Source organism: Hibiscus syriacus, unplaced genomic scaffold (assembly GCF_006381635.1).
Source record: "Hibiscus syriacus cultivar Baekdansim isolate YM2019G1 unplaced genomic scaffold, ASM638163v2 tig00110607_pilon, whole genome shotgun sequence".
NCBI classification, from domain to species: Eukaryota; Viridiplantae; Streptophyta; class Magnoliopsida; order Malvales; family Malvaceae; genus Hibiscus; species Hibiscus syriacus.
The window spans coordinates 867511-939599 of NW_024062799.1; the positions used below are offsets into that span (position 1 = coordinate 867511).

At 35.0% G+C, this 72089-nt stretch overlaps 4 protein-coding genes, 2 long non-coding RNA genes and 1 pseudogene across 6 annotated transcripts in view; 4 read left to right on the forward strand and 3 right to left on the reverse strand.

The window, feature by feature from the left end:
• The first annotated feature begins 11476 nt into the window (after window positions 1-11476).
• Window positions 11477-14560, forward strand: LOC120135307. Its single transcript, XM_039151588.1, has 7 exons — window positions 11477-11638; window positions 11721-11792; window positions 12291-12364; window positions 12530-12671; window positions 13982-14062; window positions 14162-14257; window positions 14361-14560. Exons 1-7 carry the CDS (start codon window positions 11504-11506, stop codon window positions 14430-14432), a joined length of 672 nt encoding a protein of 223 aa, XP_039007519.1. The 5' UTR covers window positions 11477-11503; the 3' UTR covers window positions 14433-14560.
• On the reverse strand, window positions 12606-31365 carry LOC120135309. The gene is made up of 3 exons (XR_005517239.1): window positions 31355-31365; window positions 28971-28974; window positions 12606-12689 (listed from the first exon to the last, which is right to left on the reverse strand). It is a non-coding gene; the product is annotated as an uncharacterized LOC120135309 (long non-coding RNA).
• LOC120135308 lies at window positions 15768-16442 on the reverse strand. Its single transcript, XR_005517238.1, has 2 exons — window positions 16343-16442; window positions 15768-16069 (listed from the first exon to the last, which is right to left on the reverse strand). It is a non-coding gene; the product is annotated as an uncharacterized LOC120135308 (long non-coding RNA).
• An 8405-nt stretch (window positions 31366-39770) lies between the features above and the next one.
• LOC120135254 (peptidyl-prolyl cis-trans isomerase CYP21-4-like) lies at window positions 39771-44326 on the forward strand. The gene is made up of 8 exons (XM_039151551.1): window positions 39771-40011; window positions 40756-40939; window positions 41208-41247; window positions 41524-41574; window positions 42104-42189; window positions 42872-43009; window positions 43152-43302; window positions 43846-44326. The coding sequence occupies exons 2-8, from the start codon at window positions 40788-40790 to the stop codon at window positions 43930-43932; spliced, it is 705 nt and encodes a 234-aa protein (XP_039007482.1). The 5' UTR covers window positions 39771-40011; window positions 40756-40787; the 3' UTR covers window positions 43933-44326.
• Window positions 44327-44968: 642 nt separating this feature from the next.
• On the forward strand, window positions 44969-46562 carry LOC120135253 (beta-carotene isomerase D27, chloroplastic-like). Its single transcript, XM_039151550.1, has 8 exons — window positions 44969-45110; window positions 45201-45287; window positions 45382-45486; window positions 45584-45683; window positions 45764-45855; window positions 45941-46021; window positions 46098-46166; window positions 46400-46562. The coding sequence occupies exons 1-8, from the start codon at window positions 44979-44981 to the stop codon at window positions 46535-46537; spliced, it is 804 nt and encodes a 267-aa protein (XP_039007481.1). The 5' UTR covers window positions 44969-44978; the 3' UTR covers window positions 46538-46562.
• Window positions 46563-67218: 20656 nt separating this feature from the next.
• LOC120135251 lies at window positions 67219-68288 on the reverse strand (annotated as a pseudogene).
• Window positions 68289-70365: 2077 nt separating this feature from the next.
• LOC120135384 overlaps window positions 70366-72089 on the forward strand; it is a 6374-nt gene continuing 4650 nt past the window's right edge. The window contains exons 1-2 of the mRNA XM_039151654.1: window positions 70366-71624; window positions 71706-72089. The exon at window positions 71706-72089 is cut by the window's right edge and continues 502 nt beyond it. Coding sequence (XP_039007585.1) covers window positions 70366-71624; window positions 71706-72089 — 1643 coding nt within the window. The remainder of the gene's footprint in view (window positions 71625-71705) is intronic.

The window sequence follows — 72089 nt, forward strand, 5'->3', positions numbered from 1 at the left end:
TAGGATAATTTAATGAACCGAAAATTCACTTTTCCTTTAGGAGTGTACCGATGCACTATGGGTGCATCGGTACCCAAAATAGCTTCGAAATTTCCATGTATCGATGCACCCCTTAATGCATCGATGCACCTTCAAATTTTATCTTAGTGCATCGGTACACACTCATAGTGTATCGATGCACCTGCCCAGAATAGGCTATTTCATCCGAAAATCATCAACACTTCTCCCAAATTTTCATGTATAAAATCCTTATTATGCTACTAAATTCATTTATAACAACTTTAACCAATTCCTATCATTCCAACACCTTATAATATTCCATATTTCATCCAAATTCTTAAGGATAAGAATCATATCAAATTTTCCATGTTATCCAAACTTAATTCTAACACTTCTAACTTCTTATTCTCATAGATGACAAGTCAAATGCAACCTCCAAATTCATTTAAACCTTCTTATTCAAAATTTCACTTAAAACCCAATTTTCTTTAATCTTTCATAACTTCTTTATCTTTTAATTTTAAGATAACTTAAGATTTCCTTATGCTTGGTTATTATCTAATGATCAAAATCCAACCATTAATTCAACAAATAATCAACTAATTAAGAAACTCACATTTGCAAGCTTGGCTCTCTCTTTCTCTCGTACATGAAGAAGAAGAATATGAAGTGGAGAAATATCTCCTCATCCTTATCCCCTCATACATATATATATCATCATTTTTTATGTCAAAGTCAAATGACCATTTTTCCCTCTCATTCTTTTAATAATTACTAATAACCCTTCAAAAATTATTTTTAAATAAGTCATTGCATTATTCAACTTTTCCACTTTAATCACCAAATTCTAAAATTTTACAATTTAGTCACTAACTCGTAGTTTGGGATGTTACCGTTTACCCACAAAGCTCGAGAGGATAGTTACGATAAATTTTGACAATCACAATAGATTGACCAACATGAGACTGGACGATAACAGGATAAGTAGTGGACTCAACCTGAATGTTAAGATTATGGGCTATGAAAGTCGCAATATACGACTGGGTAGACATGTCATCAAGTAAAGCAAAGTAATGAACATAATGCATGGTAAATATTCATGCTATGACGTCTGGATCATCTCGATCCTCATGACATCTCGTAGCATAGACAATAGTAGGCTATCTAGAACCAGTCTTCACAGAGCCTCTCACAGGGCAGATCGTCCCCTACCAGAAGAATCAAGTGCATGATGAGATGAGACAAGTCGACTCTGACTACGACCCCTCGGAATATAAGATGATCTCTGAGAATGTACAAAAGTCTGATAAGTCGAAGCATGATACAGACAATCTCTTAGAAAATGATCAATGGAACAACACCTGAAAAATACTCATAACTTCTTGCGACACTCTTCATCATGTTGCCTACTACAGAAAGTATAAGTAGGAACAACCCGCTGTGTAGAAAAAATATCCCTACTCTTAGACCTACCAAAAGAATCAACGTGTCTAGACCCATAATTAATCTTCATTGTATCATCTTTCAAACGTTTTCCAGGGAAAATAGAAGATTTAGAAGGACCATCAGAACCTGATTGCTTCCTTCTCCGATTGTGATGCTCTCTACTAAGATCCTCAATCTCCTCAGCAGTCTTAGCTCGGTCCACAAGCTTAACAAAATCCCTCTTATGATGTGTAACAATCCTGCTATGGGTCCCCATGCGTAGACCTTTTTTAAAAATTAAAAGCTTATTTTCCTCTAATGTAATAAGTCTGGTAATATACCTACTGAGTTACAAAAACTCCAACTCATAATCATGAACTGTCATATCACCCTATTTCAAATCTATAAACTCTTGTTTCTGATATTTCAAATAGCGATTACCTACCAACATGCTCCAAAAAGAACTCTAAAAATTCATAAGTCAAATGATCCCTCGGAGTAGTCATATTCACTGAATTTCATCAATTCAACACATAGTTTTTCAACAGTGAAACAGTCTGAAGTATTCATTCAACTGGATAATCCATCTCATCCATAAGATGTTCAATACCCTTAATCCAATATTCCATAACAGATGGGGATGCTTGAGAAATCCCTCTAAAATACTCTACCCCAGTACGCAATATCGTCAGCGAGACAATAGTGGCAATCTTCTTTGGCTGATCCCCAACAGATATCTAAAGTAAACACAATACTGCTCGAGCCATAACAGCATCCTCTAAGTCATCCATATATCTACCTCCAGTGATATGTATATACTCAGTATACTCTGTATGCTCGGTTGGATTAGAAGAATCAGATGCTCGAGTACGTTCAATCAGCTCCAAAGAATCAAATGCTCGAGTGCATTCATCATACGACTAGACCTCATAAACTAGATAATCTCCATCAGAAACAGTCACTCAACGCCCACGGCCTCGTACCATATCTACTAGATGCTACAGGACGACGTGTACTCCTACGGGGTGGCATGCTAGATACAAAGTCTGAAATAAAATAACATACATAAGCTAAAGTCAGATTCGGCACTTGAGTCTCAAAATAGAATATTCAAATTTGAAAGTAGACAAATGTTAAATCATTTAGTAAAAAATTACAGTCAAAATTGGTTTTAGAAAATATTTCTCATACCCAAAATTTTTTATGCATATAAAAATTATTTTATATAATAATATAAAATTTGATGGTAACACAATCTAGAATTAAACCTAGGCTCTGATACCACTAAATATAACCCCTAGTCCCGACCTGGACATTACGACCAAATATCAGGGATCAAAACAAAGTTTCAATTGAAAAGAAATCATGAAAATTCTATATTATAGCATGCATCGCCAGTAAATTGTGAAAATTCATAAATAATATGAGTTCATAATACAAACAATATATTATGAGTTTAAAATCCAAAATAGTTAAAATAATTTAATATCCACAATTCCTTTTAAATAAACATAATATCAACTAAAAATGAATAAAAAAGTTTAAAAACTTCCATACAGTGAATGATAGTAAAATAGGCTCCAAGTACTGTTCGTAGTCCTAAAGGTTTGAATAATCTGAAAAGACAGAAACTAAAAAGTGAACTATAAAGCCAGTGTGTCCTCTAAAGTAAAACAAATAACATATTATATACAATTCAACATAATTAAAATGTAACAGTAAATCAGAATGAGGATATAACCCTCCAAAAATGATCCCAAACAGAAACTTAACGGGAAATAAAGTCCCATGCAGAATCAAAACGGGGAACCTATTCCCATGCAGAATCAGGATGGGGAACGAAGTCCCATGCAGAATCAGATATGCATCAATATATGGATCATGAGTGATGCATCATTATTCAGAAATCGAATATTTCTAAGATAATTATAATCGTGATGAACATGCTTTCAAACAGAACATATAACATAATAACATAATACAAAAAATTCAAATAGGTCTAGAGAAAACACTTATAGAAGATAATCAATATCTGTTAAGCCTTACGCTTCACACGATCAATAGTACTAGATCTTGCTCTACAGAATAGGAACCTAAAATAATACCCTTTTATGAATACGTATGCCAAGCAACTAAAAAGAATTATACTATAAGATCACAAATATAATACTTCCATATCTGGAGATGAGCGACCAAAATCAAACTGAGCAGGATGAGAGTGATCAGAGTCCACTAGAGAGCGATACGGAGACACGAGAGTACCTTCAGAAAATAATACCAAAAAATGAGTACAAAATCCCACAATTCACTTGACACAATTATGACATTAAGTAATAAATAACATAAAACAAAGCGTTTGGGTCAGAATTTGGAAAAATGGATAGCGAAAACAGACCCGGGATATGGAAAAACATAAATATATGTGTCTTCAAAAAAGTCAGTAGGTCAAAGTCAACGGTCAGTGGTCACAGTCAACAGTGAACGATCAACAAACGGGTAAATGATAAATGGGTCGGGTAATTGATCTAATCGTTTCGGTCCAAGGTGACTAGTTCAAACTACCAGAGCACTCCAAAATGTGCACGGCTGGCGTGAGCACACGTTGATGGGTTTCCGGTGGTTAATAAATTACCAAAAATTGCAAAAAAATATTTTAAATGGCGGGGTCGGTTTGCTACGAAGAGCAACGAAATTGAATTTCCTTGAAAACTTGAAACTACACTCTCTCACCTGACGCTAACAGCAATGACAAATGAAAAACGAGACTATCGGGAAAATGACAATAGTGATACAAACACAATGACACTGACAATGATATTTACGGTGGCCAGAGCAAAGACCAGTCTAAGAAAAAACAAAAGAATAGTTTGGAGAAAAAAAAAAGTGAATAATGGCTAGGTGAGTTTGCACAAATGGGAAAAAGGAAAAAATTAAGAAATAATAGGGTTTTAAAATAATTTATGGAGAAATTATGCGTTAAGCCCTCGATCTTCTAGAAATTAATAATTAAGTACTATTATTTGAATACGTTTCAATTTAGTCCCTAACATTAAGGTGTGACATCGACTTTGGTGTACAACAAGTTAAATAATATTTCCTCAAGATTATTGTAGGTCTACTCATTTAATAAGAAAGGTATCCATTGGGTAAGTTGGAACGATGTTTGTAAACTAATGAAAATTAGAGATTTGGGGATTTTAGATCTAAGGCTTAAAAATTTTGGTCTCTTTGAAAAATGGTGTTGGAGATTCTTCTTCAAGTCCATGAGCCCTTGGAAACAAACTATTGCTACCAAATATAATATCACCCCCGTAGCTATTCTCTTTCTGTATTCGTAGTTGCGTGGGGCTTCATGGATTTGGCGTGGAATTCTTTCCACTTATATCGTGATGGCAATGAGTTTTGTTTGAATAATCTTTTCTAATTACAAGTTGATGATGATATCCTTATTAAGTTTTGTTAATATAGATGGCTCGATAACCGTCCACTAAAAGAGATATTTTAAAGGATATGCATTTTGGCTTTAAACAAATATGGATTAATTGTGGATTTCAGTGTGAAGAACGACTTGGGTTTGAGTTGAAACATGGTGCTTAGAAGTGTTTTTTTTTTATTGGGAGAATTTGCAACAGGAGGTGTTGTTTTGCACACTTAATAGTTTTATGATCTTTTCATCATCTTCAGATTTGGTCAAATGGATTGGATCGACAAGGCCAATTGAGTTTAATTGGAAGAAATTTGTTTGGGTGAAAATTGCTCCCTTCAAAGATGAAGCGTTTGTTTTGAAAGTGCTCCAGCGGAGAGTGTCGATTAGGGTTGAACTTACAAGAAAATAGGTCAAGTTACCATATTTGAGTTGCCCATTATGCTTGGAATTTCCAAAATATGTCGAACACTTATTCTTCTCCTATGAATTGTTGTGGAAAGTTTGGGGAGATTTTCTAGCTCTGCGAGGTGTCTCGGTTGCATTCTCGCTCGATCCAATTAACTTCATGGTGGCCTGGAGAACAAGGTATTTGGTCCAAACCTAACTAAGGTGTTATGCCTCAAAAGGTTCTGCACTGATGTACTAAATTGGACAATTATTGAATAAAGCTTGTTCCAATTTTATGAGTTTGAAACCCAATAAGTGCCGAGTCATGAACTTTAATGATTTGATCTGTATAAGATTAAAGTAAATGTTCTAATACTTGGGAAAAGTGCAAGTCTCGAGGTGATGCTATACATACAAAAGAAACCATTTATGTATGCATGTTTTACTTAAAGTAAGCAAGTGATTCTGATTTAGGATTGATAATTAAGGTAAGTTTGGTTCTACAAGGAGAATTATGCTTAGATTATGGAATTTTGACAAATAAGAGATATGTGCATAAGCAGTAGGTTAAAGTGTAGTAGAGGAATTGTAATCTTGTAAAAGTTACATAGAAATATTGCAGAATTGAGGAAAGCTTCGTTTTTTATGTTTGTGTGACTTGCGTGAATTTTGAGGATGAAATTCTTTTAAGGGGAGGAGAATTGTCATACCCTAATTTAGGGGCTGGTTTTTATTAATTTAAGTAAATTTAAAGGACTAAATTGCAAGTTTTAAAAACTTGTAGTCGATTTTGAAACTTTGGGAAGTTCAAGGACTTAATCCTTAATTTTTCCCATTTTTCCTTAGCAGTGAAAAATAGAGCGAGCCAACCCTAAAATTTCCCCAAAATTATTTACCTAAGTCGTCTGGTAACCGTTGGAGCACTTTGTCTGGTAACCGTTGGAGCGCGCTGTCAACCCCAACTGACTTACCGTCGACCGACGACCATAACCCAAGCATTCTCGTCGCATGATTCGACGTCAATCGATGTGAATCAAAGCTTTAATCACCACCGAAGTCCCTCACCCAACGCTTGGTTTTTCGGCGATTCCGGTCACCTCGACCATCGTCGAGCCTCACCGCCATTACCATTGTTTTCACCTGCCATTCCCAATCAAAACCTAAGGTCATCTTTGTCGTCCACCATCATCGTTCACGTCCTCTGTCATGGGTAAGCATTCGATCATTTGATTCGGTTATTTTTCCTGATGTTTTGGCTTGAAATTGGGTTGTTTTGAGTTGTTTTGGTGTTTGATTACTCGAAGGAAGAATCGGTCAGTCAAAACGAACCCCGTCATCACCGCACGCTCTGGCATTGCGCATGGGATTCGTCCACCGATCCAAGAAGCTTCTGGAATCGATCTAGTCAAACCGGTCTGAGCTAGATCTGTTTGATCGATCGAGTCAACCCGAACTGAGTCAACTCGTTGACTTTGATCGTTGACTTTGATCAAAAAGTCAAAATTTCCAACAAATCATATTTTATGTTTTTCAACATCTTGGGTCTGAATCTAAAGTCCGTTTTGCCAAATTCGCATCCGGTAAGTCGTGTTTCAGTGTTTTATCTTCGGATTCAATTTGGTTTTTCAATTAAGTTTAGTTTCTAAAGTAAATTCGGTTTCTATATATCAGAGGAATTATTGGGCGTTGAATTCAAGTTCGAGAGTGATCGAATGGAGTTTAAATGTTCGATTGGTGGATCACGAAAAACTTAGGTAATACCTTACTACCTTTTGTATGCTTTTAGGAACTTGTTGATAATTGATAACTGCATCGATGAAATGATTAGTCATATGGGTAAAATTAATTATATTTGGACTCGAACAGAATTTTGGTAAAAAGACAGTAAATTGTAGAAGACTCGGATGGATCGCATAAGAAACTGGACGATCGATCGTTAATAATTATAAGTTCAGTGATTCATTATTAAATGAATTGACTTCAAGATCTGTGAATTTTGATTAATTTCTTTAAAGGTTAAATACCGGGAATATTTGGATAATAAATTACCAAAAATATCCCTATAGGGTAAAATTACGAAAATCCCCTTGTATTGTAAAAAGACCAAGATTGCCCTTGAAGTTGAAAAATAATCCAGAAATGACATACCTGACCAGTTATCAGTAAAAGTGCATAAGTTTGATTGAAGAGAATTACCGAAATGTCATCGAGCTACGAAATAACTAAAATAACCTTTAATGATCAAATGAACAAAATATCTTGAACTCTAAATGAATTAGAATACTTTGAAGTCTAATTTATCGAAAGTAATGCAACTGACAGAATTGATTGGAATAACGATAATACGCTTAAAAGGTAAAAATGACTGGATGGCTATGACTTTGGAGATGACTTGAGAACTCAAATTTTGATTCTCTTGAACCTTGGAATCACCGATTAAATTCCTGATCGATTTGAAAAACCCCCAAAATAAACTTCTACATTTGGAAATTACTAATATGGTCCTCCATTTGTTTTTGAATAATCATTTGAAGATTAGATTACCGGAAGTCCGAAAAGTCACTAAAGTATTAAAATAATGGATTATTCTCAAGTTTTGAAATAACTAATGTGCTTGGACCCAAAATGACTAAAATAGCCCTGAAAACCGAGATAAACTAATTACCTTTAAGACTGGGATTAAGTAAATTTTGTTGGATAGACTATGGGAACATTGATGAACCTAAATGATGTACTGCCCCTAAAGGTTATGGAGCACGATCCAAGTCGTCAGACATTAAGGGATACTATTACAACGTGGAAATGAAATAAATACCAACAGAAAACCTATTCGTCTCATCAAGAACTGGTCAATGATAATTCTGATATTGATCAAATTAGCTAGTGCAGTCAGTAATAAGAAGTGAATAATAATGAAGTATCACAGTCGTAATGATTGACAAATATCATAGTGTTGGGATCATTGGTTCAATTGGACTCAAAATCTTGATAATTTAATATATATAATCTTAAACCCCACAAATCATCACTCTACTCTTATTAAATTAAATTACTAAGAATTCTCCAAGATTCAAATGTCTAAAATGCCCTTGATTTGCTTGAATAATGGGAACACTCATGTTATGTCTAAATCTTCAATAATTATGATGTAAAAGATTCTGAATGCCTTCCTGATACTCAATTACCTATGAAAAATACATGAATATTCTTGATAAATCATTTCTCGAATGAATGATGAATCAATTAGCTATCAAACTCCCTTTAATGGGGATCTTGATTCTGAAATTCTATTAAATTACAAAAGTTTTATGGTTCCCTACCTGATAAATACCAAGTATCTATGAATAATATATGGATCCTTTAGTGTGTTCCTTATGTGACATGTATATGTTTTACCTGTTTTAAACATGATTTTCCGAAATCACTGATTTATTGGTTTATGAACTATGGTTACTTGAAATATGTTCTCTAGTTACCTATTTTCACTGTAAAATATGATCGTTCTTGATTTATGGATCATGAAATCTACTGGTTTATGAACTATGGTTACCTAAAATGTGTTATATGGTTTCCTATTTTCACTGGAAAATATGATCGTTTCTGCTTTATGGATCACGAAATCTACCGGTTATTACTTGAACTGTTTTATTGGGATGTTATATGGGTAGGCTGGAGTAGGGAGGTTCAGCTCTGATCAAGCTGGTAAATCCTTACAGACCTAAGGTGGCCTTTGGGTAGGCTCTGAGGCCCCAAGAAACTTTCTTGGGTAGGCTCTCAGGCCCCAAGACACTCCCTTGGGTTAATAATGGGACTATATATGGTGTACGTGTGGAGGGCAGTTATATAGTTTATTTCATTGTCACGCTTACGAGATTTTACTGGATCACGATCCATATATTAATGTTATTGTTAAATCTTATTTCTACTGGATACTTTATAGGTAGGATTTTGGAGTATGGAGGTTCAGCTCTGATCAACCTGGTAAATCCTTACGGACCTAAGGTGACCTTTGGGTAGGCCCATAGGCCCCAAGGCATTCCCTTAAGGTGTCTCCTCTGTTGTGTGCTTAGGGTAAGTCCTTATGGATGCAGTTCTTGGGAACTGCATAACAGTGTTCGATTGGAGGGTATTACTATGATTTTTAAAAATATGTTTTAAATTGTTACTGTTTTAAAAAGATATGTACATTTACACTGGTTTTGGTCGGAACACATTAAACATCTTATTCCTATCTCCTAAAAACTTGGTACTCTGAATGTTTCCTATGAACTGAAATCTTCATGGCTTTTACTCGATGAAATATCAGTGGAACCTCAACTCATTACGAAAATTTGTAGACGACTGAGTCAATAATGAAAACTTATGATGTTCATTTTATTTGCATGTCCTTTAGCATCACTTGATAGACCTTTATTACTGAGCTTCCCAAAGCTGACTCTTTTACTCAACATTTCAAGTTAAAAGAATCAAACCAGTGCAGCTATCGACATCAGTATAGGAGTTCCACCGGCGTTGCTTGCGGAGTACGATGCATGTGATTAAGGGCATGTATGTTGTATTTTATTTTTATATCTGAGTCTGTAATCTGTTTTATTTCTGAATATTGTTAAATTCTACTTTTGTATTTATAAATTATTTTATGATTTAGGCGTTTTAACAAAAAATTTAAATTTTCTGAATTTTTATTGTGGGTCGTTCCGGTATCACTAATGTGACACATCGGATCGGTATGAAGGTTTTAAATCATTAACGGATTTCTTAACTGCTCTAAGCGTATTATTTTATTAATACAATGAACCAAGTATTAGTTAAATTATTATCTTATTTAATATGATTTTTTAAATATTAGCAGAATCTAAAATGATATGTCGTGACATAATTATCAGAAGAATCCAAATCCAATTAGAGAGGAAAAATAATCCGGAAATAAACAAAAAAGGATAAGAACGACAAAAGGATAAGCACAAAAGTCAGCATCCTAAAATTTGGATGAAATATCAGAATATTTAGTTCTAATTTCTTTTATTTGAAAAGAATATTATCCTCGTCAAATAGGGGGGCCCATGGAAGCACAGCTAATTCTTTGTTCATGCTTTTTTTCGGTGACCGCGTTTGTTATTAGTTTACATACACCTGTATTTTAAAATGCGGGGTTTCTGGTGGCCTGAGCGTTTGATCAGACGTCCGAAATTCGAGCCGAAAAAGAAAATGGAAACATGGTGACCCTGCTTAACAATGATTAACTCTAATCATTCTCTCAGTCCATCCAAATCTGCCCATTTAAAATTAGATAGGCAAGCATGATAATGGGAAATTTCACGGAAAATGCACCCCACTAGCAACACTGTCATTTGAGAAAACGAGAGGTCAAAACACCCACTTAATACTCTGTTCAATCTACCTATTAGAACGTGTTAATTAATATTTTTTATGTTTAATGGTTTTACCTGACATTAAATGGTAATTAGGGATTGCATGTAAGGCATAAACACAATTGCTTCATGGTTCACAAGCAAGGGATCATAAAACCAAACCATTTGAATGAATAACTTAAAACTATGACCTTTCTCAGTGGAAACATATTCTCCATTTCATACTCTGAAAATATCTATAATAGCAGCTTCCTCGCCCATGTAGGGCGTTGGAAAAAAAATTTCTCATATAAGACTCTACCCAAATTATTTCTTGAACTGGGATGTTTGCTACAGTGACCTCATTGGCTTCAAGTGCTCCTTGCGACAAAGCCTCCTCTATTGTAGCAACACTTCTCTCTTCCCTCGCTGTTGCAGCTACATAGGTCATCAAGTGCTCATATGTCGTTGTGTGCTCTTGGAGACCTATAGTGGTCACTGTAGCAATTATCCTACTTAAATAAATAATTATTCGACTGCGTGAAGAATTTTTTTTCATTACACTATTCAAACACTTTTGCCCTATAATAGCTTCTCCAATAATATATAATGTATATTTTTATTAAAAATAACATTGCCAATATAGACGAAAGCAAGTCAAAGACTTACAGTTTACGGGTTTCTTAACTGGCTGAGGCCTTAAAACCGCGTCATTCGTTGAATAGCAAGTACTCTTCTTATTACCCTAACAAAGGGGGAAATGATAAAGTGAATGCTATTATGCAAGGTTAAGGCAAAAAATAAAATACTTATATAATATTCGATTAAGATAACGTAGGGGGTAGTAGTACGACACCAGTTTCATATATTTAAAGTCGGGTTTCTAGAGGAAAGAAAACAGAGGAGAGAACAAATGGGAGATGTTATTTTGTTTATTGATGATTCGTCATCGAATCCTTCTATTTCAATATGTAGAATTTGCCATGAAGAAGAGTTTGAAAGTCTTAAGAGCATGGAAGTTCCTTGTGCTTGTTCTGGCTCTGTTAAGGTAATTCGTTTCGATAATTATTTTCAGATTCTGATCATCAATTTTCCCTGTTCTGATGATTTGATTAATTAAATTTTATCAGTTTGCGCATAGAGATTGCGTACAGAGATGGTGCAACGAGAAGGGAAACACAACCTGTGAAATTTGTCTTCAGGTTTCAATTTTAATGATCGTAGCGAAATTTCATGCTTCTGTTCTTGGAATTGTTTCTTTGTTTCCTTCTTTAATTATTAATTCGATACCAAACTCTGTTTTTCCTTTTAGTTTTGTTCTGTTTCTTTTTTGTTTGGGGCATCCAAAACTTGCCCCGGTCGATCAAACTTTCTTTAAGTCCAAGTTTCCCCCTCGTCTTACATGTGATTCAAGCGGTTTGCACAACATTTCATTGAAATCTTCATTATTAAACAAATTATAGTATAATTTTAATTATTTCGGATCATGTCTGCATAACTTAATTTAAATACCATTTTCTAAGATTCCTGGAATTGTATGCTAAGGTTTATTTTTATAAATAAAAAATAATAATTGCTGTGATTTTTTTAATCCGAAACGTTCCCAGAGGTTTATTTCATCTTTATTCTAACATTGAACTAAGCAAATCAACAGTTATCAACAAAAGAATTAACTATATAATATTTTTTTTATCATGCAGGAATATGAACCAGGATATACAGTAACAATTCCTTCAAAGAAGTCTCAGCTGATTGAAGCAGCTGTAACCATCAGGTATGGCTTCAAGATTGTTTTCTGTTCATAATTTGTTGGTAATGGCGCATGACTTGCCAGCTGCTGTTGAAAATTATTCACTTTAACAATGAATGTCTTCACCTTTAATGTAAAAAGCTACACATGCTTTTCCTCTAATTATTGTTTTATTTTTATGGGGCTCAGAGATAGCCTACAAATTCCAAGAACAGAGAACGAAGATGAAAGATTAGTGGTTTTGGCTGAGGAAATGAATGTGGACGAATTATCTGAATGTGCTTCGGCCGCTGACAGAGGCGCCTCTTGCTGCCGATCTCTGGCCCTCGCCGTAAGTGCTTTCATTGCTCTGCTACATGAAAAAATAACAAGAGAAACATGCATTTGCTTTGGTATGTGGCAACCACGACTGTGGTTGAAGAAAAAGAGAGCGCATATATAATTTTTTAAACTTAGTATACAATTCAATTCAAAACAAAGAACATTAATATATAATTTAGTAGTCTCGACGGTTGGATCAGTGGGCCAGTGTTTTGAAAACCGGGCCGGTTCAACCGGGAACCGTTGTTTAGTCCGGTTCAACAGGGAACCACTGTCTAGTCTGGTTCAATCTACACCGGTTAAACCGCTACTAGTGAACCGGCCGGAACCGCTGAACCGTTCGAACCTAACCGGCTGAAAACCGAGAAAAACCGGGAAAAACCGTCAATTTTGTTTTTTTTTTAGAAAAAAAATTAAACCAAACAACGTCATTTGTTAAACGATCCAAGTCAAACTCGAGTATTGCTGAGCTCGACTCTAAATTGAAAACTTTAAAAGTAAGCTCAACTCGACTCAAACTCACGAGCTAAAAATTATCAAGTTCAACTCGAACTCGAAATATAATATTAAAACTTGAACTCGAAAAGGTTTGAACTAAAAAAAAATTAGAAGCTCGATTGAAGCCTAAAATTCGAGCTTAATTGAAGTGAAAGAATAGTTCACTCAATGCTCACCAAAAGGTTCCATGATTTTGAATGCCAAATTACCTCTATTATTTATAGAAGTTAGTTGGGATGCTCTTCTATATTTCTTAGCCATGTGTGATTGTTTTGTTATCATATTTTTACTCTTTAGACTTTTGGGATGCTCTTCTATGTTTCTTAGCCACGTGGGATTGTTTTTTTAAATTAAACCAAACAATATTATTTTGTTATGATTTTTTAGCCCCAAATTTATTTTTTAATTATAGTTATATAATTATATTTATTATTTAATATATTTTACCTTAAATATTATGTTGTAGCTAATTTGAATCATTTTTTTCACTTGATTTTATGGTTTTTAACTTATATATGTTATGATTTGCTTTGAATATGACTTGTGATATAAAAAATTAGTTTTTATTAAATAATTTTATTTAATTTTTTAAATAATTATGACATCGTCCGGTTCTTCCGACCGGTCGGACCGATTCGATCGGTTGAACCGGTAGCATGATCGGTTCGCTACCGGTCCGGTTCTGAAAACCATGAAGTGGGCCAATGAGGTTTAGAAGCTGAATTCGTAAGGGAAAACTATGAAAACCACAGATATCTACCCATTGAAACAGTTGACACTGGATTATTACCATTAATTGCTATTATGTTTTTCTTTTTGCAGTTCACTGTTGTGTTGCTCGTGAAACACATCTTTGCCGTACTTAATGGCGATACTGATCATTACCCGTTTGCACTTCTTACGGTATGTATCCGATTTCATTTTCTCCATTGTTGTACAAAGCATATTTTTTTTCTTTCTAGCCAATCCTAAGAAGACATTTGTTTTGGCATATTTTTACAGATATTGTTTTTCAGAGCTACTGGCATTATACTCCCCATGTACATATTGATTCGGACAATTACAATTATTCGGAACAGCATCAGGCGACAAAATCACGTAAGTTTCCCATATGATTGCCGTTTTCCAAATGTCAACAACCTCATTATTTACAGACTTCACTTAAATACGATACATTATCTTATGATATCGTCACGTACAGGTACGTGATGAAGATATTTCTAACTTTGACGAAGAAGATGATGTCGAGCAACGACCGTTTCGTAATGACTAAACTTGATCATATATGTTCTCCAATTACTAGTTACCACTTGTAGTCCGAGTCCAACTTACTCCAATTCTTTTACAATGAAAAACGAATATAAAAAGGGGAAAATAAACATATTACGTTGACTTTGTGTACAGATTGGTGGGCCGTAGTTTTTTTGTTTTTCATGAAAAAAAGAGGGCAGTGTACTATATAATAAGATATTCAAGAAATGCAGCCATAGACGTACAGCAGTTATTACTTTGAAGAGACCAAACTACCAATAAAATCTATAACTGAAAGGCAGGCTGAGTTCATCTTAGCCGTTCCAGCACATAGGGGGTAGGGTTTGGTCAGACGAACCCAACTACTCCTATTCGTATATACAGCCAAACATTTGAAGAGAAAGGCAGTAGTCAGCATCACATTAACATCACTGTATATAAAATGGGCAAAACGAAGGACTAACAATGGGAAAGCTATGAAATACACATCCAGCGGATTCTATATATGAAAAAAGGCATCCGATAATTGTCTGTTCTATAGGCTTATAGCTCGATATGTTCATTCCAAATATTGCATTCAAAGAAAGAGTGATTCAACACGAAACAAGTTTTAAAGCATTAATTCTAACCAACCTCAGTTTAATTGTTGTTAAAATTTAAATTAATCTATAAGTTTTAACATTTTGTTAAATTCTTTTTGAATATCTTCTATAAACTATAGATTCATTATTAAAAATCTTCAGAGTCTTATGTCTTTCGATCAATTATAACATCTTAACATGATTGTTAATAAATCTATTATAACTAAATCTATTATTATATAGTCATGTCTATACATAATGGTAATGTACAAATAATAACTCAACTTTGACATTAAAAGTGGTATATAATTTATTAGAGAAGAAAAAAAGGCCGACTACTAGACTTCCTCTTTACATTTCTCTGAACGATTATTCATTGTTTTCAACAAGACTAGTCTTTTCTTTTTCTCTATAAAACAATTGGTTGCGATATTCCACCCAAACTAAAAAGAGGAACCGTCGGCAATCATCGTTTTTTTCATCAACAATTCCAATTAAAATTTTAAAATATTATCAATTATGGTAAGTGCAAGTTAGATATAACAGTACTGAAATGCTATAAAGTCAGGCAAATCAAAGTTGCAGATATCTCAAAGCAAGAATCACATCCAGCTAAAAACAACCATGCCCAATGTTTCCAAATCTATTCCACACTAGATTCCATACTTGCACTTACCATAATTGATAATATTTCCAAAGCTAAAATCTATTCACGTATCTTAAATAACACAGCCACAGGAGAGGGGAGGCTGAAAGCTCGAAAAATTCCATACTTGTTATTTCCAAAGTACTAATTTATCTTAGGTTTTTTGGGCTTGGCCTTGGACTTCCCGGACACTTCATCTTCCTCTTTCTCTACTTCTTCCTCGTTGTCAGAAGAGCCTTCCAGCAATTCATCAGGAACATCAGTTGGAACGTTGTGTTCCGTAATAAATTCCTTCAATATGCCCATACTTTCTTCTTTCACATAAGACAGCTGCTCAGAGACGCCACCAACCGCTTTGGAATTCACTGTGTATAATTCAGAACCCAGCCTAAGCGTGACTTTTACCTTGGATTGACCATCCATCGTCACATTCTCTACATTTTTTTTAGGAAATCCAAAAAGAAAAATTAGAATCCAACCAAAACAGGCATTCATTTTTTTTCTAAAATCCTTATTTTTCTGTTTGATCCATAAATCGGTGCTTTGGTTCCTCCAGATGCGCCGTAATTACTATAACAGATACAAATATGAAGGATTCTTCTACACATAAATTTAAGGAGTGGAGTTCTACTTATAACATTATCCCCTATCAATTTGGGTAACCATGAATGCGTAAAGAAGAAACGGGAGAAGGAGAATTATTACCTGAGAGAATCAAAGGAACTTTGAAGCTCTTTGTTTCTTTTGCTTTGCCTTTCTTTCTCCGCTGTTCCAGGACGACATGTGTTTTAAGAGGTGGGCTCTTGATTTAGGGTTTTTTTTTAAAAAAAAAAATCGAAACGACGCCACCTTGACTTCTTTAGCGTGAAATTATGATAAATCGCCGGACAATCTTAGATATGTTTTGTATGCAGACTGGATTAAATCGCGTAAATTACAAATTTGAAAACTAAATTTTATACAATTTATATTTTTCTCATTATACTTTTAAAATATTTAATTTTTTCACTTAACTTTTAATCGCTCCTGTTTTAGTCACTCAATTATTAAATAGCTAAGGGTGTTATGACATGGCAATCTCTAGAAAAACGACGTCGTTATATGTCCTACAAAAAAACAAATATAGATCAAAACAACGCCGTTTTGGATCTTTACACAAAAATATTTTCCCCCTCTTTTTCTTCGTCACCAATTTCTCCCTCTCTCTCTCCTTAGCGTGAACAAATCTGGGTTTCGACCATCACTTTTTTGAGTTTGCATGTTGGTGGTGGCTCTGGCGGTGTCGAAGGTGGAGGAGGAAATAAGACATTGATGTTCTTTCGTCATGCTTTAATCTTCAGTTTTGGTTTGTACGTAGAAGTAACTGTTTGAATGAGATAACCCAAAACATATTTTGATTTTTTTATCAAGCCAAATGTTTGATTTTATGCTGCTTTGGTCTTTCACAACTTGAAAAATGTTGTTGAAAGTTTATATCTTTTTCAACTTTGTCAAAAAGCTCTATTTTTTTTTTGAAAATAGTGTGGGCTGAGTAATTTTCTTGTTTGTTTGTCGAGATAACTTAAGAAAATGTTGTTCTGATTGATCGTTGTTTCAACGAAAGGTAATTTTGGTCTTGTTCCTTTAGATTTCTTCCTTTTTCTTTTGGAAGCAAGTGATGTTAAGACCATGCAAAGGAAATGGGCAGTGAAGGATAATGGAGTTGTAGTGTGGTATGATTTTGGGCATTTTTTGACATCAAAGTAAGGGGATTTTCTTCATAAATTTGTCAAAAAGATCCACGGAAGAGTTTGAACTCCCCAAAAGCCAGCTACATGGAGGAAGAAGAAGAAGAAGAGATTTGGGGGAAATGGGTTGAAGAAGCTGAAGGGTTGGAGCCGTGAAAATGGAACTTCATTGAAATTTATTAAAAGTCAATAACATCGACGTTCGAGACGAAAAGAAATCGACGCCAGAGAAAGTTCCGATGGTCGGAGAAACTATCGGAGGGGATTGGTGTTGTGGTTGAGTTTTTAGGTATTTTAATTATTATTATTATTTTAAATTATATTTAGAATTAAATATTATTAATATTTTTTCTTACCTGTCATAGCCTTTCGTGTCTTAACGATTAAAAAAAATTCTCTAAACCAAGAAGTTTAACGATAGAGTGAAAAAAAACTCAATTTATAAAGTTGAGTAGCAAATTGAAAATTTTAAAAACATGTTAAGTAAATTAAGAATTATATTAAATTCAGTTATTAAATTTATAATTTAGATATATTTGTGTTGTTCAAATGAAAAAAATAATACTTTTTCAACTATTAATTACACAGTATTCAATTACAAAATTAATTTTTTAATTTTATATTAATTTATAATCGTTAAATGAACGTACATTAATGATTAAGATTAAGATTAAAATTTTAAAATAATAAAATGTTTACAAAAGAAAGTTAGATACTCTTAATTATCAATTTACTCTCATAAAGTTATTCTAAGTTAATATTATTATTTTTATCATTGTGTAAAATTAACCCTACCCCTTACTCTATAAAAATTGAAAAATGGTCAATATTATGACACTTTTGATGGTATGGCTACTGAGTTAGTGAGTTTTTTCACTAATCTGATTGGTGTTGAGGACCCTTTAGTCTGGAGCAGTTCTGTTGAGGATTTAAAAGGCCTGCTAAACTATTCCCTACCAGAAGGAGCTGCTGATTTTTTAACTAGAGAGGTGAGTGATATGGAGATTAAGGAGGCCATGTTTAAGCAAGAAAAGGACAAGAGCTCAGGCCCTGATGGTTATACCTCTGGGTTTTTCAAGGCTGCCTAGAGCATTATAGGTACTAACTTTATTTATGCTGTAAGGTATTTTTTTCCAGTCCTCTTGTTTACTGTCTGCATTCAATGTCACTGCCATTGCTTTGGTGCCTAAATCCCTCAATACATGCTTAGCAAAAGAATTCAGACCTATATCTTGTTGTTCAGTTGTTTATAAAACTATCACAAGAATTCTTGTCAATAGACTAAGCCCTTTCTTTCCTAGCATGATATCCCTTAGTCGGTCAGCTTTTGTCAAGGGTAGAAACATTGTTGATAACACCTTGCTAGCTCAGGAAATTGTTAAAGGCTACTCTAGGAAGAGCCTTTCACCTAGATGTGCAATCAAAATTGATTTAAAGAAGGCTTTTTGACTCTATTAGTTGGAAATTATTGTTGAATGTACTTACTGCTATGGGGCTCTCTGGAATTTTCTGTAATTGGATCAAGGCCTGCATTACTACTCCTATATTCTCTCTTTCTTTAAATGGTAGCTTGGTGGGGTACTTCAAAGGAGCTAGGGGGATTAGGCAAGGAGATCCTTTATCTCCTTACCTATTTGTCATTGCCATGAATGTGTTGTCATCTCTCTTAGATTCTGCTGCAAAAACATGGTATTTTTAAGTTCCACCCTAAGTGTAGAATAATATATCTCACACACATTTGCTTTGCAGATGATCTGCTTGTTTTTTGTCATGGCTCCTTAGATGTTGTGTTGGGAATGCAATGAACTTTAGACAAGTTTTATGAGTTGTCTGGCCTTAAACTGAATGCTCATAAGACAAAAATGTATGCTTGTGGTTTGAATATGCTTGACCTGGAGCAAATCCGATTGGCTAATATGTTTAGGTTGGGACAACTCCCTGTGAGGTATCTTGGGGTGCCTCTGGTGACCTGCAAACTCACAGGTAAAGACTGTGAAGCACTTTTGACAAAGATTAAGGACAAGCTCAGGCATTGGTCTAACAAGAACCTGAGTTATGGTGGTAGGCTCCAATTGGTTAAAACTATCATGTTCAACATTTTTAACTACTGGACTAGGCAGTTGGTTCTACCAAAGGGAATCATTAGGGACATTGAACGCCTTTGTATGTGTTTTTTCTGGAAGGGCAACGATTCCTCAGCAAAAGGAGCTCGTGTGGGATGGGATCAGATCTGCTCCTTGAAGTTTGAGGGTGGGTTGGGTCTTAGAAGCCTAGTGGTATGGAATAAAGCTTGTTGTTTGCTACTTGTAAAGAACATTTTGGCTAATGAAGGCTCTCTTTGGATTGCCTGGATTAAAGAGTATTGTCTCAAAATAGCTAGTTTTTGGGATATAGAGTGCAAAGCCCACTTCAGTTGGATTTTGAGCAAACTTCTGAGTATGCGTGAGGAGGCTAGACGCTTATTTTTTACTGATTTGGTTCCCTGCTCACATTCTCAAATTCTCTTTAATCTCGTGGATGGTCATTCTCGATAGCTTGCCTACTAAAGATAGGCTTGTCCATTTTGGTTTGGCTATTGATAATGTTTGTGGTTTGTGTGGCTTTGGCATTGAATCTCGTGACCATCTCTTTGTTGAATGTTCTTTTGCTAAGGAATTGTGGGATATTATTCTATCTTCTTGTGATGTTCGTTATGAGCTGAACAATTGGGATGATCTTTTTAATTGGTTGATTGCTAATTTGAAGGGCAAATCCCTCAGAGTTCGTATCCTGAAACTTGCTTGGACTGGTTGTTGTATTCTTGTCGACACTCGATATTTTCGTCCCGTTATAATTAAGTTATTATTATTATTATTATTATTATTTAAGATTAATAACATAATGTTTTTATTTACAGATCCGACCCAAATACCCCAAACCCAAATTACATTCCAACAAACCTAAGGATGAAAACTCAATACCAACTAGGGTTTCATCATGTAGCTTCAGCCGCCACTTCATCTCAGCCGTACGATCAAGTTAGAGATAGACGGTCTAGATCAACCCTCAATTAAGATTTCCCCCCTTGAATATTGTCATCACCTTGCAAGAGTCGTCCGATTTGGACCCATCCAACGGTCCAGATCGAGCCCAGGCCACTGAATCTGGCACCATCACAGTCTTCTCCACCAACTGACAACTGGATTCACAAGTCAAACATCAAGATCAAAACAAACCCGTGTTTTCAATCTATTTTTTACTTCACTCATGATGTTTCAGAAAAAACAAGAAAAATGAAAGTAAAAACCTATTGTAGAATCGGTTATATAACCTGAACGAAAAAATGTAAATGAGGGGGGACTCCCGGATTCGAAAAGCAATAACAATAGCAGTTATTTTCAAGGTATATTTTTAATTTTGAAAATATAGAAATATACTCTTTGCATGCAAAAATAATATATATATATGAGTCTAAAAGAGGGTCAGGGAGTAGCTTACTTGAGTCGGAGGGAGCCTTTACGGCGGTCGGAGTTCGAGGAAACCGAACAGTCGGGGTTAGATTTGTGGTTGTTTGGGTTTATTTAGGGAATTTTTAGGTTTAGTTTGGTGTCTAGGATAGTAGATCTAGGCTTTAGGGGTTTTTAGGTGAATTTGGAGCTCCGGCCACCGTGTGTGGTCGGAATGGCGGCCGGACGGCAAGTTAGGTTGGCCGATAAGGGATCAACCGAAGATTGAGAGAATTCTCATTTTTTTTAAACCAAATGAAAATGAAACAAAAAATGATAAAGGGTGGTATATATAGGCTAATTTAATGGTATAATTACAACTTAAATGCCTCTAATTTGAGCGTGTTTTACAAAATAGTCATTGATAGGGACCAGTTTCATTATTTTGCTAATATTCTCTATGTTTTATAATTTTTTATTTAATTATAGTTTAATCCGCCTACATTCATTGCGTATTTACACTTTAGTCATCGATTTTGCAGTCTTTATATTTTAGTTTCGAAATTGTTATTCTTACTTCATTAATATTGGTTGAGATAAATAATTGGTAAAATTGTATCTTTAATCCCTATATTTAGCATCAGATCCCTTTAACTTTAGTGATAGGATTATTTTTTAGCTAATGTTGATCATTGTGCCCTATGTTTAAAATCATATTTTATTAATTATGTGATAGTTTTTTTAATGGCCCACGTTGGTTGTGGTGTCTTATATATATTTTATGTATGTTTACTTTACCTTTATATTATATATTAAAAGTGTGTTGGTTGTGGTGTCTTATATATATTTTATGTATGATTACTTTACCTTTATATTATATATTAAAAGTATGGTAATTCCCATAATATATTGTTTGCCACTTATTTTGTAATTTGTAAACATATACGGTATATAATATATTTTGTAAGCATATATATTATTTAAGTGTATTATATATATATAGGTTGGACATAGTACGTAGAATATATATCTATTTTATTATCCATATTATATAATATATATATTATAGCATATATGCATATTACGCAAGTAATACTTTTATGTATATATTATAATTATGTTTATTAATTTACGCATATATATATAATTTATGGAAACATCAATCTATGAATATATATATATATATATTTAGTTGGTTGATAATTTAGTATTGGTACAAAATCACCACTTTTGTTTATTTAAGATATAGTAGTTTGTTTTTTATTGATTATAATATATATAGAATTATTATATTATTTGTTTCCCACTTATTTTCTTAATTTAAACTATAGTGCTTTAGTTTTTTATTATAATATATATAAAATTATTATAATATTTTCCCCCACTTATTTTCTTAATTTAAACTATAGTGGTTTAGTTTTTTATTGATGATAATAATATATGGAATCAATCTAATATTTGTTTCTTCACTCTCCTAATGTAAGCTACGAATGATGTTTAATTTCTTAATAATATATATGTAATCATTATACTATTTGTTTCCCAATTGTTTCCCTAATTTAAGCTTTAATTTGTTTGATTTAATATACTTTCTTATCATGATATTTTCTTTATTATAATTTATTGTCCATAATTTGTTTTAATTTAAGGGTCTTATTATAATTTATTGTCCATAATTTGTTTTAATTTAAGGGTCACGTTTCTTTCATTTGTTTTTTTTATGTTCACATGATGATTCCTTATTATGTTTTGATGCATGTGTCTTATTTTTATTTATATTTAATTAAATATTTTGATGTATTTTCATTTTCATTTAAATGCATTTATGTGTACATATGTTTTGCATGACATCTTAATTAATTTTACATGATAGCCTTATAAGCATCCCTTGACTCTAATCGAAATAAATTGACTAAGGGTGATATTCGACCATTTTAAAATTATCGAAAGAAATTTTCTAATATGTGAATATTTCATCCATTTTAACGTATAGCATTAAACTTTAATACTATAACTTACATTTTAGATTTGAGCCCCTAAGTTTCTTAATTTTTATAATTTGACACTTTAAGTTAGAATAAGCCTTAATTTACTTTTAGTTTAATTAGGACAAATAAAATTTTGTTTGATTGCATTGCTTTTTTACAAATCTAAGGCACTGTTCACTTATTAAGGAATTAATAGTATATCTCCCGCGATCGTGCTCAGGGGGTGACTACTGGTAATTCCTTGAATAAGTTGACATCCTTTTCAAAATCACATCATGTTTTCTAAAAATGAGGTAATATGCGGTTATTAGGCACAATAGTTGATCTCCCGTATTTATGCTCGGGGCGAATGCTATCGGTCTCGATAAACGAATACCCTTTTCAACTTTGCATCCTTAATGATTTTTAAATTAAATAGAGATCGCACTCCGAATTTCTGATTTTAAATATAGGGTAATCAACTAGGTACCAATTTTTGGACGCTTGTGGGAGTGCTAATCCTTCCCCACGCGTAACTGACTCCCGAACCTGATTTCTGGATTTTCGCAGACCTCAAAACTCAGTATTTTAATAAAAACAAAATGTTTTATTAAAATCATCCGGTTTTTATGGTGTTCCAATCGCACCTCAAATGATTGGTGGCGACTCCTCACCTTTCGAAATGATTTTCAAAGAGAAAACCTCGAGTCGATATCGGTATTTCCCCTCCGGGTGAAAAGCGGTTACGACAGCTTGGCGACTCTGCTAGGGATTTTTGTTTTTTTAAAACAAATTGATAGTCAAGCCACGAATTGGTTACCTTGTATTTACAATTTTTGAAATTACAAGTTCGATCTTATTTAATTTACTGCTCATTATGTTATTTCAAAAAAAAGATTTTTCTCTGGTTAATGCTTACACTTTAGTGAAATATTTATTATTGTTGCATATCATAGCTCTACACCCGAGCTCAACCCCGATTTACCTAAGTAGAGAGAAACGTCGCACCTCACGAGGAGCATTGAGCTTCCTTGTGTGGGTCTGATAAAGTATCTCTGGAAATCAACCTAAGTTGCATATCCGGATACTATATCCGAGGTACGCTTTTAGTGGTGTGATCCCCTAAGCTGAACCCGATTCGCAAGTCTGTAATGGGCCAGAATCGGGGGGCAACCTTAGCAGGTTGTAAAGATAGCTTGGGAACCATTTTCTAGAACCCAACCTCATATAAAGAATTTAGTAAGCCTACCCCGTTAAAGCCATGCGGATAACTTAGAAGAACTAGATCACATGATGTTAGGATTTTTAAATTTCTTTGATTATTTCGCATTCGATACTTTAAATTTTTATTAATCATTCTTTGATTTTTTGAATTATTCTAATATCACTAACTTATTGTTTTATTTCTTGATTGCATGTATCATTATCATATCACATCATTTCATAAACGGTATTGATTCCCATATCACCTAGTTATTATAAAAAAGCTTAAGGCAGTAATGTCTTTCGATGGGACTGAGAATGCAATCAGTGTTCAGACCTGGTCTGAATATGGGCAGACACGGTTCGGGGATAACCTTGTCACTACCGAAGATTCAGTTTTGCCAGAAAAGGTAACTATCTGAGTTAGACAGGCACACTGGGCTGAGTTATCAAGAATTTGGTCTACCTGGGATGATAATGAGAAGACACTATTCATAGGGAAATACGACGACATTATAGAGCTACTGAGAGTGCCAATAGATTTGGTGGTGGTTCGAGCCCTTGCCGAGTGTTGGAATCCAGCTTACAGGTGTTTCATTTTTGGTAAAGTATACATGACCCCGACCTTGGAGGAGTATACAGCTTTGCTGAATATCCCGAATGTTAGAAGGAGCAAGGTTGATCCACTCATCCGCACAAGAGGTAACCATGCAAGAAAACGAGGCCTTAAAAGTGAAGATTGCTGAATTATAAGTCATAGTGCATAGATGCCATCAGCGAATCCAATAGCTAGAAGAGAGCTAACCATTAACTAATCCAGAGCTTGGAATTGCTCTACGACAGGCTCAGGATACCATTCAAAGGCAACATGAAGTAATGGAGAGAGCAATGGATCAGGCTCGTGATGTAGCTCGCCAAGTCTACGAGTTATATGAAGAAGCGACAGCTTTAAGAATTTTTGTGATTCCAGAAACAGAGGAAGAACGGCGCATCATAGGATTGATGATAGAGCTCGAAAGATTAGGAAATAGGGCAAGATTCTACGTTTAGTATTTATGTCGATATAATCTCTTTGCCTAACTGCTTAGATGTTGTGTGTTGTTGAGTACTTTTTATATAAACTAAGTTATTTTGGAATCAATGTTGGGTTACATTTGCATTTGCATTTTCATATGTTTTTTTTCTAAATTTTCAAAATCTTAATGATTACATTATAACAATTCATTCATTAAAATTCAAAAAATAATAAAATACAATTTTCAATCATTTGTAGTTATCCTGACATACACCTCACACCCATACGGTACTCGTCAGTCAACAAAGAAAATGGAAGACAAGATCGTCCAAATCGAAAAAACTCAACTTGACATGCAGGAGAGCTTTAAGAAAGTTCAGGAGGAGATACGTGAACAAATGATAAAATCTTAGAATGATTTGATGGAGAAACTTGCGAGCATGTTACGAGGAAGAAATATTGAAAGAGAAGATACCCCAGCTTTCGGTGCTACTATCGAAGAACCTTTGTATCCCCAGGTTTTGTACCACAAGTGGATCGTGCAAAAGCTTCAAATATTGGTGTTACAACTCCAACTATTGGTATTACCTCTGAAGAACCCCTATACCCCCCAGGCTTTACACCACCTCATGTTAAAGCACAACAAAGAGCAACTACACAATCAGAAAGAATACAAGTAAACCTATCTGGCTCTTCTTTAAACCCACAACCATTTGAAGACGTCCCTGATTTGGATGAGGAAGACAAAAAAGAACATGATAAGGAGCTCAAGAAAGAATGTGAACAAATGAAGCATGAATTTTGAGCTATGAAAGAAGATGTTAGCTTATATGGAATCGACGCTAGAGAGCTAAGCTTGGTCCCTGATTTAGTAATATCACCAAAGTTCAAAGTTCTAGATTTCGAGAAATTTGATGGCACCAGTTGTCCTTCTGCACATATTACCATGTTTTGCAGAAAAATGACAAGCTATGTGAGAGATGATCAGCTTTTAATTCATTGTTTTCAAGAAAGCCTGGCAGGCTCAGCAATCTGTTGGTACAATCAGCTAAGTCGGACTCAGATTAAATTATGGAAGGATTTGGCTAAGGATTTTCTAGAGCAATATAAACACGTAAAAGATGAAAGGCCAAACTGAATTTTGTTACAGAGTACGGAAAAAAGATCTAACGAGAACTTCAAGCAGTATGCCCAAAGGTGGAGAGATATAACTATGCAAGTTCATCCACCATTAGAGGAGGAAGAAACTAATATGTTTTTTGTAAATACTCTGAGGGCCCCATTCTTTGGACATCTTATTGGAAATTCATCCAAGAATTTTGCTGATATAGTCAACGCAGGAGAAATGATTGAGATGGCGATCAAAAGCGGGAAGCTAGACGGGGGAGAATCTAGCCGAAAACCTCCAGCAAGAAGGAAGGATAATGAGGTTAGTAATATGATTTAATAACATTACAGTATCCTGACCTCAAGCCACCACATCGTCTGCACTAAATCTTGTTAAGCAAGGGGTGAAAGAACCAAGACAAGAAAGGGAAAGGGTTCAATTTGACCCCATCCCTATGACCTATAAAGAACTATTCCAGATCCTATACTACAAACATGTGGTGTCACCTTACCACACTTCTCCAATACAACCTCCTTACCCAAAATGGTTTGACATCAATGCTCAATGTGTGTATCATGCGGGGGTATCAGGGCATTCAATTAAAAACTGTCTAGCTTTTAAAAAGTTGGTACAAAGATTAAGACGAAGAAATATCATCAACTTCGGTGATAGCGAGCAGCCTAATGTGGCTCAGAATCCACTACCGAACCATGCAGGGGTATGGGTTAATGTTGTTATTGAAGAAAGAGGGAATGAAGTTATAACCATAGTCAATGAAGTGAAGTCACCCATGCATTGGGTATGGGGGGAAATGGTCAAAATAGGCTGGTTGACCTTTAATACTGAGGGGAATAAGCATGCTTGCCCCTACCACCGTTGCGAGGATCATGTTATTCAATATTGTGATGAGTTCAAGGCCTTGGTTCAAAGGTTGATGGATAGTAAAGACATGGAATTTTACAATGAAGCTAAGAAAGAGAAAGTGGTAGAGATTTACGCTTCCGAAGGCACATCCAAAGGACTTTACAATACTAACTGCCCTTTAGTTATCACACCGAAAGCCCGAACTATGGAAAGGTTAATCCCTAAAGTGATGATCATGCTTCCGTCGTCATTTCCTTATAAGGACAACAAGCAGGTCCATTGGAGGTATGAATGCCAATTAGAGAATATTGAAAGTTCAGAGGCTACTAAGGAAGAGGTGGATGAGGTAGACCACTTTACCAGAAGTGGGAGATGTTATTCTCCCAACCAGACTAGTGAGCTTAAGAAAAGAGCGGCTGTTTATGAAGGGAAAAGGGTTGAGATATTGCTGAAAGATGATGAGCCAACAATTAAGGAGCCAGTAACCGAGAACGAGGCTGTGAAGTTTTTAAAATTTTTGAAGCATAGCGAGTACAACATCGTCGAACAACTACACAAGTTGCCATCTCGTATCTCAATCATGGCTCTACTATTAAGTTTTGAGGCATATCGAAATGCCTTGCTGAAAGTCTTGAATCAGACTTTCGTACCGAAAGATGTGCCAGTAGAAAAGATAGATCGACTAGTTATAAATATTCAGGCGGATAACTTCATCTCTTTCTCTGATGACGAGATCCCATCTGGAATGATGAGCAACCCCAAAGCCCTGCACATTACCATCAGGTACAAGGGACATGTGTTATCACGAGTACTGATCGATAACAGCTCTGCCCTAAATGTGATGCCATTAATAACCTTGAAGAAACTCCCGGTCGACAGTACACACATGAGAAATTCCCAAAGCATTGTTCGAGCTTTCGACGGAACAAAGAATGAGGTACTGGGGAATATCGACATTCCTCTAACCATAGGACCATCAACCTACGAGGTCGAATTCCTTATAATGGATATAATGCCCTCCTATAACTGCTTGTTAGGAAGGCCTTGGATCCACCAGGTAGAAGCCCTGCCATCCACTCTACATCAGAAACTCAAATTTGTAATTGAGGGGAGACTGGTATGCCTTAATGCCGAGGAAGATATCATTGCTTCCTTATCTACTACTGCCCCATATGTCAAAGTAGATGAAGATGCGGTCGAGTGCTCTTTCAGAGCCTTGGAATTCATTAATGCCACCTTTGTTGCTGAAAGAAAGAAAATTCCAAAGCCAAGGTTGTCCAACTGTTCCAAAATAGAACTGAAAATGACTCTAGGAAGAGGAGCCAAGGTTGGGAGAGGGCTTGGAAGTCGCTTACAGGGAAATATTAGTCCAGTTTTTCCCAATATTAAGCGAGATCATTTTGGTCTAGGATATCGTCCGACCTTAAAAGAAAAGTTGAAAAATGTTCAAAAGAGCCATGAAATGAGAAAAGCCAGGTTATCCGGGGAGGATATTAAGTGGGAGCCCATGATTTTCTCACCGCTGTGTAACATCTTCATATCTGGAGGCCACATGTTTCAGGGGGCTTGATCATCTAAAGAGTCTGTTATTGAAAATGCCCTGAGGGATTTGGGTATAAATGTGATATCGGAGGAAGGAATCGAAGATGGAATGTCTATGGGCATCTACCCTACACCACCAGGCTTTGTGCTAAACAATTAGACTGCAGAAGAATTATCTGTAGTTTACAAAACTGTTTTTATTTTGATAAATGATGCATTCCTGTTAATTCACGAAATGGCAAACATCATCCCTTGTATTTTTTTCTCGTTATTTATTTATTATATATTATTATTTCATTCTATTTTGATATAGATAGATCATCTTGTATTTGTATATGTATATATATCCTTTCGTTCATTATTCTTTCAGGACCTCCGGTATCAATAGTATGAATGCTGATGACTCTGACCCGAAGATAAATTTTGAGCTACCCATATATAAAGGGGAAATTAAAGGTTATGATAGTGATGAGGGAAGCGACTTGCCTTCTAAACTACTGAAAATGGTAGAGAGAGAAGCAAAACAAATTCTACCTCATGAAGAGCCCATTGAGATCTTGAATCTAGGATCAGAGGAAGATAAAAAAGAGATAAAAATTGGTAACATCATATCTGCTGAGGGACGACAAAGTCTGATTGAGCTAGTTCGAGAGTACAGAGATGTGTTTGCTTGGTCATATGAGGACATGCCAGGTTTAGATACTGAGTTAGTGGTATATAAGTTGCTAATAAATCCCTTATGTAAACCGGTACAACAAAAGCTCAGAAGAATGTGACCTGAAATGCTACTTAAAATTAAAGAAGAAGTAAAGAAGTAATTTGATGCTGGGTTCCTGAAAGTATCCAAGTACCCGGAATGGGTAGAAAACGTCGTTCCAGTACCAAAGAAAGATGAGAAAGTTCGCATGTGCATCGACAACAGAGATCTTAATCAGGCCAGTCCGAAAGATAATTTTTCTCTGTCACACATAGATACCCTGGTGGATAATACGGCTGGAAACTTTTTATTTTCGTTTATGGATGGGTTTTCAGGTTATAATCAAATAAAGATGCATCCATATGATATGGAAAAAAACTACATTTGTCATCATGTGGGGCACATTCTGTTACAAGGTGATGCCGTTTGTGCTTAAAAATGCAGGAGCAACTTATCAAAGGGCCATGGTAACACCATTCCATGATATGATGCATAAGGAAATAGAGGTCTATGTCGATGGTATGATTGTTAAAGCTAAAACGGAGGAAGAACACATTGAGAATTTGAGGAAACTCTTCCAAAGATTAAGGAAATGCCAGTTAAAACTCAATCCAAGCAAGTGTACCTTCGGGGTAACATCGGGAAAACTCTTGGGGTTTGTAGTAAGTAAAAAAGGGATTAAAGTAGATCCTGGCAAGGTCAAAGCTATACAGGATTTACCACCCCCACAAATACAAAAAGAAGTTTGAGGATTCCTGGGAAGATTAAACTATATTGCCCGATTTATTTCACAATTAACTGAGAAGTGCGATTCTATTTTTCGCCTTCTCCGTAAAAATAACCTAGGGGTGTGGAACGATGATTTACAAGAAGCTTTTGAAGTAATAAAAGAATATTTGTCGAATGCTCCAGTCTTAATGCCACCAATATCAGGCAAACCATTAATCCTCTACTTGTCAATCTTTGAGAATTCAATGGGGTGCGTATTAGGGCAGCATGACCAAACTGAGAAAAGAGAAAGAGCAATCTACTACCTTAGTAAAAAGTTCGTTGATTACGAGACGAGTTACTCACCAATAGAAAAGTTGTGTTGTGCTTTAGTTTGGACTACCCGAAGGCTCAGGCAGTATATGTTGTATCACACTACTTAGCTGATATCTAAACTTGATCCTCTGAAATATCTAATGGGTATACCTGCTTTATCTGGAAGATTGGCTCGTTGGCAAATCTTATTGTCTAAATTTGACATCCAATATGTAAGCCAAAAAGCAATTAAAGGAAGTGTTGTGTCCGATTTCATTGCAAGTAGGGCTTCTGAAGAGTATGAACCACTGAACTTCAATTTTCCAGACGAAGATTTAATGGTTATTTCAACTGAAGAGGAAGTTTACTCTACTAATGAACAGTGGAAGATGAATTTCGATGGTGCCTCAAACGCCTTGGGGCACGGAATTAGGGAAATTCTGGTCTCACCTGGTGGAAAACATTATCCTTTTACTAGCCGATTGGACTTTGATTGCACGAATAACATGGCCGAGATGAAGTATGCATCTTGGGTCTTAGAGCTGCCATTGAGCGTAAAGTGAAAAAACTTAAAGTATACGGGGATTCAGCCCTGGTAATTTATCAACTCAGAGGTGAATGGGAAACAAAGAATGCGAAGATAGTGGAATACCATAAGTTGGTCATAGAGCTCATTAAAGAATTTGAGAAAGTGACATTTATTTATCTCCCCAGAGAAGATAATCAAATGGCGGATGCCCTAGCCACTTTGGCAGCAGCCTTTAAAGTTAATGAACATTCAAGCATGATGCCTATTACGATGCAAGCTTATGGGTATCCAGCCCATTGCTATGGCATAGAAGAGGAAGATGATGGAAATCCTTGGTATTACGACATCTTACAATACATTAGATATCAAAGTTACCCCGAGCAGGCCACTGAAAATTACAAAAGAACTATTCGAAGAATGGTCGTAGGATATGTGCTTGATAGCGAGATCCTGTATAAGAAAAGTCATGATCATGTCTTGCTATGATGTGTGGATGCCAAAGAAGCTAGAACGATCATTGAAGAAGTGCATGAAGAAGTATGTGGTACCCATGCTAATGGGCATACAATGGCTAAACAAATAATGAGATTTGGGTATTATTGGTCAACCCTGGAAACTGATTGTATCAATTTCGCCAGAAAATGTCGTAAATGCCAGATTTATGGAGATAAGCTCCATACCCCTCCTCATTCATTGCATGTAATGACTTCTCCATTGCCATTCTCTATGTGGGGCATGGATGTTATTGGGCAAATTTCACCCAAAGCTTCTAATGGCCATCGTTTCATATTCGTGGCAATATACTACTTTACTAAATGGGTAGAAGCAGCCTCCTATGCAAATGTTACTCAGTCAACAGTTTGCAAGTTCTTGAAGAGAGAAATTATTTTTTGATATGGGCTACCAGAAAGGATCATCACTGACAATGCCTTGAATTTAAACAACAAGATGATGAAGTCAGCATGTAAATAGTTCCAGATTAAACATCATAATTCTACTACCTATCTCCCAAATATGAATGGAACGGTAGAGGCAGCCAATAAGAACATCAAGAGGCTCATACAGAAAATGACTGAGACTTATAGAGACTGGCATAAGAAGCTACCATTCGCTCTGTTTACCTATCGAACTTCAGTGAGGACGTCCACTGGGGCAGCTCCGTTTTCTTTAGTTTATGGGATGGAGGCTGTGCTACCCATCGAGGTTGAGATTTCGTCACTACGAGTGCTGTCAGAGGTTAAGCTAGATGTAGCAGAATGGGTGCAAGCTAGGTATGATCAGTTGAATTTGATTGAGGAAAAAAGATTAAAAGCTATCTGTCACGGGAAAATGTACCAGAAACATATGATAAGGGCACATAACAAAAAAGTTCGCCCACGAGAGTTTCAAAAAGGAGACCTGGTGCTAAGAAAGGTTTTGTCAATTCAGAAAGACTTTCGAGGTAAATGGATGCCAAATTGGGAAGGACCTTATGTGGTAAAGCAGACCTTTTCTGGAGGAGCTTTGATCCTCACTGAGATGGATGGACCAGAGTTACCTAACCCTGTGAATGCTGACTCAATAAAGAAGTATTTTGCCTGAAAAAAATGAAAAAGATTAAAAATGAAAAAGAAAAGAAAAAAGGAAAGAAAAATGAGGAAAAAAGAAAAATAAAAGGAGGGTTCAAGATGAAAACCCGTAAAGGGCGTCTTCAAACTAGAAAAGGTCTCAGGTTGAAAACCCGTAAAGGACGGCTTGAGAATTGTCTAAATTCAGAATTCGTGCATGGAAGAAATTCTGAATTAGTTTTGAATAATTGAAATGGTAGTCAAAGTTAGGGTTAGAAATCGCAAAGCTTGAGTAATAAGAAAGTAAACGAGATTCAAACACTGACTTACGACATCCAAATGTTGGGAATTTGGCAGTACAGGGGAACTTCACACCCTTAAGCACTACCACTATCCTCAAGATCCCCTCGACAGAAGCTATACTCGGGTCTTCCTACGACGTGCCAGTTCAAAAGCATTCGTACTATTGATATATGATGACGCTTACTGTGTTTTATTTTGATTATTCTAGTTAAAAGTTTGCCATGTATTTACCCAAAAAATCTTTATTTTTAAATAAAAAAGGTCTTTTTCCACATTGCAAGCATTCTAATTAAAAAATGAAAACATGTAGATTAGCTCGGGAAACATGAGATCATCGTGCATTATTGTACAAAAAGTTTTGAAAAAATATAGGTATTTCGAAGCTGAAAATGGTCTTAGTATGAGGTTTACGCGATAGTGGGCCACAAGAAATTAAGGTCTTATGATACACACAAAGGCTCAACAATGTGGCATAATCCAAGAAATCTTGTCATTAATCAAATAGTTGGTCATGAAAAGCACATTGGTTCAAAGAGTAAAGAGAATCAGAGTTAGGTTCAACCAAAGAGTGTCAAACCAGAGTTGTTAATCGGGGAATTGTTGTTGATTTTTTCGTACTCAAATCAAACTGAAGTACAAAGGCCATCAACAAAAGAAATTTCTTGTTTGAAAAGAAAATATCCTCAAAATAATTGCATCATTGCACGCATTTTAGGCATAAATAAGGTCATGACATGAAATGCATAATAATGGTAAATGCAAATTGAGTACTTTCAGGTTCTCTAAAAGGAAAAAATAGAGATGTAAGGACCCAACATAAAAATAATGAGTTTAGATTTCCATGTGTGGTGGTGGCAAGACGAACTCTCGCAAGAGAAATCGCTTCCAAAGAATATTTTCCTGAAACTTTCAGGTATGTTGTTTTCGAATCCTCAAATACATACTAAACAAGGTTAATATTTAATTTTCAGGTTTGATTTTCTTAAAGACGAGAAAAACAAATCGAATCCGATCCAATCTTCCCTGAGTGACGGCAGAATGAATCAACTCCTCCAGATCTGATATTCCCTTAGAAGAAGTGGAAAAGATCATCATATTCCAAGATTTGATATTCCCTGAGTAACAGCGGAACAAGTCTACCTCGATTCAATGGATTAACTCCTCCATATCTGATATTCCCTTAGAAGAAGTGGAACAGATCACTCTATTCCAAGATTTGATATTCCCTGAGTGACAGCGGAACAAGTCTACCCCGATTCAATGGATCAACTCCTCCAGATCTGATATTCCCTTAGAAGAAGTGGAACATATCACCCTATTCCAAGATTTGATATTCCCTGAGTGACAGCGGAACAAGTCTACCCCAATTCAATGGATCAACTCCCCCAGATCTGATATTCCCTTTAGAAGAAATGGAACAGATCCCTCTCATCCCCATATTTGATATCCCTTGAGTGACAGTGGAACTGATCATTTATCTTATTTAGTTGACCAGACGAAAAATGATTGTCTCTTCGTCTTTGCCCTATTCATGTTGACACAAGAATGAGCAAAGAGGGGCAACTGTCGACACTCGATATTTTCGTCCTGTTATTATTAAGTTATTATTATTATTATTATTATTATTATTTAAGATTACTAACATAATGTTTTTATTTACAGATCCGGCCTAAATACCCCAAACCCAAATTACAATCCAGCAAACCTAATGATGAAAACCCAATACCAACTAGGGTTTCAACATGTAGCTTCAGCCGCCACTTCATCTCAGCCGCACAATCAAGTTGGAGATGGACGGTCTAGATCAACCCTCAATTAAGATTTCCCCCTTGGATGTTGTCGTCGCCTTGCAAGAGCCGTCCGATCTGGACCCATCCAACGGTCCAGATCAAGCCCAGGCCACCGAATCTGGCACCATCACAGTCTTTTCCACCAACTGACAATTGGATTCACAAGTCAAATATTAAGACCAAGACAAACCCGTGTTTTCAATCTATTTTTTACTTCACTCATGATGTTTCAGAAAAAACAAGAAAAAAGAAAGTAAAAACCTATTGTAGAATCGGTTATATAACCTGAACAAAAAAATGTAAATGAGGGGGAACTCCCAGATTCGAAAAGCAATAACAATAGCAGTTATTTTCAAGGTATATTTTTAGTTTCGAAAATATAGAAATACACTCTTTGCATGCAAAAATAATATATATATATATATATATATGAGTCTAAAATAGGGTCAGGGAGTAGCTTACTTGAGTCAAAGGGAGCCTTCACGGCGGTCAGAGTTTGAGGAAACTGAATATTCAGGGTTAGATTTATGGTTGTTTGGGTTTGTTTAGGGAATGTTTAGGTTTAGTTTGGTGTCTAGGATAGTAGATCTAGGCTTTGAGGTTTTTTTAGGTGAATTTTGGAGCTTCGGCCACCATGTGTGGTGGTCGGAATGGCGGCCGGACGGCAAGTTAGGTTGGCCAGTAAGGGATCAGCCGAAGATTGAGAGAATTCTCATTTTTTTTGAAACGAAATGAAAATGAAACAAAAAATGATAAAAGGTGGTATATATAGGCTAATTTAATGGTATAATTACAACTTAAATGCCTCTAATTTTAGCGTGTTTTACAAAATAGTCATTGATAGGGACCAGTTTCATTATTTTGCTAATTTTCTGTATGTTTTATAATTTTTTATTTAATTATAGTTTAATCCGCCTACATTCATTACATATTTGCACTTTAGTCATCGATTTTGCAGTTTTTATATTTTAGTTTCGAAATTGTTATTCTTACTTCATTAATATTGGTTGAGATAAATAATTGGTAAAATTATATATTTAATCCCTATTTTTAGCTAATGTTGATCACTGTGCCCTATGTTTAAAATCATATTTTATTAATTATGTGATAGTTTTTTTTAATGACCCACGTTGGTTGTGGTGTCTTATATATATTTTATGTATGTTTATTTTACCTTTATATTATATATTAAAAGTGTGTTGGTTGTGGTGTCTTATATATATTTTATGTATGATTATTTTACCTTTATATTATATATTAAAAATATGGTAATTCCCATAATATATTGTTTGCCACTTATTTTGTAATTTGTAAACATATACGGTATATAATATATTTTGTAAGCATATATATTATTTAAGTGTATTATATATATATAGGTTGGACATAGTACGTAGAATATATATCTATTTTATTATCCATATTATATAATATATATATTATAGCATAAATGCATATTACGCAAGTAATACTTTTATGTATATATTATAATTATTTTTATTAATTTACACACATATATATATAATTTATGGAAACATCAATCTATGAATATATATATTTTTTAGTTGGTTGATAATTTAGTATTGGTACAAAATCACCACTTTTGTTTATTTAAGATATAGTAGTTTGTTTTTTATTGATTATAATATATATAGAATTATTATATTATTTGTTTCCTACTTATTTTCTTAATTTAAACTATAGTGGTTTAGTTTTTTATTATAATATATATAAAATTATTATAATATTTTTCCCCACTTATTTTCTTAATTTAAGCTATAGTGGTTTAGTTTTCTATTGATGATAATAATATATGGAATCATTGTAATATTTATTTCTTCACTCTCCTAATGTAAGCTACGTATGATGTTTAATTTCTTAATAATATATATGTAATCATTATACTATTTGTTTCCCTAATTTATGTTTTAATTTGTTTGATTTAATATACTTTCTTATCATGATATTTTCTTTATTATAATTTATTGTCCATAATTTGTCTTAATTTAAGGGTCATGTTTCTTTCATTTGTTTTTTTATGTTCACATGATGATTCCTTATTATGTTTTGATGCATGTGTCTTATTTTTATTTATCTTTAATTAAATATTTTGATGTATTTTCATTTTTATTTAAATGCATTTATGTGTACATATGTTTTGCATGACATCTTAATTAATTTTACATGATAGCCTTATAAGCATCCCTTGACTCTAATCGAAATAAATTGACTAAGGGTGATAATCGACCATTTTAAAATTATCGAAAGAAATTTTCTAATACGTGAATATTTAATCCATTTTAACGCATAGCATTAAACTTTAATACTATAACTTACATTTTAGATTTGAGCCCCTAAGTTTCTTAATTTTCATAATTTGACACTTTAGGTTAGAATAAGCCTTAATTTACTTTTAGTTTAATTAGGACAAATAAAATTTTGTTTGATTGCATTGTTTTTTTACAAATCTAAGGCACTGTTCACTTATTAAGGAATTAATAGTATATCTCCCGCGATCGTGCTCAGGGGGTGACTACTGGTAATTCTTTGAATAAGTTGACATCCTTTTCAAAATCACATCATGTTTTCTAAAAATGAGGTAATATGAGGTTATTAGGCACAATAGCTGATCTTCCGCATTTATGCTCGGGGGCGAATGCTATCGGTCTCGATAAACGAATACCCTTTTCAACTTTGCATCCTTAATGATTTTTAAATTAAATAGAGATCAAACTCTAAATTTCTGATTTTAAATATAGGGTAATCAACTAGGTACCAATTTTTGGGCGCTTGTGGGGGTGCTAGTCCATCCCCACGCGTAACTGACTTCCGAACCTGATTTCTAGATTTTCGCAGACTTCAAAACTCGGTATTTTGATAAAAACAAAATGTTTTATTAAAATCATCCGGTTTTTATGGTGTTCCAATCGCACCTCAAATGATTGGTGGCGACTCCTCACCTTTCGAAATGATTTTCAAAGAGAAAACCTCGAGTCGATATCGGTATTTCCCCTCCGGGCGAAAAACGGTTACGACAATTCTATTTGGGAAGAGCGTAACCATAGGCTCTTTAGGGGTTCGTCTCGCTCGGTTGATGTAATTATAAATAGTATAAAAGTGGATGTAAGAGTCAAGTTGTGTAGATATGGTATTTCTAGTCTTGATGATGTTAATAGGCGTTTATACCTGAATTGGGGTCTGTCCTAGTGTGGAAATTTTGTTGGTTGTAGCAGCTAATCTGCTTTCTTGGATGAAATATAACTTACTTATCCAAAAAAATTTGAAAAATGCATGTTAAATATTTCAGGATTGGTTATTGAAAATATATCTTGTTATCATTTTATACAAAATAATTTGATAGTTCAATTTGATTCATGAATTTTTCAATTGTTACCTTTCTCATTTTTAGTTTAAAAAACTTAAATAAATATAGATTATAGATTTGGCTGAACTTATTGGCTAAGCTATTGATCTTTTTTAAATTTTGTTCTTATTCTATCAAGAGTTTCAAGTACTCAAGAAGATGATTTATTGTAATTTTATATAATGTTTTCTATTAGGCTTTCAAAGATATTATCTTTATTTTTTTTTTGTGGGGGATTATGAGATTATGATATACTTGTAACCTTTTAGATCTAACGTATGCGTTACGACTAGATCTAATGAATTACATTAAATTTCTTAAAATATTTTAAAATCGTAGTAGTAATAATGAAGTCAAATCGAGTAATATAAAACATAAAAGTCCACAAGAATTATGAAATAACATATAATGTCAAATGTAGTAGATATCCATACATCAAAAGTAAAATCAAAATAGATCATAAAACTAGTGTATCAAAATATAGGCACATGCTACTCAAAATAAAGACATTTTGGAAGAAGAAAACATTACAACAAAATGCAATATTGAATGTGTCGATCCTCCAAGTGTCAAGTCTAGGGTGCCTAACTAAAGTATCTGAAAAGAGAAAGTTGAGGGAATGAGCTAGGGAACTCAGTGTGTTCCGATATAATAAAACATACTGATAAATTCTAGAATATAGTTTAGTAAAACGTCATAAAAATAATATAGAGGTTTTTTTAAAACATATAACTACCCTCCACCTTATACATCAAAATGCAGCACTGATAACTCCGTAAAAATGTCATATTTAGGACATTTTCACTTAAGTTATTGACTATCTAAGAGCTCATATGGGATCATATAGATGCATTTAGGAGAATATAGTTGCATGTGGTGGAAATATATTTTTTCGTGGCATTTGTAATCAATGTTGCGTTATGGGGAAGGTGTTTTGTCTGATGATGTAGGATTTGGGAGCAAGGATAAGCGAGGAAAATTGTCGTGACATGTTGAGAATGCTGAGCAGAATGCAGATGCCAACTCGGAAGACATTTTGAAAATGAAAAAAACAAAATAAGATATTTTCAAGAACCAGTTGTCCTTGTCTTCACGTGCCTTCAACTTCCAAACACCTAGGTGGGAACATCTGTCATCTAGGTTGGTTGATCCTGTCGGCACGTACGCCCAGCTACAAGTCTCCCAAGATGGACCACTGCTAGCTGCTCGGGAGGGGACCATTGCCACATCTACAGGGGATAATTATCAATGTTATGGGATAATATAAAATCATCTAATTTAAATGGTTTCTTTATTTTTGAAGAATTGATTACCTTTCTGCTTAACTTCAACTTTACAAGGGCAGTTGACAGACAAATAATTTTCCAAAGTTCTAACTGTGATTTAAAGGGTTCGTTCCACCTGTCTGCAAATACTAATAGCATATTAGAATTACCAATTATATATCAAGGTATTTATTAGTTGGTTATGAAAGAAAATCTTTACATTTTAACTTTCATTTTAGTGCAAGAACCAATCTAGCAGTTAAGAATGGTTGTTATCTCTAAAAGTTTTAGATTTGTGCATAACATTTGTAGAGGTATTAAGAGCGCTCAATGTCAAAAGAACAAGTCTTTTCAACAGATACTACATTGTTAAAATAATAGAAAAACTGACATTTTAGTATTAGTTTCGACCAAATAAAATAATTGTACAGGTTATGGCGATGTAACCAAGGATGAGGACTAAAATTATTATAGGATTAGAGTTAAAATATTAAATTAATATTTTATTAAAATTTAATAGTTAAATTAAAAAAATTGCTAATCAATATAATAAGAGTGAACGTTATATGATTAATTTACAATTAATCAATAATATAAGTAATCAAAATATAATAATTAAAAGTTAAGTTAAAAATTAGAAAATAATTAGAAAAAGGGGTACCATCACTCTAATTACACCTTATTAAATTTATAGAAAGTAGCAGACGTGAATGAAAACAAGTTGCATTGAGTTGGCATGTGGAGTGATTTGGGTTTGCTTTAACAGATCCAATCGTCTTTATTGATTTGGGTCTGATTAGATCTCATTCAAAGAGTTCTAATAAGTGGGTAGAAAATTTCTAAATTGAAATTAGAATACTGGAAGAATCGTAACACGCTTCAGCTGGATCTTCCCTGTGCTCACGAAGGTTATCAACTCCAAAGACCAGAAGAAAAAGTAACAAAAACTCCCATTTTCTATTCGCATTCTTACTCTTTGGCAACGAGACTAACGCTAAATCACAGGTATTTCCTCTCCCTCTCCCTCTCTCTCTCTCTCGATTGATTTGAAGTTAACCGATTTGGACTTTGATGGTTTCATAACTGTTTTCCTCCAATTTCTGCTTTTTACGTTCTCTTTTCTGTTTTTTTAATTATTTCCGACTGGATGGAAATTCAAGTTTTTATTTGTTTCAATTTACATCTATCAGATCTTAAGATGTTCAATTTCAGCCTTGAGTCTTGATACTGTAAACTTTGGAAAACTCTTGCAGCGTTGGTCTATTTTTGCTTGTCTGGAATTTAACCTTAACAATTGGGCACTTCTTATATCCGTTGTTCCAAATTTGCCAAGTAGAGTAATGGAAGTTGTTATAATCTATGTTACGCGGACTACATGATGAGTGTCATGAGTATACTTAATTTGTTCTAAGCCTTTTTATTATTTGAGAGATCATGTCTTACACTCATATCAAAATATGTGGATTTTCGCATACTCAAATAAATATTTTTCTGTACATATTTTAAACTTAGAACAATCATGGTTTATTGCCTGTCCAGCTCAGTTGGTTAATCTTGTGGTCGTGGAATCGAGTCCCACGGTGGGCAATTCATAATTGCCGGAGGTTTTACATTGAAGTTGCTCTCAATCTAGCGTTGGGGGCAGTACCTTACCCCCATTACATATGGGAATAGGGTCAGCTAATTAAATATCTAGTGATGGGTTTATTAGCTCTGGGATTTGACATGAGTTTTTGTTTCTAAATTCAGGGTTTTATTGTTGGAACTGAAGTCTTAAGGTGATGGCGAGGATCAAACCACAAGCTCTGCTACAACAAAGCAAAAGGAAGAAAGGACCATCTCGAATAAGTCTTACAACAATTATAATGTCGAGTTTGATTGTTGTTTTGATTGTGTTTTTTGTCTATGCCTCCTACAGACATTGGACTCAAAGGTTCGTTCAATTGAGTCGTTGGCTGTGGGATTTAGTGCTGCAATGCTTTTAGAAATAAACCATGATTTTTCTAAGTTTAAGATATGTACAGAAAAATATTTAATTGACTCAAAGGTTTGTTGATTCATGTAATTTACTGCACGATTTGCTAACTGTAGAGCAGTACATTTAGAAATGAAATTGCTTGTAGAAAAATAGATTATGGCTTTAGTCTGTGATTTTTTTACGTATTTGTCAGTGAAATTTGACCCACTTTTCTTTTATTTAGGTCGAGAATTCATATAGAGAACAAGAAATCAGTTATCGAGGTACTATATTTGAGAATCTTATTTATTCATTCTAAAATGGCTTTGATGATCCTCGTGGTGCCATATTTTTTTGGTCGATAACAATAGCACTCTCAACTCTGTGCCCAGTATCAATATACCACCCTTTCAGGACATATGAAGACAACTTTTCTCTGTTCTTGTGTCCACATGTATCCTTAGTTTATGAGGCATTCCATAATAAGGCATTTTACCTGTTTGTTATTATTGTTTCTAATTTTATAGTCTCTTATGACCGTGGCCACTTGTATTTGGTAGGGGGACAACTCTTTCATGGATTCCAAGAAATCTGATCTCCCGGGATATGCTGTAAGTTCCTTTACTTGCTAAGCTCTTCCCTAATTAGTATACTATGTCTGTGTGAACAATGTCTACTTTTTTGTAATACTGGCCGGGAATTGCTGTGCCTGATTCTCAGAAACAATATTGACCCTAGATGATTAAGTTATAATGTGGTTTTATATCCAATGAAAACTTTCTTTGTCAATTTAACCAGCTTTCTGTTAGTAAGTTTTTCTTCACATTGCAGGCATTAGAGCATGACTTCATCAAAAGACATTACAAAATAAATTCTTATATCATGTTCTTGGTTGTATTGCCTATTAAGAAAACATATTTCATTAGCATATCTCTCAATAAGGCATCCTGATACTGTATTCCTTTGACTTTTTTTCAAATATATCTTACGATACTGACAGATATAGTTGGTAATGAATGAAATTTAGCTGATTTGTTCATCTATTACTTTATCTTAATTTTAGTATTTTATATTGAATACTTATTTCAAAATAAGTCTTATCCGTCGACTTAACTCTGTTTTCTCCCTTCTTATGGTTAGATTTTAGATACCACTAAAGGCTCTATAACAGTGGAGCTCTTCAAGGACAGTTCTCCTGAAGTTGTTGATCAATTCCTTGATTTATGGTAAGTACTGGAATCAGTGTTATTTTTACTTGAAATAATGTATTTTCTTTATCTACAACTATCATAAAATTCCATGTGATCCATATCTGAACTGGAAAACATGTTGGTAGTTAGAGCTGAACAGTTTGTGCCTTGAAAGAATCAGGAATAGTTTCGAATTAGTTTTTCTAAATAAAATTTCAGTTTTGTTGCTGAATTTTCATCTGTGTTGATTTTGTTGTTTGAGCATTATGCATCATGTCTATCTATCACCAAGGCATGGAATTTATCACTATAGTTTACTTCTTAAGAGTCATGCTCAGAGTTTGGTTTAAATTGGCTAATTAGTTTAACGGAATTGATGAGGGTACCATCTAGTTTAGGTTCAGTGGTAAATCAAGTTCAGCCACATTTATGTTGTCTTATCTGCCATTATGGGTGATAAAATAGATCGATTTCTTTTGTGCTTTCAAGTAGTTGGTGTTGTTGGGATGTACAAAATGCATGGTTTATTTAATCACGGAATAGGCAGGCTGGCCAACACCTCTAGGAAGTGCAGTGCCAGAATGTCTTTTCTTTTTATTTTTAAAAATATTTTCCCTCTCCTCCTGCTGAACATGGTGCACAACTGAATTTCATTAACTGGTGCAAAGGAAAACCTGTGTCCTCTCATCCTCCTTATTGTGAATTCGTTGATATGCAGTCAGAGAGAACGCTTCAATGGAATGCTTTTTCGCCATGTGATAAAGCACTATGTGATTCAGGCCGGTGATAGTGATAAGTTAGGAGCTGTGGAGGGCTGGACTGTGAAAGGAAAGCAATACAACCAACTTGATACAAGGTTAGTGTACATTGGTTAAACTTAATCACTCTTATCATCCTCTCCTTTTTATCCTTTTTACTTACTGATTTACCATCCCGACAAAGGCTAGGCACTACATGTTTTTTTTTTTATAACTTACATTCTCTGACGATCAAACCAGTTTGAAGCATGAAGCATTCATGCTTGGAACATCTAAGGTCAAGCATGATGATAAGGAATTTGAGCTTTTCATTACAACTGCACCAATCCCTGATCTAAATGAGAAACTTATTGTCTTTGGGAAGGTCACTAAGGGAGAAGACATAGTTCAGGTAACAAGCAAGCTTTTGTTTATTTCCGTTGAAGTGTTTATGCTTACCATTTTTCCCAGTGTTGTCAAGCATGCGCGTAGGAATAAAAAAAAGGCTGCCTGATTGAATTTGTCTTTAATTTCTTTAATTTTTCACTTTTTTTCTTTTCATTTGATATATCTTTACTAGTAAGAAAAAGATAATATCAACCTCGTTACATTGTAATATTTGAGCATTTGACTACAAACACTGACCATAGGGAAATCATGCACATATTGACCAATAAAAAAATTGCATGTTTTGTAGATAAACTAGACTCCTCTTTAGAGTTTATTGTACATCTTAACCTTTATATCATATACATATTGCGCCTAGTTCCCGAGGCAACGTAAGAGTTTAAGCACCTAGAGTGTCTTGTGCCCTTGACAACATTGTTTGTTTTTCTTTTTCTGGAGTCGTTTACCATTACTCTTGGTTGGACACATTTAAAATGTTCCCACACACGATCCAATCTCTCATGTGGTTATCGGTTGAAGTTATATGGAATGTGTTTTGTTTGCCCAGGAAATTGAAGAGGCGGATACAGATGAGCTTTATCGACCTAAATCTCCGATAGAGATCCGCAGTGTGACTCTGAAACAAAGCATCTAAAATCAAACATGAGGAAATAAATATTCCATACTGTATGTTCTGTTGTCCAAACAAAGTTTCAGCAGCAGCGTTAAAATGGTTCAGAAGAATTTGTGGTGCGTTCCTTTTTTGAGCTTCAGATTTCATCGGTCCTGCTTGTGGTATTTACTCGAACTCAAGGTCTATAGGTCAACCACCTTGTCAGTTATTCGTTCGGTTCGACTTTTGGCTATCCTGTTTTTACCCTAACTAGCCTCTAGCATTTTCTTTTTGTTTTTGGAGGAGGGTATCTGCTTCCGAGTCTATCTTGATAAGGTAATGGACACTGTATTTTGTAATTTAAGTATAATAATATTGGATGAGATGTAATTTACATGTCAAACTCCAATAAAGAAGTTGAGAAAGGTGCTTGCAATTTCTGAGAACCCTCTTACCTTTTATTAATAATTTGTTTACGTATTTAATAAAATAATTCTATTAGTTCATCTCATAACATAAAATATTTTATATATTTTCTAACTACAAATATAATATTTCCTTTTATAAATATGAAGATAAAGTATGTGATTTTTTAAAAAAAGTATCCCAATATTTTTCTCTAACCAAACACAAGATTAATATCCAAAAAAAAAATTAATGGGGTTTTACATGCTTTTTCTACTGTCATACTGAGGGGAAGTTTTATAGTATGACACCCTTAATATATAATTAAAAAAAGATGTTATTAATTTTGTTATTATTTAAATAATAAAACTGATAAAATATTATCTAAAACATTATTATTTCTATCTAAAACGTCAATATTTTTTAACATTTATAGTAAAGTGTCTAATAATAATAAAACCGATAAAACACCTAATAATAATAAAACCGATAGAAATAATAATTTTTTACTGATTTTATTATTTAAATAATAATAAAATTAATATCATATTTTTTAACCGTATATTAAAACTGTCGCACGTGATTATTTGTCGCATTTAGACGCAGCGTTTGTATCTCCAAATTGAAAGATAAAACGCCTAGATAACACACACAAAACGGGAAAATAAAATAAGTGGAATTAGATGAAAATGAAGCCTCTGGCTCTGGGCACTCATGCTCCGCAAACAATGCTAACTATATCTCCTCACGCCAAATCTTTGTTGCAAAACAGAAGATTTTGCCCTGCCTTTTGCTCCTCAGTCTCATCCGAACCGGTGGGTTTTGATTCATCTATTATTACTATACTTGCCGCTTTCTGAAAATTGAAACCTTTGATTCAATGCTAGTAGTATTTGTTTCTTCAGATAGGAACTCAAGGTTCAAAGCTCGAGTATAAGGCAGGAATCCTGGACGATTTTTTCCTGAATTCCTTTCGTAACAAATTGGTAAAGGTTAGTTCGGACTAAATATTTGCAGGAACTATTTCAGCCACTCAATTTTTGTTAAGAAAACCTTGATGAGTTTTTGTTTCAAGGGCTATTACAGGAAGTTGGATGGGATTCGGAGAAGCCTGGATATGATGGACTCATTGAATTGGCCGAAGCTCTTATGATGAACAGCAGAAGCAATTCCGACACCAAATATGCTGCGGTCTTCTGATATAAACCCTTTCATCTCTCTGTTTTTTTTTTCTTTAATCTTGTTTAGCTTTATATTAGTGTGATCGTTGTTGTTTTGGAAATGACAGGTTCGAATATTGAAGTCACTGTTTCCGCCATTTTTATTAGAGCTTTACAAAATCCTTATAGCTCCCATAGATGGAGGGAAGGTCGCTGCAATGATGGTTGGTGAGTTGAATCTTCATAAAATGTTGTTAACTTTCGTGGCTGTGACTTTTTCTTTCTTCTTTCATTGTGTTTTTGTTAAGCAAGGGTGACTGTGTTCACTTGTCAATGGCTTATGGGCGTATGCAAGGTTAATTCTGTGGATCTTCCTGATGGGACCTCTTGCAATAGCGGGGTAAAATTTGATTCAAGTTTAAGATGACAATTATCAGCAGAATCAGATTCATTTTTTATGGATGTACTGCTTCAATTTCTTGTAGGTTTTTGTAGAGAGATGCAGGTACTTAGAGGAGAGTAAGTGTGTTGGGGTTTGTATCAATACTTGTAAGCTTCCAACACAGGTTAGTATTTTTATGCCGGAAGTCGTTTAGCCTACCTGTAATTTCAAGAAGGCTTTAACTTTTAGACTTCTTGCAGAGTTTCTTCAAGGATTACATGGGGGTTCCTCTGGTGATGGAGCCCAACTTCAGTGATTATAGCTGTCAGGTAAGATTTGTTCTTGGCGAAAACAGGGCTAACCAACCAACATGTAATTTGAACCATTCAGTTTCATTGGTTTACCATTAGCAAGTATCCTTTCTACGGAAGAACTAGAAGCAGAAGTAGCCAAGTACCAAAAGGACATCTAATGATGCACTGTTATATCTTTGTTATCACAGCCTGTGGTCTTGCCAGTCACCGATTGCCTGTACTAAGTTATATTGACTTTGTTATCACAGTTCAAATTTGGGGTCAACCCACCTTTGACGGAGAACGATGACACCCTAAAACAGCCCTGCCTGGATGTATGCCCAATTGCTAATAAACGAAGGGATATTCAAAAGAATGTGGATGTGATGAAATGTCCAAAGGCCTAGCATCGTGATCACACCAACTTTTTGGTGCCGTCACACTCTCAATTTACGAATTGTTGATGCATGTAAAAAGGTATCATTACATTTATTCTGTTTTTACAATCTATTGAGCTTGTTAACCATGCGTTTTAGACGAACAATATGCACAAAACAACAAGTCATAATTTTATACCTGGAGTTCTCTATTGCTGTATTGGCTTAGAACCGACTACAGTTCTCACTCCCTTGATCGCATTCGAAACCTGCCCACAAGCATCGCTGATCGTGCTATAGCTTTACAGTTGAAGCAAGATGAATTGAGCATTTTGCAGCCGTTTCAGCTGATAAAAATCTCAAGCCTAATAACTTACACAAGAAATTAACAACCTACTTTCTTCGCAACATTTTCAAGCTTAAATTTAAACAAATTGTGAATCAAAACTTTTAAGGTATACCTTGCAAAATCCTCCAAAGCTTAGGATATAAATACGTCATACCTTGGGGCATCCTTTAAGAAAGAAAAATATCATTCCCTTCCAAAGCTATATGTACTTATTGATTCCATTGAAGCACGTCAGATCCACCAATCCCTTAATCTTCCCTAGGGATGGGCATGTATCCGAACTCGACGAGTTTCGACCCGACCAGATAGGGTCGGGTTTTCTTAAAAAAAATTTGAGGCCAGGTCAGAGTTTTTAAGTGTAATGTTCGGGTCGAGTTTATGGTGAAAAATACCCGACCTGAAAAAATATATAATTTTACCTTATATATTTAGGAATAATTACAATAATACCCCTCTATATATAATTTTTTTCAATTAAGTCATTGTTTTTATTGAATAAAAATAATATTTTTTATTATTTTGGGTCGGGTTTATAAGTTATATATCGGGTTGGGTTCGGGTCGGGTGAACTCTTGTTTTGGTTGGGTCGGATCAGGTCTCGGGTGGAGATTCTCTTGTTTTTGGGTCGGATCGATTAGACCAAAAACCAAAAACCAGACTCATGCCCATCCCTAATCTTCCCTTTCTTATTGATTCTATTGCTTCTTGTTTGCTATTTGCGTAGTATCATGGAATGGTTCTGATTGTTTACTGCAGTGAATGCGCTTTTGTACCTATTTTTGCAAAAGTTTCCACAACTGCTTTAAAAAAATTATTAACTTTATCAACAAACTAAAGATTCTCCTCGAATAAAAACACGTGAAGATGGAAAGATAGTGTACAAATAATAATGCACAAACAGTAAATTTTAGATGCATATACTGGCTTAGGATTTAATTATACAGTATAAAATTTTTTTTAGTTTTACATAAATTTAAAACCGTTGAATGAGCAAAAATAAACGGTTAAGATTAAAGTAAGGAAATGAAAAGACATTAACTCATCAAACCTTAAATTTATGTAAAATTAAAAAAATATTTCAGTGTCTAAATGGATCTTAACCCTTTATATATAACTATATTAAACATTATACAAAAATAAAAAGCAGAAAGATGACTCAGGGGTTGTTTGTTAAAACATAATAGTTTAACACTGAATGATTTAGTAGTCTGAATGATTAAAAGGCTCTGTATGATATAGTTCTGAATAGAAAATTTGTTTGATAATACATCTAAATGGCCAGTCTGAATGGCAAAAATGACCATATTACCCTTCTGTATAATTTTGTGTTAAAATAAAATATATTTGTTAATACCTTGCGAATAAATGCTAAAAATATATTTTACTTTTTGATGTTTATAAAAACACATTTTTTGTCAAAATTATCAACAATCATAACAAAATATAAAATCAAGTAACATAAAAACACATTTTTTAGACAAATTATCAACATTCATAATAAACAAATCTACTAACATGAAATAACATAAAAGAGTGGTTTATGTTTTTTATGAAACAAAATACATAACAAGCATTCTTTTGTTCTAGACAAATCAACCCAAAAAAAATATTAATTTGAAGCATTTCAAAACAATTGATTAGCAATGTGATCACGTAGATTAGCCATATACTCATTGCTTTGAGGACCCCATTCAACTCCATTTATCTCGTCTTGTTCGTTTCCATTATCTTGTTCTTCACTAGAAAACATGTTGTTCTTGTCGAAATCCATAAATAATTGATCATAAACTTTGCATTTTCTTATAAAATTTTGGACCGCAAAACATGTAATCACTATGTCTCGTTGTATTGGAAAATGATAAGGAGCCATTTGCTTTAGGATTGGAAATCTTGCTTTCAGAACTTCGTAGGCACGCTCTATAACATTTCTAAGTTGTGCATGAGCATGATTGAACCTTTCCTCCTTGGTTACAGCACGTTGACGTCAAAAATCTGCTAGCCAATACCTCATATTACGATATGGAGTCATAAAGCCATGTGTATTGGTATATGCAGCATCACAAAGGTAATACTTATCTGTTATTTATATATAAGCATTAAAATTTTGTTACAAAAAATTATAAATAAATGTAATGAATTAAAACATTTTAATACAATTGAAAGAAATGATATATACCTTGTGGAGAAAAAGGAAAACCCGAGTTTGGATTAAATGCAACTTTTGTCAAAACTCTAGAATCATGTGTTATGCCCTCCCATCCGGCCCACACAAATGTGAATATTATATCAAAATTACAAATTGCCAAGACATTTTGATAACATTCACCCTTTCCTCGTCCTCTATAAAATCATCAAAAAGACACATTCAAGTTGTACATAAATGATAAAAGGACAGCATTAAAACATAACAAAGTATTTCTAATCATCAAAAAGTATTTCTAATCCAAAAAGTATTTCTAATCCAAAGAGTATTTCTAATCCAAAAAACACATTATAAAAAAACATCTCCTTGAATCATCCCAAAAGTCAAACTTACGCCCATCATTTTTAATCCAACTCTCACATGCCTCTACTTTTAGTACCAACCAAAGTTTCCTCAAACCCCACAATTCAAAAAGTTAGTTGCAGTATTGTTTGTAAAAATATAGAATTTCACAAGAGGAAAGAAGAAATCCTATAATTCGAAAAGTTAGTTGCAGCATTTAATTTGGTAACAAATTTTGCAAGCAGATTGACATAGTGGCAGTGCTTAATGAAAGCAAAACATAGTTCCCTAGCTTTCTGTTACAAATGTATTCTAAATGACCCAAGTTCAGATTTATATATTGAATAGAAGTCGGAGGACATTAAAACTGTCTTATCGACATGGTTCTCAAACAACATGATCTATGTCAATGATTTATTCATGAACTAGAATGTTTAACTGTATATTTACTACTTCAAAAAAGAACACAGATTGACAACAAAATATGTTCAAGACACAGGCTTATGAAGCTCATTTATTGCAGATTGAAACAAAATCAGCAGGAAATTTGTTTTAGATGATCATTTTTATAATCATCAAACACCGTCACAATACCATAACCACGAGGAATAATTTGAAAAGCAAAAACATGTAGGTGATGAGTGTTTTTGCTATATTCAACCAACTTCTTAGAGTCAATAATTACATTTACACAATAATTAAAGTCATATATGCATAACTTCAATAATTACATTTACACAATACAATCAGATTTTGTCTTTGCATATTGTATCAGCTGCACCAAATCAATCACACTGACAATCAGATCTAAGAATCACATAAATAAAAACTCTTCCTTGGGTTCAGAAGGAACTATTTCCCTAATTTAAAATAAAAACTAAAATGGCTCCTAAAATTTCTGCAAAATGGGTTCACAGTATACGATAACTTTCAGGTGGTTCAATCTCATCTCCAGAGGAACCGAACTTATGACACCATTGAGTGATAGAAACCCCATATCAAATGAAGCACAAACATCATTAAAGTTAAAAGAAAGAGATATTGTTCACTTCGATTTCAGTTTTTGAAGGTTTTTCTCAATAATAGCTCCGTTCCATTTGATCTTGGAGTTTTCATATTTAAAAATTGCAACTTGAAAAAAGTCTAAAAGTGGAAAAAATATCCTAGCAGATTGAATGGGATGATAAAAGCAGGAAAAAAATCACTTTGCCAAAGTACATTAACACGGATCCAATAAGTAGGTAAAGCGAAGTAAATGTAAGAATTTTGAAGTAAACAAGCAAACAATGGACCAATAAATGACTGGAAACTCTAAGAAACAAGAGACGGAAAGAATCTAGCTGAAATCGAGATCTGAAACGAAAATCTAACAAAATATTTAACTGATTGAAGAAAAAGAGTTACTTATCAGTGGAGGAACAAGAAGATGGTGAAGAAGAAGTTACAATGAAAAGAACCGAATACAAATGAATCCACAGAAATGACAAGGGAGGCGAGTTTGAAGATGAAGATGAAGACAAAGAAATAATTACCTGGTTGTGTTCTCTACGGTGGATGAATCGACCGAAGGAGGTGAACGACAGAAGAATGATGAACAACCGTAGGAGGATGAATCGATTATAGAACGTAGGAGGAATCGATCTTTGTTTTGGCACGAGAGGGGTAAGAAAAAGGGTATTAATGTAATGACCAAAAGTCTGAATAATTATGCGCCCTTTTTGAGTCTGAATCGGTCAGACCCTCCAAATCATTTACAGCTATGATTTTATGCGAATCAAACGCTCTGAATCAAACGTTGCTGTATGGATCAGAATGTTGGGCAATCAAGAAGGATCACGTAAGGAGGATGGAGGCCGCAGAAATAAGAATGCTTCGATGGGCATGTGGTTGGACTCTGTGGGACATGACACCAAACTCTGTAATTAGGATGTCATTGGGGGTGGTGTCTGTATCCGAAAAATTGAGGGAGGGAAGACTACGGTGGTTTGGGCATGTCCTTAGGCGACAACCGTCAGATGCGGTCAGGAGGGTAGAGTCGATTACAGCCGACGGTGCTAGAAGGAGAGGACGACCAATGAAGAAGTGGGTAGACTGCTTGAGATCTGATTTGAAGGATTTAACCCTTACCGATGACATGACCTCTTACAGAAAAGTATGGAGACTTAAGACCAGAGTAGTCGAGTAGTGTGGGTCACAGCCATAGGGTGTAGCATCTCTGTCTTCTTTTTAATGCCTTTGTAGTAATTTCCATGACTTCTACTTTTTATACGTTTATGTCATTGAAATTTATAAAGGCTTAGAACTAGGGTAGCAGAGTAGTGTTGCCTTAGATTAGGTTTTAACTCATTTGACTTTATTCCTTCTCGTACCTTGCTATCGCTGACTACTGTGTATCATTCTCTTCATGTTTCCTCTTTTTAAATTTAGTTGGGACTTCCCATTACAGACGCGCATATGAAGACTACATATGAAGATTGTTCAACTATGTATTTATTTATTTATACATGCATTGTATTATATCTTTATTTTTAATTTTCTAACTGCCGGAGGTATTCCATGGAAGCTGCTCTCAACCTGGCGTTGGGGGCAGCCTACTACCCTACCTCCCTCTTACTCCATTGCATATAGGGATAGGGTTTTGTTGTTGTAAACGCTCTGAATCGGTCTGATTCAACGTTAAGATCTGAATAGTTCAATTAAGAGCCAAACAAATAGCCCCTTACTAAGCATGATTCATAAATGTATAAAACGGTCCCATCTAGAGGGCCTCCGTCTTTCTCTAGGCCTATCTCTTGAACTGCAAAAACAGAGCCAAGAATGGGCTTAATAGAGCACAGAAGTCATGGTAATTTTTTTTTTAAAAAAGAAGAATAAAAAAAAGCATTGAAGATAACTAGCATAAAATATTAGCTGAGAAAAGGAACCTCTCTGAGTTCCTTTGGCTAGTGTTTTGTGCATTATTTTGTGAAGTTTCAATACTGATGACGGAGCTGTGCTGAATGAATTTGTCATCTGAGACCTATTTACTTCTCCACTAGATACAAACAATGTTAAAAAGAGCACAATACACACCAAAGCGCAAGGTTCAAAGCGCATGCCTTTTAAGGCGTATTTTTTGAAAATAAAATATATTTAGATTTTTCCAATTGTATAGTCAAGCAAAAACAACAGATCTTGCAATGTAAACACCATTGAATATTCATAATTAATATTTTATGTATTAAGCATCATTTCAAAATTATTTACATTCAATAAAATTTTGAGTGATAAGAAGAATGAGATTATTTAAATGTTCAACTTCAGCATGAATCAATTAAGGAGTACGTATAAATACACATGAAACAACTAAACAAGAAAGAATTTTAGTACTTTAAAAGAGACTATAAGATCAACAAAAGCTTTTCATTTCATTTATCTTTAAATTTCCAACCGGAAAGAAAATGATATAGCATTTTATCAATGCAATATTAAATTTTTTATATCATAAATAGACAAAACTAGTTATATAATAATCTCAAAAGGATATATGATAATATGACATCATATATAATCATCTTCCTCGACCAAATTTGTTTCCATATCATCTTTATCAAGTGAATGGTAGTCTTCGTCATCTTCATCTCCGTCTCTTTGCTTTAGGGATTCCCGTGATGAACTAACTACTATCTCTTCCTCCTAGTGAGCTCCCTCTTGATCTCAAGTACTACTATCTCTTCCTCCTAGTGAGCTCCATCTTGATCTCAAGTACTACTATCTCTTCCTCCTAGTGAGCTTCCTCTTGATCTCAAGTTAAGTCACTCTTCGTGAACTCCGACTACAGTCGCAACGTGTCCCCAAGTAAAACCTTCATCCTTTTCGAATACAAATTCATCTTGGGCATCTTCATGTGTCCTTCCAGTCAACCATTCATTTCTATCATCAATATCTTTCAAAGCTATTGGATCAATTTTATAATGCAACTTGAATCGTTGAACGCAACTTGAATCGTTGAACCAATGCTCGATTGTATTTAACATACACCAAGTCATTTAACTTAGATCGTGTGAGCCTATTTCTTTTTTTGGCGTTAATCTGTGAAACAATGAATTTTTTTTCAATTTATAATTATCAAAAGACCAAAAACGTAACATTATTAATTAAATAAATTTAATTAACGACAATAACTCACATGCTTAAAAGTGCTTCAATTTCTTTCATATACCGATGCACTACAAGTAAAACCCAAAATTCTTATGAAAAATTGTTGTAAAGTAGTTGTTGAAGAACCATAACATGACCACCATTTAACTACAACATAAAAAATCATATATCAACAATTTGTATATATTGCTAACTATGACTTAAAGAATTATTATGAAAGCAGTAGGCACTCAACTATAACATGCCCACCATTCACCTTATTTAAATGTGTAAGTATCAAGATCTGAGATTTAGAGTGGGTGAAGAGAAAGATGATAGAACGAGATATAACACTCTTTTCACACTTTATTGAAATGGACTGTAATATCTCTAAACCGAGACCAGCCAATTTATACAAGATGGGAAATTGGTAGTTGGTTAGGACACAACCTAACAACCTAAATCGTTCCAAACCAACCTCAGTAAAAATCTCGTGTGGTGCAGTAGACACAAACCTATCTGCACTCACTTACTCTAATATTCCCCCTGCAACAACAAACAAAACAAATTTTGTTTTCTTCAAACAAAACAAACAGAAAATTAAATCCAGAACAACAAATAAAATCAACCTGCAACAAACGAACCAACAATCACACAGTAGTTTCATGATCCACACTTACCATAGCATGTTGCATTGGGACCACTGCTAGTTTGAATCTATGTCTATGAAAAGAGGGTGCAAACAGCGTTTTTGTGAGAACATCAAGCACTTGTCCATATGTAGGAATTTCATTTACTTGTAGCTGCCCTGCAACAACTTGTTCTCGAATAAAAAACAAGTCTAACTCTACATGTTTAAACTTGGAGTGCTGAACAGGATTCGCAGAAATAGCTACGACCCCAGTATTACCACACCAGAGAACATGAATTCCTTCCAATCTTACATGTAACTCACCCAACAACGACTGAAGCCATATTATTTCAAATGTGGCACAAGCAATGCTACGATACTCTGCTTCAGCTGTCGAATGAGCAACAACTTGTTGTTTACGCGACCCCCATGAAATAGGATTACCACAAAAGTAAACGCAGTACCCTGTTGTTGAATGCCTATAATCAGGATCATTTCCCCAATTAGCATCAGCAAAACCTGTAATGATAAGTCAACGATAAGGTGAAAAATTCAAACCAAAATCAGTAGTACCTTGCAAATACCGAAGAATACGTTTAACTGCCTGAAGATGTGTATCACCAAGGGTTTGCATAAACTGACACACCCTGTTGACTGCATAAGCAATCTCTGGTCAAGTAATAAAAATATACTAGTGTGCCCCAACAACACTTCTAAACTTAGTGTCATCCTCAACTGGACTCCCATCAACAACAGACAAGCGATAACTTGTTAGCATGGGTGTATGAAGCCCTTTGGCTTTGTCAAAGCCACACTTTCTTAGCAAGTCAAGAATGTACTTCTTTTAACTGATGAATGCTGCCATCAGATTCATAGTGAACTTCAATACCCAAAAAATAACAAAGAACACCTAAATTCTTAAGGGTGAAAGCATCATTCAACTGTGTCACCACTCTTTGAATTTCAGTGCTGCCATCCCTTATGATGATAATATCATCAACATACACTAGAAGGCAAAGTAGGCATGTGACAGTCTTCTTTACAAACAACGACGCATCAGACTTGCTAAGACGAAACCAGTCGAGATAAAAAACCTTTTAAGTTTTTCAAACCACGCTCTCGGATATTTCATTCCATAAATAGCTTTATTCAGCTTGCACACCAATAAGTTGTCCTCAGAATCAAACTGCTCATAACCAAGAGGTTGAGTCATGTACACCTCTTCCAACAAATCTCCATGTAAAAAGGCATTATTGACATCTACATGTCTTTACACCCACTGCAAGTGAAAGAATTGTTCGAACAGTGACAGGTTTAACAATTGGACTGAACACCTCATTAAAATCAATCCTAGACTCTTGTAAAAAATCTTTTGCTACCAACTGAGCGTTTTACTATGCCACTGTACCATCTGGGTTTCTCTTGACTTTGAAAATCCATTTGTAATTTACAACCTTTCTATTATTAGGTAATGTAACCAAATCCCAAGTTTTGATCCTCAATAGAGTTTCATAGTCATCATTTGCTGCTGCTTTCCAATGTGAACTTTTAAAGGCTTCTCGTATAGTTTTTAGCTCTTCAGTGAGTTGCACATGAAACATTTTAGGTTTCCGTATACCACTTTTGCTCCTAGTTTTCATAGGATCCACATTCCCTTGAGCAAGAGCATTCCCGTGTAAAATAGTCTCCAATTCATTATTACCAGCACACATGCTTTGAACACCATTCTCACTTTCACTATCACTGTCTTGTTCTAAGATATCCACATCATGCAATACATTAAAGCCATCATTAACAAGACCATCAGTTTGTTCCAAAAAATCAGAACCTGCACCTTCAGTTCCCACAAGCAATCTTTGCTCAGTTCCAACAAGAATACCTCGAGGACTGGCACGATTAGAAGCTAAGCTCGCAGGAGAATGATGTTTTGGCAAAGAAGCTTCAGTAGGCAATGATGTCCAAAACAACGATACAACAAGCAAAGGAACATTATCGGGCACCAAATTTCCTACAGTAGAAGGTAGCTCCGAACTAACCCGAAGTAGAGACAACCCTTGTCCTTGTGAGCTACAATCAGCTGAAATAGCAACACCACTTTTGTTGATATAAGGAAACAAGGTCTCATCAAAGACAACATGTCTAGATACAGAAATATTCCCATTTTGCTACATGATAGCGCGGAAACTGGTTCTTTGGCACAAGATTGGTAAAGTGAAAAGCAATAGCCCTCGTTATGAGGGTGTTAACGTTGGGTGAAGGAATTGGAGGATAAGGTTGTTCTGAACTGAGTGGCCTTTCCGCAGAAAACCCTACGTGGTTAGAAAAATTCAAAAGGATTGCAACTTTTAGATTGCTCTTCTAGTATTTGTTACCTCTGCAATGTGGATGCAATTCTTTGCTATTACTAATGGGGTATATTTTGCATGTGGACGCAATTCTTTGTTATTACTAACTGGATATATTTTGTTCTTAAATGAGCAGTATGGGAGCTTTTCTGCTTAGCGCTGGAACCAAAGGTATACAATGCTTGTGATTTATACATACATTGCTTTGTTATTTGGAATAGTTCCTCCAGTCTACAATGTGTACTTTACCCTTTCTTTTCTCGACACCTCTAGGAAAACGATACAGTTTACCTAACTCAAGGATAATGATACATTGCTCTGGTTCTTGTTCATCATGTGTTGGTTCTGCTTCAAAAGAATCTCTTTGTTCAAACTCTTTTTCCACATGTATCTGAGTAGTCTCTGACTTTTCAGCGCTATCATCGTCTTCTTTTCTTTGTAGTTTATCTTCTACAAAGACAACATCTCTGTTGATAATCACTTTGCGGGCAGTGATATCCCACAAGTGATACACCTTTACTCCATCAGCATACCCCAAGAATTTGCATTTCCTGGATTTTGGATCCAACTTTGAAATTTCTTGGGAGTTGTACATCAAGTACACAATACTTCCAAATACATGGAGGTTTGAATAATCAACTGTTTTACCAGTCCATATCTCCATTGGTGTCTGATGAGTGTTCAGAATCGTTAATCTTTGTTCGTTATTTCTTCGATTTTATGGAGTTATTGCTGCTGATTTGGTTGTGTGATGTCTATTTTCGTGCAGGTCTTTACCTTATAGAATTAGTGACAAAACGGGCAAATTCTGCATTTTTTTATTATTTGGTCACGGCTGGAGACATGGGCATGACGCGGTCTGACATGGCAGTTTCTAGAAGGTCCAGTCAGCGGCGATTTCTAGAAGACTTCATCCGCACGCCTTATGGAAGATTGACGAGTAGAGTTGCATTAGGAGACTAGTTTAAGTTTGAATTTAAATTTAAAAATAATTATCTTTTGTATTATTTAATTATTTTATTTGCTTATCCTTTAGGCTTTGAGATGCTATAAATACCCACTTGGGGTAAGCCTAAACTTATCATTCAAAATACATTCTTTTTTTTTCTCTAGTTTTTATAAAAGTCTTCTCTTTTTCCTTTTCAAGTTCTTTTATTTTTCTTTATTTTCAAACTTGTTTTTAATATGCTAAGTATGACTTTTGTCATGCTTAGCTAAACTTTTCATAAGCCGAGAGTTGTCGCAATGACTCAATTCCAACGGGATAATTGAAACATGTCCCTAATATCTTCATAAATCTCTCTCAATCTATGTGCTTACGGGATAATTGAAACATGTCCCTAATATCTTCATAAATCTCTCTCAATCTATGTGCTTATTCTTTTTCAAAATCAAAACAGTTTTCAAAATCAAAGATTGACTTTGGTCAAGAGGTTGTTGCGATTAAACGTGTGGGAGGAAGATTCGGCTTATAGAAAGCAATTCGACTTCCTGGGAACACACTTGGCGAGATAGCTTCGCCAAGAGGGATTTGAGATCGGAATTGACGGTTATAGAAGCAATAATCCGAGTCGGTCGCCATGAACTTAAACGGTAATTGGTATACGACAATAAATGTTGATAGAATCAATTCCCGAAGCCAGAATCAAAGATTGCCTTGGGTATTCGGTATACAAGATAGAGTCATGGGGATAGAACTCGTAGACAAAGTAACCGATGTGAATCCCGAAGAGAAAATCTTATTCGATGATCTAAAGGAAATTGGGTCAAAGCAAGGCTTGAGGCTATTTTTACCGTATTTATTCACAATATTTATTCTCTTATTTTTTTACTTTAATTGTTTTTATTTATTTAATCGTTTTTATTACTACTTAAATCTCATTCTACTAAAACCCCCCCCATTTTACTATCTTTCACGCCTGACATAGACCAATCAAACATAAATTAAGAATTTTCCAAGTCCTTGTGGATTCGACCCTACTTCTCTATGCTACGAATTTTCCTTTATTTGTTATCCGAGAAGAAGGAAATTATTTTGACATTGAAACGACAGTTGTCAAATTGGCGCCGTTGCCGGGGAACTTCGTCAAAGTTACTAATTTTTGTTTGCTTTTGATTTATGACCAGGACTAATCCGAGCACATTAGTGGAGTACAACCCAGAGATTGAAGCCAAAGCTAGGAGACTCCACACACAGACGCTTCGGGAAAGAAGAAGACAAAGAACAAATCCAGAAGAAGAATTGAATTCAGGTAATATAAATCCGATGGCCGATCTTACTATCCGGGAGTTAGCCGCGGCACCTACTGAACAAGTGCCTTTGTGCATTGATTTTCCCCAAGGAGAAACTCCGTACCAATTGAAAACTGGCCTTATTCATCTCCTCCCTACATTTCGTGGATTGCCAAACGAGGATCCACACAAACATCTCAAGGAATTTCATATGGTCTGTACCAGCATGAGACCACAGGGAGTAATCGAGGACCAAATAAAACTTAGAGCTTTTTCCTTTTTCCTTAGCCGAATCGGCTAAGGAATGGTTATTTTATATTCCTCCTAATTCTATTACTACATGGGCTCAAATGACTCGTCTTTTTCTTGACAGGTTTTTCCCTGTAGAAAAAGTAAGTGAACTACGAAGAAGAATACTCGGAATCAAACAGCTTGATGGAGAGTCACTTTACGACTACTGGGAGCGGTTTAAGAAGTTATGTTCTAGTTGCCCATAACATGGGTTAACTGAACAAACACTCCTTCAATACTTTTATGAAGGATGATCTTCCCTGGAAATGAAGATGATCGATGCAGCCAGCGGTGGAGCCTTGGTGAATATGACTCCTACTGAAGCTAGGGACTTAATATCCACGATGGCCGCAAATTCCCAACAATTTCGCACAAACAATGAACCTTCTCGAAGGGTTCACGAGATAAGTTAATCTTCCTTAGAAAATAAAATTGACAAGTTAATTGAAGTCGTAAACTCTCTTGTTGCAGGAAAGACAGGACAAAACCGATTATGTGGAATATGTGCATTACCTGATCATCCAACAGACGGTTGTCCACTGATTCAAGACGACGCATCAACTCAAGTCAACGCAGTTGGGAATTTCCATGGACCTCCCCAAAGAGCTTATAATCCTTGCGGAAATACATATAACCTAGGATTGAGGGATCATCCGAACTTCAGTTATGCCCAAAACCCGAGACTGAATCAAGGCTATCAAGCGAGACCTCCACCACCGCAACAACCGCAGAAGTCATAATTAGAATCGATTGTCAAGAGGTTAGCACTATCCCAGGAAAAATTCCAGACTTGAACTGAAGCCCACTTTCAAGAGATGGACAAGCAGATAAGCCAATTAACTCAAGTCGTGGGGAGATTAGAGTCACAAAGGAGGCTACCATCATAAACTGAACCGAATCCAATAGAGAATGTTAGCGCCATCACCCTCCGAAGCGGTATAATTGTTGAAAAACCAGACCCAAAGGAGGTAAGTTCAAGATCCCGGAAGAAAGAAGAAGATTCAAACTCCTAGAAGGAAGAAGAAGCTGGTGATGCAGGATCCCAGAAAGAGAATGATAAAGAGCAAATAGACAACCCGACGCCATCCCCCTATGACGTGCCACCGCCTTTTCCATCGAGGTTAGTTAAAAAGGATAAAAAGACTGAGGAAAAGGAAATATTAGACATACTTTGGAAAGTGGAAGTTAACATACCTTTCCTCGAGGTTATCCAGAAAGTTCCAAGGTATTGTCGATTTTTGAAGGATCTCTGTACGACTAAAAGGAAGCTTACCGAGGTCGAGAAAGTGGATTTAGGCGCGAACGTCTCAGCAGTTTTCCAACGACCGCTTCCACCGAAGTATAAAGACCAATGTATGTTTTCAATACCTTGTAAAATTGGTGAGGTTAAAATCAAGCGAGCTATGTGCGATCTATGTGCCTCTATCAATGTAATGCCTCTCTCCGTCTATAATTTAATTTCCACCAAGCCTTTGAAGGAGACGAGAGTTACACTTCAGTTAGCCGACAAATCAATTATTTATCTTGAATGACTCATAGAGAATGTTCTAGTAGAGATAGAAAATTTAATTTTCCCTGCTGATTTTTATGTGATTGATATGGAGAATGATCGTAGCAATATTGGTTCTTAAATCCTCCTCGATCGTCCCTTTATGAGCACGACAAATGCAAAAATTGATGTTCGAAGCGATATTCTTACTATGGAGTTCGACAGTGAGATCTTAAAATTTGATGTTTATAAAGCAATGAGATATCCGGCTAACATTCATAGTATTAATTTGTTGGCATTTTGAACTTGTTGATGGTAAATCTAACTTGGTTGATGATTTATGCAAGGAGATAATAACAAGACGACATAAGGGAGTTGAAAAATATTTCAGTTGTTGATTCAAATTTGATCTTAACTCCTTTAAAAACTAAATATTATCTTCCTTTTGCAGGCACCAAAAATTAAGTCGAAATCATCAAGGAGCCGTTTGAAGAAATCAAAAGCGCTTCATGGGAGGCAACCCATTGTTTCAATTTCGTTACATTTTTTATTTTTATCTTCACTTTTTGTTTCATTTTTATTCGATCAAACATGTTTAATTTAATTTATATTTTTATTTTGCAGGAACCAAATATTTTTTTCAAACTTAAACGATGAAGAATTACAGAAATTTCATTCGAACTATGCCAATTTCGGAACCCATAGAGCAGTGAACTGTCGCACAAAGCAGAAAAAAAACCCCAGCTCGTGCATACCTTTTCATTAAACGACGCACGTTAGCAAAGCCCTTGGAGGAGGGTGGCGCACGTTAGCAAAACCCAAATGGATGAAGTTCACAACCGCCTCCACTCCATCGAGACGAACATCACGGAGATCCTCTCCTACCTACGTCCTAGCGCCTCTCATCGCGGCCAAGGACGTGGCCGTGGTCGACATTAAATCCGGGGAGTACTATGTTCCTTCTCTTGCATTTTAATTTTTTTCGTTTTGAGGAAAAACACTTTAAGTGAGGGGGAGTAGAGTAGAGTGTAGGATTGAATTTCCCTTTGCTTATCTTTATGTTTCGATTCAAGTATGTGGTTGAATTTGCGGAAACTTCACTGAATTTATTTGTCTTGTTGAAATTTTTTTTGGAATGCTACTTGTTTGGGAAACATAATTGTTTAGGTTAGGATGTCTTGATATCGAATAGCATGAATTGTGATAAGTTGGTGTTTTAGTGATACTCCATGACTTTGTTGGTTGAAATGTGATTAGCTCAATGCATGAAACAATTTGTTGAGATTTGAGCCTTTACGAGTATATCATTTTTGCTCTCATTTTTTTTGATTGAGTGTGTCGAATTTGACATTGGTATTCTAGAACCTCCATGTTAAATACTGTCGAGATTACACATGAACATGATGCTTAAAGATGATTTGGGCACCTTAGGATTAACCATTCTGTTTCCCACTATAGCCTACCCATACATTTCCCCTTAGTTAACCACTTTGAGCTTTTTCTCGTTTCTTATTTTCACCATATTCATAACCCGAGCCTTTTTATTTTATCCTCTTTTCTACCTTTTCAGGGCAAGTGAATAATTTTACCGTTGTATTATCCATCGAAAAAAAAAATGTTGAATGAAATAAAGAAGAAAAAAAAACAGTTCGAAAAAAGAAAAAAAGGGTTGTTCAAAAGAAAAAGAGAGAGAAAAAAAACATGAAAGAAAAAAATGGAAAACAAAACAATAAAAGTGTGAAAAAGAAAAAAATGCATTTCGACAAGAAATTTGTTGTTTGATATGTTCTTGCTTGATTTGTTAGTTCTTGCCTTGAATTTTTAGCCTTTTCCCCACCTTTACCTAAACCCTGTTACAACCAATAAAAGACCCTTTGATTTATGCATCTTGTTCTTATTAGTAGTGGAGATTTGATTTACTTGCAGGCTTATGGTAATACCGTGTAAATTCTGACATTGAGCGTTTCTTTACCCCAAACACATTGAGTGATTTGAGTGAATCCCGGTAAGGTGTTGAGTTATGAGCATTTAGATTAATGAATGAATGGATATTACAATTGCACTTGACTTGTTCCAATTGATGATGTTCAATTGATTGATTTCTTGACTTGAATAGTTATTGTGGTCTCTACCTTGCTTCCTTGAATGTGAAACTTGACAAAGAACGTTTAATGAAGTGTTTGACTGATTTGGTTAATCATACTTGAGGGCAAGCATGAGATAAGTGAGGGGGGATTTGATGAGTGTTCAGAATCGTTAATCTTTGTTCGTTATTTCTTCGATTTTGTGGAGTTATTGCTACTGATTTGGTTGTGTTATGCCTATTTTCGTGCAGGTCCTTACTTTCCAGAATTAGTGATAAAACGAAAAAATTCTACATTTTTTTATTATTTGGTCACGGCTAGAGACATGGGCATGACTCTGGGCACGACGTTTTCTGACGTGGCAGTTTCTAGAAGGTCCAGTCAGCGGCGGTTTCTAAAAGACTTCATCCGCACGCCTTCTGGAAGATTGACGAGTAGAGTTGCATTAGGAGACTAGTTTAAGTTTGAATTTAAATTTAAAAATAGTTAACTTTTGTATTATTTAATTATTTTCTTTGTTTATCCTTTAGGCTTTGAGAGGCTATAAATACCCACTTAGGGTAAGCCTAAACTCATCATTCATAATGCATTCTTCTTTTCTCTCTAGTTTTTATAAAAGTCTTATCTTTTTCCTTTTCAAGTTCTTATATTTTTCTTTATTTTCAAACTTGTTTTTAATATGCTAAGTATGACTTTTGTCATGCTTAGCTAAACTTTTCATAAGCCTAGAGCTGTCGCGATGACTCAATTCCAACAGAAGAATTGAAACAGGTCCCTAATATTTTCAGAAATCTTTCTCAATCTTTGTGCTTATTCTTTTTCAAAATCAAAACAGTTTTCAAAATCAAAGATTGACTTTGGTCAAGAGGTTGTTGCGATTAAACGTGTGGGAGGAAGATTCGGCTTATAGAAAGCAATTCGACTTCCTGGGAACACACTTGGCGAGATAGCTTCGCCAAGAGGGATTTGAGATCGGAATTGACGGTTATAGAAGCAACAATCTGAGTCGGTCGCCACGAACTTAAACGGTAATTGGTATACGACAATAGATGTTGATAGAATCAATTCTCGAAGCTGGAATCAAAGATTGCCTTGGGTATTCAGTATACAAGGTAGTCACGGGGATACCCCTCGTAGATAAAGTAACCGACGTGAATCCCGAAGAGAAAATCTTATTCGATGATCTAAAGGAAATTGAGTCAAAGCAAGGCTTGATGCTATTTTTACCGTATTTATTCACAACCTTTATTCTCTTATTTTTTTTACTTTAATTTCTTTTATTTATTTAATCATTTTTATTACTACTTAAATCTCATTCTACCAAAACCCCCCTATTTTACTATCTTTCACTCCTGACATAGACCAATCAAACATAAATTAAGAATTTTTCAAGTCCCTGTGGATTCGACCCTACTTCTCTACGCTACGAATTTTCCTTTATTTATTATCCGAGAAGAAGGAAATTATTTTGACATCGAAACGACAGTTGTCAGTGTCTTCAGCTCTATTGCAGTTGATGGAGCTCGATTTACCAAATAACATGCGGTATTGACTGCTTCTGCCCAGAATGATTTTTCTAGGCCTGCATCCCTCAACATTGCTCTTGTTCTTTCTAACAAGGTTCTGTTCATCCGCTCTGCCACTCCATTTTGTTGAGGAGTGTTCACCACTATGAACTGTCTTTTGATGCCTTCTTTCCTGCAAAAGTCATCAAATTCTTCGCTTGTGTATTCTCATCCATTATCTGTTATGAAACACTTGATCTTATTTCCAAAATCAAGTTCCACTCACGCCTTGAAGTTTTTGAAAGTTGAAAACACATCTGGCTTCTTCTTAATAGGGTACACCCAACATCTCCTGGAGTAGTCATTAATAAATGAGACAAAGTATTTTGCTCCGCCTAGGGATGTAACTGGTGCTTGCCATATGTCAGAGTGAACCAATTCTAGAACACTTTTGCCTCTAGAATTTGATGTGTTGAATTTCAACTGGTGTTGCTTACTTGTTATGCAATGCTCACACAAAGTAAGTGATACATTCGTTAAGCCTGGAAGTAGCTTTTTCTCCACAAGGACTTTCATTCCTTGTTCTGACATGTGTCTAAGTTTCTGATGTCATAGCATTGCAGAATCTGAACTACATGAGGCAACAGAGGCTTCTGCTTCTAGCAAAGTCTCTCCCTTCAGCATGTACAAGTTTGTTGCTATCTTTTCGCCTTTCAGTACCACAAACGCTCCATGGAACACCTTCATGATTCCTTTCCATGTTTCAATCTTGTTTGCATTATTATCCAACAATCCATAGGATAATAAATTTTTCTTCAGGCCTTTCACGTGCCGCACATCTCGAACAACTTTAATTGTTCCATCATACATCTTCAATTTGATGGTTCCCACGCCAACGATCTCTAAGGCATGATCATTGTAACTATACACAGATCCTCATGAGACAGGTTCATAATGATGGAACCATTCTCTTCTTGAGGTCATGTGATATGTTGCTCCCGAATCAATGAGCCATATATCTGCATATCTCTTTCTACCTTCTACGGTGGTTGACATTTCACAACATAGAACATCTCCATCATCTGAAGTGTTTGCAGTATTGCCTTGTGGATTGGAGTTTTTATTTAGACTCCAACAATCCTTCTTCAAGTGACCCTTCTTTCCATAATTGTAGCACTTTAAATTCTTCTTTCTCCTCGACTTCTATCTACCATGTTTGTGACTGCTACTTTGGCCACATTCTGTTGATCTCCCTCTTATTGTTGTCAACGCTTCTGCTTGTTGCAGATTTACTTGTCTGTCTTCCTTGTTCTTGCGCCGATTTTCTTCTTGTAGAACAGCAGCTGCAACGTCATCGAAGACTAGACTGGTGACATTACTATTTGTCAAGTTGATGATGAGTTGATCATAAGAATCAGGTAGACTTTGAAGTAGAAGTTCAGCACGTTCTTGTTCTCCTATTGTACATCTTAAGGATTTAAGCTGAGAAAATAACGTGTTCAGTGTGTTTAAGTGCTCCGTCACTGAAGTAGATTCTGGCATCCGGAGAGTGTACAATTTCCTCTTAAGGAAAATTTTATTTTGCAACGATGTGGCCTCGTACAATTTGGTGAGATGATCACATATCTCCTTAGTTGTCTTCTTCTCCTCGATGCTTAACAATACTTCATCTGCTAATGCTAGATGAAAGTTTGTCATGACATTCCCGTCCATTTCGATCCATTTGTTGTCATCTGTGAAATCCACCGGCGTTTCACTGATAGCTGTTAGACAATCATCTTTCCTCAGGATGACATTCATCTTCAATTTCCACAATTAGAAATTTCTCCCAATTCAATATCAAATTTCGTTGCCATAGCTTCTTTTACGGATAGCTCCCACTATTTCACTATCGTGAATAGTTCTCTGGAACTTTCAAAGAATGGGTAATAACTTCTTACTTTCTTATGTTGGAGGATCCACCTTTTGGTGGAAACCACAAAGACAATAAGCAGATATTACACACTCTAATCTGGCTCGGATACCAATTGTTGCGGAAGACGGCTATCGGATATAGCAAAATCGCAACTGATAATTTGAGAAAATAAAAATGAAGATAAAAGAGACACAAAATTTACGTGGAAATCCCCTAAATAATATAGGATAAAAACCACGGGCAACGGTAGAAGAATTTCACTATAAGCAATTAGGAATTACAACTTCTCTCAATCTACCAAGGAGAAAACAATGATAATTCTCTCTTGATAAAAAGGAGAAAACAACTCTCAAGAAACTCTCTAAATTCTCTCTAGTATTGGAAGAAAGCTAGAATGCTTTGGGATGATTTTGAAGCTAAATGAGTAGGGTATTTATAGTTGAAGCTTAAGGACTAATTTATAAATACCCTAAATTACAATGACTAAATTTGAGGTTTTACCCATACCGAAAAATCAATAAAAACTGCACCACTTTCGATGCCTATTAATCCAATGCATTTTCGGTGCATTTGTTTTTTTAACATAGAAAAGTTTAAATAGTGCAGCATGGGATACCTTCATGGCCAAATATCAAAAGTTGACTTCTTTAAGAAAACTGTTTAGTATTAGCTTCAACTCTGTTCTGTTGTTGTAACATACCCTGACTGGTAAGCATGATTTCTCAGGCAAATGAAATGCTGCATCATAAGGCAAATTTAAACGGATATCTTGCTTACCACACCGTTCAAAGTTTGGAGAAGATCAATCAGGATACTGACCGTGATTTCTTCTTGAGCGCAAAAGAAGCGAAGGAATATGGACTTATTGATGGTGTTATCATGAATCCTTTGAAAGCACTTCAACCACTACCTTTTACATCTGATGTTAATGAATAGCCGTTGCTTGTAATGTGTGTTTAGCTATTTTTGGTATAAATGTCATGGCTATACTCTGTAGAAATGAAATGATTGTCCACTTAAGTGTCTCATTGAGTATTGAATAATGATGGTAATCTGGTTAAAAAAACAGGGAATATGAATTTTGCCTTTTTGCTGCAAATAAACGTGCTGAAAAGTTTAGTACTATAATTCTTCCGTTTGCCAAAAAAGAAGAATTTTTGTTTTGATTTTCTTTCGCGGTGCCCAAGTGATCCAACTTTCAAATTTACGAATCCCCGAGCGAAAAAAAGAGGGGGACAAGGAAAGAATATGCTAAACTAGAATCAAAGAATAATCACTTTCAATTATTAACATTTCAATTACATTCTTCTAAGACCGAGAAATACATAGAGGCCAACAAGGGACAACAGAGATTCCTTGGTCGAAAACCTTGCTTCTCATGAAACTTGTGAAAGCTGAAGATATGGGTATAGTTCTTCTCATCAAAGAAATCGTTTTCATCTGATTTTGGCGTCGAGGATGTCGCTATATGAGGGCAACACAGTGGCAACGAGTCATGGGTTTTCTCTAGATTCCCGGTGAAACAATCTTCTTGGCTAATGGTAACATTTGATGGGATTTGTAAATAGTGAAAACGTTCTTCACTTGCCTCATCATCGCTGTTAGTTTTGCTGGTCTCGTTTTGTACTTGTCGAGCTTCCGGTACCTGATCTTGCTTGGGGGTTGGGGGCTTATCATCGTCACTACTACGGTTGCTTTGGGGTTCTTCCGGGGACTGTTTTGTGTCGGTGGAGTCGAGAGCAGGGCCTGGATGGTTATGACTAGAAGTATACGTGATAATAAGCATGGAAGCATCTGTTTTGCATCTGTCTACTTGCTTTTTGGCCGAACAACCTTTTGATGTGCTACACTTGTAATACCCTCTGCTTATAAGAAACATCAGAAAGTTAAAAATGCTTGTACACAAAGGGAAGGAACATGGGTTGAAGAAGAAGAAGACCTGGGATAAGGAGATCCTTTGATAGGCTTTTGCCCATATTTCCTCCACGACCACAAATCCGAAGGCGGACCTTCGTTCTTTAGCTTCCCACCATTTTCCCCGACCTTCACCGTAACCACAGTCCTTTCCACCACCTTCCTGGTAACAAACAAACATTTCTAAACTTGGAAATGTCATTTCAAAACTGTAATGAAAAGATAAAAGTAACCTTCTTTTGGATGCCTGAGTTTCTGATTCATTGGAAGCCAATTTTGGAGAGACAGAACCTTCCATCATCACTTTCTTTACTTGCCGCTGCTATGTTTTGTAAACCTGCTCTTCTATTATACCAAAATTGATTAAAAGAGACGAGCAGAGCTGTTTGAGAATTTAATGAAGTTTAGATGAAAAAGGAGTTAGGCAATACGACATAAAAAAAACCCAGCAACTTGCTTGCTTTCTTGCTTCACACTCTTTTAATATGCATGAATGAATCACCACTCACCTTTGCAATAAAATAAAATAAACCAGCCAGACAGCTACGGTATATAAATGAGTTTGATATTCGGTGTAGGGGGCCCATCCCGCAAACAATCAATTTTCCAATTGCAAAGCTGACAATAATTCACAAAATCTTATCCTGAAACCAAATTTGTGAATCTCCCCGAAAGAGGGAAATCTACTTTGCTGTTGGATTTGGTGGAAAGAGCACGACTTGGATATCCTCATGTTAGTGAAATATTAATAAAGTTATTTTTTATTGAGTTTGGCTAGAATCTCTGCAGAATCTAACTATAGACATGGGCCTTTCCTCTTTCTTTTTCAGTTTTTAAGATCATTTGATTTTGTGGCTACTGGGGAATGAAGCAGTTGCGTAGTTCTAAGGCGGCGCAGCCAAAGTGGGGCATCTAACTGATTGATCAATAATTAAGCAAGACAAAACTGGTTTATTCTAATATTTGGTAGACTTCATGTATGGAACAATTTGAATTTACAGGTCAAAACATGGCTGCTTCTTTTGTTATTGGTGATGGTTTATAGTGTGGATATTTGTTGGAGTCGAAGAGTGGATACATGTGCTACAACTCCGTACCCTACATGTTCAGACTCGCAGTGTTTCTGAAACTAAATTCATAATGATATTAAGGTCCATTGTTTTATGTCAGAGTTTGAGGTTGAAGAACCAATGAGCGGAAGCGATGGGATTCTGACATGGGCTAAAGATAAGCCCAATCTGCCTATTTTATTGAATGATTGCGGATTGATATTTCGTATTCGGAATGGGCTAAAGATCGAGGCAACTGAAAGGAAATAAAAGCGTAGATATCAAAAGTAAGGGTTCGTTGCAGAACAGATTTTTTAAAATAAATTTAGTAAAATGAATTATATTTTTTTAAAATATTATCTGAAAATTATTTTTCGGTATTTGGATAATGTTGTGTAATTCATTTTTCATTAATTGATAATTTTTTTAAAAAAAAAAGTACATTATAAACATCAAATACAATAAATAACATTATTTATGAATAAAATAATAATATTATTTCCAAATATTAGAATAATTTTTAAATATTATTTATGTAAATATTATTATCTACAATTTATAGATAAATTAATAAAAAGATTCAAACTAATATATTTTATTAAAATAAAATTATTATAAATTATATTAATTATTTGTTAAAATAATAATAATATATTGTTAATTATATTAATTACTTACTAAAACAGTAGTGTCATGACCTTATTTAAAATAATTATTAAATTAAATTTAAAAATAATTACGACTTTATGTAAACAAACTTGGATTTCTAGATTAATTTAAAATTTGGAGCCGTCATCAACCTTTTGGCTTAGACTGATCAAATACCTAAAATATCTTTTAACAAATTAAAAAATGTTTTAAGAAAAAAATGGATATGCATTTACCAAAGGGGTCGGTTACCCGCGGGGAAGGGTGAGCACCCTTACAACGCCAAAAAATTAATACATTTGATTATATGATGTCTAAAACGATGGAATTTTGCACATCTCAATTCAAAATTTAAATTACGATTCTTCATATTTCTATGAATTTTTAAAAGGAGTGAATTTCATTCTTTGAAAATGTTTGACTCGATAAAATCGCTTAATTCACTCGATATTATTTAAAGAATGATGTTCCCTTATTACGTGAGTTAACAGAAATTGAAATCCAATTATGTTGGACGAAATTTCGTTAACCCACGAAGTAAGGTAATATTGCCTTTAAATTTTCAAAAGGATTAAATAGTAAATGCATAATACAAGAATATAATCATAAAAAACAATATACACAGAGAATATATAAAAAAAATTATTAATCGCAACAAATGAATAAAATGGTAACATAAAATAAAAATAAATAAATAAAAAAATATAAAGTAAAGATAAAAGTCAGACATAAACAAATATATAACACAAGAAATAACTAAACAAAAAATAATAGGAATACCAAGTTCTTCTATTCTGTTGTGATGAGGAAGAGACATAAAAACACTGTCAGATTGCTTTATGCTGAGGATGGCTCTAGATTGGATACTTTTGAGACCATGTATGCTGAGATGGTGAGGTTTTATACTATGTTACTTGGCATGGAGGACACTTGTATTAAAAGTTGTGATGTGGATGTTCTTAAGGGCTTGTTGGGGTATGAACTTCCTTATGCTATTGTTGCTTCCCTAGTGAAGGAGATCTCTAATGAGGAAATCAAAGCTTCCTTGTTTAAGCAAGGGAATGAGAAGAGTCCTGGACCTGATGGGTATACTGCATACTTCTTCAAAGTGGCTTGGGATATTATTCAAGTTGATTTTTTGGCTGCCATTAGAGAGTTTTTCCAGACTGGTGTCCTGTTGTCTGCCTTCAATGCAACAACCATTGTCCTAGTGCCTAAGACTCCTAATGTAGGTATGGCTAAGGACTTTCGTCCCATATCTTGTTGCTCGGTTGTATATAAAACCATTACTAGCATCATTGTTGATTGTTTGGCTAGCTTCTTTCTAGACTTGATTTTATCGAATCAGACTGCATTTATTAAGGGGAGCAACATAGTTGATAATACACTATTAGCTCAGGAAATAGTTAGGGGATACTCTCGCAACTCAATGTCCCCTAGACGTGCTCTTAAAATTTACCTTAGGAAGGCTTTTGATTCTGTGTGCTTGGATTGTTTGTTGAAAGTTCTTGCTGTCTTGGGGCTTCCTGAGGAATTTAGAGTTTGGATCAGGGCTTGTATCACTGGTGCAAGGTTCTCTGTGGCATTTAATGGGAGCTTAGTGAGGTTTTTTAAAAGGAGAAGGGGGGTTAGACAGGGGGACCCTCTGTCCCCTTATCTCTTTATTTTAGTCATGAATGTGATGTCTCATTTGCTTAATGTTGTTGCTTGTAATGGCCTAATCTGGTTTCATCCTAAATGCAAACGTGTCTCTCTCACCCACCTTAGTTTTGCTAATGACTTGCTTATTTTCTGTCATGGTGATGAGAGTTCTATTTTGGGTGTTGTTAGGGTTTTGGAGGTTTTCTATGAGTTATATGGTCTTCAGCTTAATGCTGGTAAATCCGAATTGTTTGCTTGTGGGGTGCAAAATGATATTTTAAGTAGGATGCTGGCAGTAACTGGATTTAAATTGGGAAGACTCCCTGTTAGGTATCTTGGGGTTCCTTTAGTCACTAGAAAATTAGCAGTCAAGGATTGCATTCCATTGATTGATAAGATTAGAAGTAAATTGAGCATATGGTCTAAATTGAAGCTGAGCTATGGTGGTAGGTTGTAGCTTATTCAATCTGTCCTTTTTAGTATTTCAAATTACTGGTGTAGGCAGTTGGTTCTGCCAAATAAGGTCATTAGGCAGGTTGAGCAGCTTTGTATGAGATTTTTTTGGAAGGGTAGTGACATTCCTACTAGGGGGGATAGAGTGAGCTGGCTGCAAATGTGTTGGTTAAAATCAGAGGTTGGTTTGGGTTTGAAGACTCTTGGCTGCTGGAATAAGGTGTGTTGCTTCTTGCTGATTAGGAACATCTTAGCAAATGCAGGGTCACTTTGGGTGGCCTGGATCAAAGAATATGCTCTGAAGGGGACTGCTTATTGGGAAGCCAGTCCTAAACCTCAGTTTAGCCAGATTTTGAGAAAACTGCTTAAGCTTAGGAATGAAGATGCTGTCTTATTTGGTAGTATAGTGGATTGGAACATGGTTAAAAGTAA

Excerpts from the sequence above, each read along its gene's own strand:
- LOC120135307 (XM_039151588.1), top strand. The coding sequence starts at position 11,504 with ATGGGAGATGTTATTTTGTTTATTGATGATTCGTCATCGAATCCTTCT. Across the intron at positions 11,793-12,290 it reads CCTGTGAAATTTGTCTTCAG|GAATATGAACCAGGATATAC; the intron begins GTTTCAATTTTA and ends TTTATCATGCAG. Across the intron at positions 12,365-12,529 it reads GAAGCAGCTGTAACCATCAG|AGATAGCCTACAAATTCCAA; the intron begins GTATGGCTTCAA and ends TATGGGGCTCAG.
- LOC120135254 (XM_039151551.1), top strand. The coding sequence starts at position 40,788 with ATGGCGAGGATCAAACCACAAGCTCTGCTACAACAAAGCAAAAGGAAG. Across the intron at positions 41,248-41,523 it reads ACAAGAAATCAGTTATCGAG|GGGGACAACTCTTTCATGGA; the intron begins GTACTATATTTG and ends TGTATTTGGTAG. Across the intron at positions 43,303-43,845 it reads AGGGAGAAGACATAGTTCAG|GAAATTGAAGAGGCGGATAC; the intron begins GTAACAAGCAAG and ends TTGTTTGCCCAG.
- LOC120135253 (XM_039151550.1), top strand. The coding sequence starts at position 44,979 with ATGAAAATGAAGCCTCTGGCTCTGGGCACTCATGCTCCGCAAACAATG. Across the intron at positions 45,684-45,763 it reads GGTCGCTGCAATGATGGTTG|CAAGGGTGACTGTGTTCACT; the intron begins GTGAGTTGAATC and ends GTTTTTGTTAAG. Across the intron at positions 46,167-46,399 it reads TCAGTGATTATAGCTGTCAG|TTCAAATTTGGGGTCAACCC; the intron begins GTAAGATTTGTT and ends TTGTTATCACAG.